General features: G+C 38.1%; 1 protein-coding gene across 1 annotated transcript; it reads left to right on the forward strand.

Annotated features, from left to right (window-relative positions):
• Window positions 1-5,693: 5,693 nt before the first annotated feature.
• LOC149136587 (uncharacterized) lies at window positions 5,694-19,730 on the forward strand. Its single transcript, XM_089349211.1, has 5 exons — window positions 5,694-6,020; window positions 10,656-10,984; window positions 13,584-13,696; window positions 16,673-18,255; window positions 19,196-19,730. The coding sequence occupies exons 2-5, from the start codon at window positions 10,658-10,660 to the stop codon at window positions 19,384-19,386; spliced, it is 2,214 nt and encodes a 737-aa protein (XP_089205337.1). The 5' UTR covers window positions 5,694-6,020; window positions 10,656-10,657; the 3' UTR covers window positions 19,387-19,730.
• The last annotated feature ends 52,359 nt before the right edge of the window (window positions 19,731-72,089 follow it).

Below are 72,089 nucleotides of genomic sequence, written 5' to 3' on the forward strand. Positions count from 1 at the left end.
ATGATGAGGAATAACACGAATACTATATTTATCAGTAATAGAGTAAAATAATTGTAAATTTCTTTTCTTAGAACATATATTAAAATACCAGTAATAGAAGATATGAAAACTTTCTGACCTTTACCATAAAAAACTGACTCAGAGATCAGTCTTGCGAAAATATGTTGAAAACAACTTCTTGCTAAGAACTGAGATATTTCTTGTGTGAATTCTCTCTTTCCCTCTCTCTCTTTCTCATTCTTTCTCTCTCCCTTTCTCCCTACACACACACACCTACACAAATATATATGAATATGTATGCATTCATAGAAATACATATAGCCATACATATAACGTATACATATACACACGTGTATATGTGTGTATGTCTATATGCATAGATAGTTAGACAAATAGATAAATGTATACAAATGTGCACACAAAAACACACACATATTTATATATGTATATATATATATGTCTGTCTGTCTGTCTGTCTGTATATATATATATATATATATATATATATATATATATATATATATATATATATATATAAAGTGAAAGGGATAGAGTAGACTTGCCGTGAAGAATAGAATATCCAACGTTTCGGATTCATTCCTTTGTCAGGGGGTGTAGATAAAAAGACAAGTTGAAGAAAGACAGAGTTTTACTCCCTCTCAGCTTGAAAATCTGGTTGCAACTGATAATGGATGCAGAATAATACGAGCTGCTAACGTGAAACAGAAGTTATAGGAGAGGGCGTGCAGAAAGGATGAGGAAAATAGTGATAGAGACAGTAAAGGTAAGGAAATACGAGAATGTTGCAGAGAGAGGGTGGAAAGAGGATTATGAAGGTAATAAAAAAAAGAATTAAGAGGAGGTGAAAGGATGAACGGAAAATATAAGACGTTGCTCCTTCCGTTTCCTACAGAAAAGGGGTCGGTGGTACAAGGCCATAGCACACACTGATAAAACTGCAATAGAATGATTCACAGTGTTGAAGTGGGTAGCAACAGATTGGCCTGACATACGTAGCATTATGTTCCTGATGTGCTCGCGAAAGCGATCCCGAAGGCGTCGCCCTGTTTCTCCAATGTAAAGAGCACCGCAGAGTTTGCATATGAGATTCGCCGAAGTGCAACAGAAGTGGTGTGTTATGTGATATTGCTTCTTGGGCCCCGTGATGGTGGTAATGTTGTTGATGTAGGGGCATGTGTTATTTCGTCGGTGAGAACATTTAAAGGTTCCTGGTTCTGTGGAGCTGGGAGCTGTGAAGCTTCTAACAAGGAGATTTTTAAGACTACTATCTTTTTTAAAAGACAGGAGAGGCGGTGTGGGAAAGATATGGGCGGTTGTTGGGTCAGAAAGAAGAATACGAAAGTTGCGGGTGTGTTTGTATTTTAGAGGGAGGATGGACGGGTGGTAAGTGAGAGAGTGGAATACAGTTGGCGGAAGTGCGTGAAGGTGGTAGGAGAACTGAGGTAAGGTTGATGGCTCGGGATCGGTGGAGTGCCGGGTCGACAAATGATGGAAGATACCCTCGATTCAGAAAAAGAAGCTGTCGCATCGTTTTGCAATGGGATTCGAAATCCGAATCGATGCTGCAAAGTCGTCGAAGGCGATGAAATTGAGACGAAGGTATGGTAGATTTAATGTGTTTGGGGTGAGAGAAAGAGCAGTGGACGTAGGAGTGGGAGTCAGTAGATTTATCGCGGACAGAGGCGGAGAGGTGGGTATTGTGTATTGTGACGGAGATGTCCAGAAAGCAAACAGAAGTATCAGATATTGTGTGGGTGAATTCCATGGCTAGGTGAAAGGTGCTAACGAAAGAAATAAAATCGTTGAGCTGTTGTCTGTTAAGGCTTGTGACGCCAATACAGTCATCGATGTAGTAAACATACAGCTCTGGAATGGGTCCAGAGAAGTGAGCAAAGATTTACTCCGCTACATAACCTGCAAAGAGTTTGGCATAATCGAGGTTTATCCTGGTGCCCATAGCAACACCGCTAAATTGCTTATAGAATTCACCAGAGAAGGGAAAACAATTGAGTGTTAAGACGGAGGAGTGTAGTAGTGCTGGGTTCAGGTACAGAACGACAGTCTAAGAACCTGTTTCAGTGCAAGTAGACCGTCGTTGTAAAGGATGACTGTGTACAAAGATTTAATGTCCATGGTGAAAAGGAGTTTGGATTCACCAGATGGAAAAGAGAATGCATTGAAGAGTTGTAGTGCATAGTTAGTGTCTTTGAGATGCGAAGGTAGGGCAGCGATGAGAAGGGATAAAAGTTTGTTGAGATAGGAAGATAAAAATGTTGTGAAGCAAGTGAAAGCAGAGACAATAGAGCGGCCTATCTTTGATTTATGTTTGTAGTACTATGGGCTTCAGTAAATATTCTCTGGGGAACAGTGAACCGTGTTCTTTGAGACCAATGCCAAGTATGTGTGTGTGTGTGTGTGTGAGAGAGAGAGAGAGAGTGTGTGCGCGCGCATGTGTCTGGGTGTTTTGCGTTCTTGTCCGATTTTGTATTTTTTTATATATACATACATATATACATATACTGTGATTACTTTGGGTACCACTGACCAGCTATGCCTACCCTGTTCTTTGATACCAAAGCCAAGTATCTGTGTGTGTGTGTGTGTGTGTGTGTGTGTGTGTATGTGCGTGTCTTTAATCGCTATTGGTCAAGCCAAGGTCAAGCTCAGTCATGCGTTGAAAGAAAGAATTTTGACTAGAGACAATAACATTTTTCTATCAATCTCTATGTTTATATACATTCATACGTTTACGCACACACAAACACACATACATTTACAGATACATGCATACATATATACAGACAGACAGACAGACAGACAGACATGATGACAGTAACATCGCTCATCAAAACAGTTGATCATGGACGAATAGCCGGATTATTACCTTCTACTTTGAAAGATATGCGTTTGCAATCCAGGAACAGTTCAAGTACCTGATGCACAGAAGGGATAGAGATGCGGGAAAAGCCGTAAAACGTGACAACCGATGCAGTCTTTGTGGATTTAACACTGAAAATATCTCCCACATCATAAGCAGTTCTATGAAAATGTCATCACGGTATTATCTACGATGAGACATGACGTTGTTGTTAGGACACTCTATAACAAAATCCGTTGGAAAGATAATCCCGAGGACAAAGAAATAAAAACACACAATATGGTAGAAGCCATAGCCACTCATAATGAAAAGGAATACTGGTGGAATGTACCAATAAAGGCATCAATAAAATGTAAGTACAAAAGATCTGATATAATGATTTGGGATAGAGAAAAGTAACTTTGCACAGTTGTAGAAATTAGCTGCCCAGTAGATGTTAACATAAAGGTGCTCCCAGGAAAAAAGAGAACACCTACGCTGAACTATTGAAAAATCTACAGTTACTCTATCCAGATTACAAGTTCAGGTTTATACCTGTAACTATTGGGGCCCTGGGATATGTAACACATTGCCTAAATACCAATCTTGAGAAATTAGGCTTCTCAGAACCAGAAAGGAGAAAGTTAGTTCGAAGGCGAAACGTCCAATCCATCACTGGAGCAGTAAAATCTTTTGCCAGTTCTCGAGTTGTTTTACGTGGATCTTTCTCAATGACGGTCTTCAATTGACCATCATCGATGACAGATAGGCGTCCACATCGCTCACGATCTTCAAGGCTCAGGTCTCCTATGTGAAATCCTTCAAACCATTTTTGAGCTGACCATTCACTGGTCATTTCCTCATCAAACGTTTCGTTGATATTGCGATCAGTTCCAGCTGTTTACGTCCTTTTTTGAAGTTGAATAGCAAAATTACTCGAATATCGCGCTTTGATTGTTCCGTTTCAGATGATTGTAACAACGGCGAAACAAATTTTAATGTTAATTTATTAATGCATCTGATTAATATCTATTTCCAGACAATTGCCAAAAAAAAAAAAAGTTTAAAAAAAATTCAAAACTATGCAAAAATCCGGTACAAATTTTTCATGGTTCAACACGTTGCTTACATTTTACTCAATCTGATATTTTGTGATTGATTTTATAGAAAACACTCTATATAGTCTAAACAACTGTGAACAAAAAGTTGGTGTTATGCAATCACTTTAACCTGGTTATGTAGTCACTTTTCCAAAGCTACAAACACGAAATGTACTGATCGACATATGCAAGAAGACAAAAGAGCGATATTTGTCCGTTCGATTCATGTCTAGAACTTTCAATAAAAGAACAAAGGCATTTCATGATTTTATAGTTAAAATAAACCCTCACTGAAGTAATAGCTTTATACAGAAATGTCAATCCTAGAGAAAGTAATTTTAGTGTTACCACATGATATACCTGGTTCATTAAAAAGAACTGTGTAGAATAAATGGGATGTGCTTCTGATTGTTTAAATGTGTATTTGAAAAACTTGATGGATAATCTTTCCTGTCTACCAAATTCTGATATTCTTAACTTTTTCTCTAATACACTGCCACTAATTTCAAGTCCTCCTAAATTTTCCAATTTTTTCTTTTCTTTTCGTTTTTTTTTTTCTAGCTTAGAAGGGCCTCAGACAAAAACAAAATCCTAGAAAGCCCCAAAATAACTTTTTGAAAAGTAACTTCACATTTCTAAGAGAAATTGACATCTGAGTTAGTTTTACGGAAAATTTCGGTTTCAAATTTTGACACAAGGCCAGCATGTTCGGGAGGAGAGATTAAGTCGATTACATCGACCCCAGTACTCAACCGATACTTATTTTATCGATTCCTTAAGGATGAGAGGCAAAGTTTACCTGGGTGGAATTTGAACTCAGATCGTAAGAACAGACGGAATGCCGTTAAGCATTTTACCCGGCGCGGTAACGACTCTGCCAGCTCGCCGCCTTAGTTTTACGGACAATACTGATTTTACTGCTAAGTCAATGGAATTCATGATATTTATTGATTTAGTATTTTAGCCTGAAATTAGAAACTGTGTATTTGTTTATTACTTTATGAAGATGCTTGCTGATGAATTTTATTGTGATAATTTCATTTTTATTAATAGTTATCGCCAAGCCAACATGGCAGTCCAAAAAATAGGATGAATGCTACTGTTGATTAGTGTGTGTGTGTGTGTGTGTGTGTGTGTGTGTGTGTGTGTGTGTGTGTGTGTGTGTGTGTGTGTTTGCTTGTATATACATATATGTTGACAGATGGATGAATCGATCGAGCGAACCACCGATCAATTGAGCTATGTATGAGTGAAAGTTTGTGCGTGCTTGTGTATGTATGTGTACGTGTATGTGTGTGTGTGTGTCTGTCTGTATGTATGTATGTATGTATGCACGCACTTTGATATGTATATATATATGTGTGTGTGTATATGTATAATATGTATTATTACTAGGTTGAGAAGCACACACGGTCACTTATGCACACAAACATAAACACACACACAAGCACACGTACGATCATATGTGATTAGTATGTATTTAGCTGCTAGATTCTACTGAGTTCCCTCAAATGAAACTCCTCTTCCCTTAATAGAAAATAAAGGATACATTGACCAATGTAACCCTAATGTATGCAAATATGTATGCCTCACCATGGCTAGACACCTTTCATCGTAGGTATACACAATCTGGGGTGTGTAAAACAGAAACCTGTCCAACATGTTGCAACAGATATTACAATGCATTTCCTAGTGTTAAACTGAGAGTTCCGGAATTGGCAGTATCGTAAAATTACAGCACGTGTTATGTCGAGTGATGCCAACTATTGTAGAAATGAAATTTCAAAACTATTGTCAAACATAGAAGTAAAATGTGAATTGTAGGATGGGCAATGTGTGTGGGAGAGAAGAAATAATATGGAATTAGGAAGACACCTTCAATGTGCTACAATTTGTATTGTATGAACCAAATTAGACTTGCAGTATACGCCCCACCTATCATTTCAAAATTTTCCTATATATATATAAATACTTCAGCCAACAGAATTACATACGACTTTAGTCAAACCAAATCTTCTGGAAGCGTACAGAAACAAGCTAAGGTAAGTGCCTTACTGTATTATGACATTTCAGTACAGTACTAATACTGGAGATCTGATTTATCAACTATTTCCCAGTCTCATATAACAAAAAGAACTTTTGCCACGTTTGCAATGACGCTAGTGACTTGAATAGAGAGTTTACACTAAATTCCTCCATTTTTTTTATATATGTATATTTTAGTAATTTTTGGTTTTCTTTACTCTAGGATCGATTAAATTGACACCCCAAATATTCTGCCATCGATTCAAACTTTGAAACTAATGCTGTTTATTCTTCTGAAGAGCGCTAGTTTAGAAAATAAACTCAGAGAAATGACTTAATTCTCAAGAGCAAAGCCTTCGTAAATGGCTGTACAGCAGAGAAAACCTGAGAAAACCTGCTTGATAACTTTTGAACATTGTTGAAACGGTATTATCATTTGATAATGCCTATACTGCCAATAAATGCATGAAGGTTACACAATTTTATCTCCATTCTCCCGCGCCGAAAGTCTCCGGAAAAATTCAAATGAGTTTGACAAGCAAAAATATGATAGTCATACTGAAACACCGTTGAAGTCTGGCAGTACGACCGAAAAGCATTTCTTCATAATTAATGTCTAAGCAGAATATTTTGAAACAATGTTTGCTAGGTTAGTCCAATCTTTCACAAGGTAGAATACATATATACGCTATTTTCACAATAGATATACGAAATGCAAATACGTAATATAAACATACGTCTCCTGAAAAGCTACGTTATATTCGTTTCGCTGAATATAGGGTGAAACATTTACGATTAAACTTAGTCATAAGCTTGAGGACATATGAAAAGCATTCATGGCAGAACAGACATACGTATACCCCTTCTTTCAAATCAATATTTTTATTCTTAAATTCTTTTATTCATTTGTTCCTACATTTGAATTCTTTCGTTGTGTTTATGTGGTAACTATCAAGTTGATTTGGCCAGAAAAGTAAATAAATTGAATAAATATATATTTACAATATATAAAGTAAAATATACAGAGGTGTGTGTGTATGTGTGTGTGTGTGTGTGTGTGTGTGTGTGTGTGTGTGTGTGTGTGTGTGTGAAAATAGATAGATACATAGAGAGACACACAGACTGACTGACAAACAGATAGATAGATAGATAGATAGATAGATAGATAGATAGATAGATAGATAGATACATGAATATTTTTCTCAAAATGACCACCAAAATTGCCAATACATTTCTGCTGCCTTGCATTACCACAGAATTAAAAAATGGACTTTTCGAAGAAATCTCAACCACAGTTGCTAGAAAATTACTCTATTAATTGCTTAAGACCATTTTGATTTTTAAAAATATGTCTTCATTAATATTTCGTAATATATAGAGAAATATACTAAGTTCGCTCAGAGTGAAATAGGGGCTCTAGGGTAAACGTCAGAATGTAGTGAAACCAAGAAGCTTAAGTTGCGGAAAAACTGACAGCAGTAGTGTGTATTGTCTTGAAGATGCGAGAGTGGAATGTTATTTTTCTTCCTGATACTGCCTACCTTATGACTTTATAATCTGATAGATTTGTTAGCAAAATCCCATGAGATTGGGCCAAAGTGCTCTCCAAAATAAAACTCAGAAAATTCTATTGATCTTTAGTGAATGGTTATATTTTTGATCGTCATCGATGGCTTTTGTTCGAGGATGATATCTTAGTTTCTGGGAAGCAAAATGAGACTGGTGCTTTGTCTTGTATTTTAACATGTGATATCTTGTACTTTTTACTTGTTTCAGTCATTAGAAAGCGGTCATGCTGGGGCACTGCTTAATAATATTTTCTTTTTTGCTAAGCCTGGTGCTTATTCGACCGGCTTAGTTTGCCGAACCGCTAAGTTAGGAGGATGTAAATACAGCATCACCGATTGTCACTGGTGGTAGAGGACAAACACAGACGCAAAGACAAACACATACACACACACATATATACATATACATACATATATATATATATATATATATATATATATATAATGATATATATATATATATATATATATATATATATATATATATATATATTACACATATATACGTCATATACGCCTTCTTCCAGGTTTCTTCTACCAAATCGTTTCACAAGGCTTTGGTCAGCCCGAGGCTGTAGAAGACACTTGCTAAGGTGTCATGTAGTGGGGCTGAACCTGGAACCATGTGGTTCGGAAACAAACGTCTTCTTGTATAACCTCGGGACGATCAAGGCCTTGTAAGCGGATTTGATAGACGGAAACTGAAAGAAGCCTATACATAAATACATGTATATATATGTATGTATATATGTATGTATGTATGAATGTGTGCGTGTGTGTGTGTGCGTGCATGCGTTTGTTTTTGTGTCTGTCTTTGTCCCCACCACCGCTTGACAACCGGCGTTGGTGTGTTTACGTCCCCGTAACCTAGTGGTTCGGCAAAAGATCGTTGGACTAAGTGATAGGCTTCAAAAAATAAGTACTGGGTCGATGTCGATTCGTTCGACTAAAACTCTTCAAAACGGTGCCCAGTACGGCAGTAGTCTAATGGCTGAGACTATTGAAAGATAAAAGATGAAAGATACATACATACATACATACATACATGCATACATACATACATACATGCATACATACATACATACATACATACATACATACATACATGCATACATACATACATGCATACATACATACATGTCTATGACACTGAAACCTATTATAAAGTTCATTTATTCCATATTTTATACTGATTCAATTTATTATATTCAAGGTTACTCTATATTATTTATCAAGAAGACAGTTTTGTTTCAAAATATCGCAGATTTTATGTCTAACTCTCTTTTCGCTTATATACATGTTTATGCATCTGATTTATGTGAAAAGACATAAATATTCGTCCATAGATAAATCTATCTTACAAGATGAACGTAAAACTGAACTCTTGCAAAATTCCGTATCATTTAAAATAAAATGCTACACTTCACAGTAATAAAAAACAAAATTTCTTGTAATTTAGATACTAAGTAATGAAGATGGTAATGTAATATACTTTGTACTTTGAAAGATTACACTCAACATTGAAACTGCCTCTTGAATTCACTTACAAGGCACACGTATAAAGTCCCATCACACAAGGTGCAAGTTTTTACGTGCCTTAAACTGAGAACACGTGATTATCTTTACACACGTATACACGCACATTTATATAAACACATTCACACGCAGCATACACACACAAGCACACATCATGGTAATAGACATAATCTCTTCTTCGGTTAACACAAGCACCACTGATGTCTTTAGTTGAATAATAGTTGTAAGTAAAGTGTTTCTACGCGTTCGATTTTCTCCCCTAACATTCTCTAACATCTCACTTGATAATCTGAAGATTTGTTGGTAAATTCCCACAAGATTAAGCCAGAATGATTCCCAGAAGCAAAATCTGGAAACTCTATTGATCTACAGTGAATGGTTACGTTTCTGAGCTTCATCGATGGTTTTTCTTCGCTGGATGATCTCAGAATGATTGGGGTCATATTTCCCTTCTGAACATAAATTCTCACAATTCTACCTAACAAAAATCATATGTGCTGCTCTTCATTGATTAAACCATAAAAAAACTGGTAGATCTGTGATTTCTGTCGCTTTGTAGATTTTACAAAGGTATACCTTTAATTACTGTGCGTGTGTGTGTGTGTGTGTGTGTGTGTGTGTGTGTGTGTGTGTGTGTGTGTGTGTGTGTGTGTGTGTGTGTGTGTGTGTGTGTGCGTGCGTGCGTGCGTGCGGATGTGTGTTACCTATATTTCTGAATGTGTGATTGTGAACCTTTTTTATATACATATAAACATTTTGATGCTCGACATCATTTCATCATTTCTTCTTTACAATTCTTTTACTCGGCAGCGAATCACAACACACCGCAAAAAAAAAAAAAAGAAAACGCAAAATTGCCCAGTTCGCATCACCGAACGAAATCCCATTCACAAACCAATCCTCGTAATGAAACAAAAGTACTCACAATGAAAAGATCCCTTCTCCCCCACCTTACATGATAGAAATATATACTGTTGTTCATAAGACCTCCATAAAACGTATGAAGTATAATTTTCAGCTAAGTGGAATCACGATATATCTGGAACAATTTTCGAATAGTATCACTAACTATTCATGTGTCACAGGTTTCATCGGTCTTCCACATAACTGTTGCAGCTATTTTCATAACGAATCCTTGTCTACAGAGTTCTGTTATTTATTCTCTTCTCCATAATTGTGAGAATTGTAAAGCTAATATTTAACATTTCACTTGCAATGTTTTTATTTTCATTGTCTTTGGTGCACGTCATTGAAGCGATTGAGAAAAAAGATTGTCGAAAATCGATAGTTATTATCACCGACAGTGTCGTGTGTCGGTGGCCCAACCATTCTAAGTACATCAACCCCGTACACCCTGACATAATCAGGTAGAGTGGGTATATAATTCACAATGCATTCATGTCGTTAATGATTGTTCGGCTGCTAGTGCCAAATCTACCATTGGATAATTGATTATGTTTTACAATTTCTTTAATCCTGATATATTTTTCGTAAATTGTCAACACATGATTATTTCTTTTTTCTTTTTTTTTTTTTTTCAATTTCCAGAAATGAATCGTCTCTACTTTGCTTTCATCATATTGCTGAGTTTTGTTTATGTGAGTTCAAATATTGAAGGATACATTGAAGGATGCTATCGTAAACTGCACTTCAATGAAAACGATGCTGTCACCCAGTTGCAGTTCTGTGTACAGCAGTTACAAATGAACGGCTCATCCTTTAAGTGGAAACCAAAGAATATTGTTTATAGATCCCCGAAGAAATCTCAAGGAGCAAATAATTTGATTGTACCACGAACGAGGAAGGAATATAGGTTGCTCAGTGAAAAAGAAAGATACGATTTCCTTCGTAGCATCTATCTTTTAAAGCGAGATACGGTAAGAATGATTTATTATTTCTATATAAACAGATGCGGAGAGCTGGCTGAATCGTTAGCATGCCAGGCAAAATGCTTAGCGGTATTTCGTCCGCCATTATGTTCTGAGTTCAAATTCCACCGAGATCGACTTTGCCTTTCATCCTTTCGGGGATGATGAAATAAGTACCAGTTACGCAATGGGGTCGATGTAATCGACTAGCTCCATCCCCAAAAATTTCAGGCCTTATGTCTATAGGAGAACGAATTATTTCTATACAAACAACTATCAAGGAGACACGTGTTAATATTATTTCAGATAAACTTATATTCTTATGCAATACTATTGGTTACATTGTTTACAACAAGGGTCAGGAAATTCTTTTTATGATAGCCCACTTTTGAGTTTTCTCCACATTTTCACATAGCACCGCATGTATATGACATTTCATACATAAAGATATGCTCATGGCATGGCGGGATCCATTCCTGTAGAGATTGGTGTCAAGCAGAATGACATCTCTTTTCTATTTACTTTGCTGTTGCTTTTACTCATGGCTTTTCTAAGGTTAGCGCTCTGGGAATATATGCCAGATATCGATCTTCTGGCCGCCTCTTTGATCTGCGCCGATTTGCTGCCAATTCAAAAGTTTTCCAGTCTCTTATTCGTGACCCTCTTTATGCAGATGACTGTGACTTAGTTGAATTACTGGAAAACACAACCGTTGCAATAATAACACTGTACTTCCATGGGCCCACAGATATGACATCAATATCAACACTAGCTTGTTAAAGATCATCTATATTATGACATCTAATCATATTTAGTGCTAATCTCTGATTATTTTGTCGATATAATCTATATTGAGCAGCATCTCAAGTTAGAATATACAGACACTGCTCCTCAGACAGTTGTGCTCTTTTAATTCGTTTTGAAGAGCAGCTCTTGCTAACGTTTCTACATTATGTTCTTCTAAAAGACTGAAGAAACTCAAAGAATCTGCTTGCCATAGATACTGTATCTGTCATTGATGTTGTCTTGATATCCGCAAACAATGCCGCTGCATCGCTGCTTGTCATTGTGAAATTACACGTTCTGAATAAATGACAAAAGGTGCATAAAATGAATTTTAAAATACCTGTAGGAAAATAATCATTGAATCATGTCTCCGCTTTTTCAATCAAGTATTTCACTGAAATATTGAATGGAGGAACATGATGTGAACAGTACCTGTGAAGTTTTCAGGTTACATGTGTATTAGGTGAGAGATTGAGGTAAAAACAGTGAAAGATATCTAGCTAGCTGGTAGATAGATAGATAGAGATAGAGAGAGAGAGAGAGAGAGACAGAGAGAGACAGAGACAGAGAGAGAGAGACAGAGAGAGAGAGAAAGAGTGAGAGAGAGAGATAGAGTGAGAGAGAGAGAAAGAGTGAGAGAGATCGAAAGAGTGAGAGAAAGAGAGAGAGAGAGAGAGAGAGAGAGAGAGAGAGAGATGGCGTTTCTCATTGCAAAGAAACGTATCAAATTTTAACTGAGAAAAATGAACATTTATAATAAACTTCTTTTAAAAGAAGGAATTTTCTTCGTGGCAAAAAGTGGTAGCTTAATAAGTTACTTGAATATTTTTAACGATCGTGCTAACAAATGTATATGCAGACACATACACGCATACACAAATAGGCTAGATTCTTATCTTTCCAGCCTGAAGAAGGAGGCTTGATTTTCCCAGTGTTTGTTTGTTTGTTTCCATTACTGGTTGCAGATTTTTGGGCAACTACATCTGCCAACATTATCAAGTAATTCCGAGCCCCCAGAAATAGATGTTGGACTTGTAACATCATACCATTTCCCCTCTAATTCTCTGAGTCTATGCTATCTAAACAAGTTTGTTCTATTAGTATATAAATATACGAGGGCGGCGAGCTGGCAGAACTGTTAGCACGCCGGGAAAAATGTATAACATCATTTCGTCTGTCTATATGTTCTGAGTTCAAATTCCACCGAGGTCGACTTTGCCCATCATCCTTTCTGGGTCGATAAAATAAATACCAGCTAAACACCGGGGTTGATGTAATCGACTACACCCCACCCCCGAAATTGCTGGCTTTGTGACAAATTTTGAAACCAATTCATAAATATACATATATTTGTATTTGAACGTTAATCATCAGAAAATTTTAATTCTTTGCTTTTTATTTATTTTACATGTGTATATATTCAGTATATCAAACCCAAGGAGTTTTATCTCTTTGTTTGCATCATTGTCTACATACACCGATATATCCATCCATCCATCCATACATACATACATAGATACATGCATACATACATACATATACGCATTCATAAATACATTTACACTAATAAGGAGAGTAAAAGTATGAGTAACACTGACATATAAAAATGGAAATTAATATTTTAAAAGACAACTTTCACAGAAGAAGGAAAAAAATATATTTGATATGAAAACAAATCTCCTGTTCTTTCCTGAATATTAGAAATCTTTCATCGAAAACAGAAATCAAAATTAATGCAACGCAAAAGGCATAACTTCAAATAAAACATAAACGTTTGCTGTATCCCAATCATTATGATTTTTTCTTATTGTTTCACTTACAGAGAATGTCACCAAATATATTCGATGCTATCGCCTTCTTGCACACTGGTGAAACTGCAAGAAACGCCCATGCTGGACCTACATTTCTTCTCTGGCACAGAATCTATTTGAAAATGTAAGCCATGCAATCAAATATTATTCTTCCAGTTTCCTTCTTCTCTTTTCCTGTTTCTTCATCTCTTTCTTCATTGTTTAATTTTACTTTTGCCTCTTTCTCTTCGCATTTTTCAGTTATCTTTTTGTGTTCTTAACTTCCTTCTCCTCCACCTCCTCATCCTCCTCCTCATCATCATCATCATCATATTATTATTATTATTATTATTATTATTATTATTATTATTATTATTATTATTAGCATCTTTCGATTCTGTTTCCATTTCTTGCCGAGTGTCTTTCTGACATCAAGAGCAGGGAAACGTACTGTATACATTGGTAGGCCATTGAAACAAACACATCAAGCTGTTCATTTACAGAATCATGTGTTAGAGAAAAGGGGGAAGACAGAGAGAAAGAGGATAAAATAAGAAATAGAAAAGTAAACAAATAAAATAAAGGGGGCAAAAGGAAAGAAAATTTACAGCGACAATGCTCTTCTCAATACGTGTGACGTACCGGTTAAGACAATTTTTTGCACTTCTTGTATGGATGGTAAGCCAAGGATCATTCTTAGATAATCTTCAGTTCCGTTTTTTGAACATTTCAAGGGCTCTTACAATCACTGGTATTGTAACCGTCTTGGGATGCCACGTCTTTTCGATTTCAATGAGCAAATCTTTATATTATCTGAGCTTATCAAATTCTTTTGCCGAGATATTATGGTCACAGGATATGCTCATGTCAATCATTAAACAGACTTTATTGCTTTCACAGTAATATCTGGTTTATTTGCTTTGATGGTCCAGTCTGTACATACTGGAAATTCCCAAAGAAAAGTTACATTTCCTCCCTCAGTTACAGCCTCTGGATGGTGCTTGTACCATTTGTCAGCAGTTTTGATTTTATAATCCTGACACATCATCCAGTATAGATATTGGCCAACTCTGTCATGTCTTGATTTGTACTCTACATGTGCTAAAACCTTACATCCAGAGATTACATGGTCGACTGTTTCTATCCGATCGTTGCAGTATTGGCACTTTGGGCCTACACCATTTTTCATCACATTGGCTTGATAGTTCCAGGTGAATAAGCTCTGATCTTGGGCAACCAAGATAAATCCTGCACTCTCTGCCTTTAGCCATGAGCTCCATAGCCACTGATGGGTGTGCTCCTGATCTGCATCAGCTTGTTTGCTATGGGCCACATATTTGCCATGCTGAAGTTTTTGTTCTTACCTATCAGCCAATTGTTCAAACGCATTTTGCTTTGCTATTGAGTTCACCTTCTTTGCAACTACAGTGACTACACTTTCCTCATGCTGTTCAACCTGATATTATGTATAAACTCACTTGAAAATTTTTTGCTCTCCTTCATAACGGACTCAATCTTCTTATGTCTTTCATGGTTTTTAATTAGATTTAGCATCAAGTCGTTAGATGTTTCACGATATTTTGTCTCTTCAGTTGTAGTGGTTATCATCATCATCATCATCATCATCATCATTATTATTATTATTATTATTATTATTATTATTATTATTATTATTATTATTATTATTATCATTATTAAGACGGTGTGCTGGCAAAGCCGTTAGCACACCGAGAAAAATGTTTAGCATCATTTCGTCCGTCTTTACGTTCTGAGTTCAAATTCCACCGAGGTCGACTTTGACTTTCATCCTTTTGAGACCGATAAATTAAGTAGCAGTAAAACACTGACCGAAAGAACTGCATGTGGTAAAGCTAACCACTAGCCGTTTGGTTCGCTGAGCACATTATTCAGTGTACATAATTTACACTTTAAAGTAAATCTTTTATTTATTTCACTCATTAGACTGCGGTCATTCACATAGATTTGGTTAGCCCAGGACTATAGTAAACGTCACTTGCCCAAGGTAACACACAGTGGGATAGAATCCCGAACCGTATGGCTAGGAAGCAAGTTTTTTACCACGCCCGCGCTTACGAAGATGCCCATCTTGACTCAGTTTTCCCACTATTGTTGTTTCTTACAGGAATGAAATATATCACCTGGTTGTATCCATTTAATTTGAGTAAATACGACAGCAGAGACTTAGAACTTTTCACGAAAAGCAGAAACAATTGCATGTAGTAAAACTAACCACTGACTCTTCTCTCAAAATCACAAAATTTAAGGCCAGCACCTGAAAACATTCAAAGACTATACAGGGAGAAATGTAGTGGGAAAATAGAAGAAATGTTATATTGACAATTGCAATATTATTAAAAGATACATATTAACAGCTGTAATATTAGAAAATTACCATTTTTAAATCTCACAACGAGAGATATTCAGCAACAGTACTTTGGGGCTAAATTACAGCAACATTCGTCCTAAACAAGGACGGGCATATTATGTTGGAAAACAATCTTTACTCCAACCGTAATATTGTTTTAACGCCGATGTTATTTTATCTCTGATAGCATGAATATATCATCAACTATGATATTAAATTAACACCTATGCTTTAAATATATTAGTATATATAATATGAAATAAACTACAAGATATTTATAAATTTCCATTTCAGATGCAATTTTTTACATTAAGAATAGTGTCAAATCCATTTAGACTTCTTAATTTGTTAACATAAATCGGACGCAATAATAGACACCCCATATATTTCATTATTTATAGAAATCGTGAGCCATGTTTCTCCATCAATTTGTTTTTCAAAGTAAATTATATCTACAGTCGCTGTTCACACACTTATTCTGCGATCATTGGGGCGTACACTCCCATCCGTTCTTAAAACTCTAAGATTAGTTTATGAATATTATACACTAATTTTGCTGGCGAAATCCTGAGATATGTCACTATACAAAAGATTAAAGCGTCTCTTGTACCGAAACAATTTGGGCATAATATAATTTTCACTTGATAAATGAAATTAATTAATCGATAAAAGTAAATATGTATTGAAATATGTATTCTACGTATTAAATAGGGTTTACATTTTTTTTCATTTTAGCATGGAAGATGCACTTCGTGAAAAAGTGCCAGGTGTAACAATTCCATTTTGGGATCCAACTCTTGACAGTTCTCTTTCTAATCCTCGAGATTCCACTATGTGGTCAGATGAGTTAATGGGAACTATCAATGGTTTCGTCACTAGAGGGCCGTTTGCTAACTGGAAAACACCAGCTGGTATTCTGATAAGGGACGGAGGTTTCAGTGGAAGGTTACCGACACGTAGTAACATTGAAGACGTTCTCACTCGAACGAAACTCGAAGAGATCTCGGCACCAAATGCAGAAGATCGATATAACCTTGAATCCATGCATAATTCTATGCATGTTGCTATTGGAGGTCACATGAGTATGATACCATCATCACCCATGGACCCAATGTTCTGGCTACTTCACAGTTACGTAGAACTTGTTTACACGCGTTTCAATGAAAACCAAAGGAAACACAACGTTAATCCCGCAACAGATTATCCTTCGGATTATGGTTTAAATGTTTATGCCCCTAATCAAAGTATTGGTCTTATGAATTTAACCGTTGCAGAAGCATTAAAAAATACTAGTTCTTACCCTTTATTCTACAAATATGACTATACTTACCTAGGAAACTGTACTCTCAATCCAAATTTATGTAATTCTCCATATTTAACCTGCAATAATGGTAGATGCGAGTCAAAATCTAGAAAATCAACTCGTTGCAGTACTTTAATTCCCTATCAGAATATGTTTTGTATCAACCGTAAATGCGATGTAGATGAATGGGCATTTATTCCGGTAGAAATTATTTACGAACGACCTTTCGACACGATGAAATTTGGAAATTTTCCTATCAAAAATGGCGTGCCGAATTTGCTGAATGATTTGTATGATAATAATCAACCTCAAAATTCCTCTGATTCGGACGATAACTCTAACAGAAATAATTGTCAAATAAACAAGTGTTGTGGTCCTGCAGGAAGACTCAATATTCGGGCTATTGGTATAAATTATTTTGGAACCTATGAAGAGATGGCGGTGCTTGATCGCAGATTAGCTGTATCATCGGACATAGCTTACTTGGGGATCAGAGACCCGCAGAAAAATCACAGTCTAGTATTTTTGTCAGCGTCAGAACAATGTGGAAGAATATGTCGTCCTTCGTGTTTAGTGCCGGGTTCAAATCCACCGAGATACACACCATGTATAGGACTGTTGAACATAACACATTACAACGCTACTTTGTACGGTAAAACACTCGCAGACGCTTACATGAAAGTGTGGGATTATAAAAACCAGATACGACCGAAAGTGAGACAGGAAAATATTCCGATAGTGTTCCATTGTGATGACAGCCGATGGCCATTTAACAACAACACCAATACAACAACAACAACCACGACTACAACATCGACGACGACGACAACAACAACCACCACACCAGTGCCGACAACAACACCAACAACAACCACCACACCAGTGCCGACAACACCAACAACAACAACATCAACGACGACAACCACAACAACACTACCAACAACAACAACCACAACACCAACTCCAACGACTACAACGTCGACAACAACAGCGAGAATTACAACGTACCCTCAAAGTAAGTTATAGTGGACCTTTTTATCATATTATATGTTCATATTAAACTGTTGAGGGTCAATGAGTGGGGATCGTATTACACTGTGTTTGTGTAAGAGAAGGCCTAGTATGTCTGGTGATCGTAATAGTTTAATGGAGGCGGTGGTAGTCCCAGTTGATTTAACTAACTGGAGTGATGATGAGGATAGCTTTCTTAGGATTAAAGTAATCGAAATGTGAGACAGTGCAGGGCAACGTAATCTAGGGTAGTAAAGAGTGTTACTGCAGGTGATGTTGAATCTTCTATGCAGTAGATTGTCTAAATTGATAGACTCTGATTGTATGGATTATGACTTCATATTTCGTCACGATTTGCAATACGTCCTTCCACGAGGAACAATTATATCTATCATAGTTACATTGGAACCAAATGTTCTTTTACAGATTTTATTGTTCAGTTGTAATTTCTAAGTCTTGTGATGTTAAGCTGATTAAAATATATCAATAAAGGTATTTTTTAAATAACGGTGATTTGAATTCAGTTAGGCATGTTATTAACATATCGGACAATTCTACATTGCCGCGGCGTAGCAATAAGTTAACTTTATTATATGCACTACTTACTCATCTATATATATGGTGCGTGTGTGTGTGTGTGTGTGTGTGTGTGTGTGTGTGTGTGTGTGTGTGTGTGTGTGTACAGATGAAGTATCTTACTTGTCTACATATTAATTATTGAGAGTGACAATGGACACAAAGCCTCCCTTAATATTATTCAAAGTGAAGGCGGCGAGCAAGCAGAACCGTTACCGTGCCGGGTGAAATGTGTAGTGGCATTTCGTCTGTCTTTACGTTCTGAGATTGTCTTTACCTTTCATCGATAAAATACGTACCAGTTAAACTCTGGGGTAGATATTACTGAAATTGTATTCTTTCTAATGTTTCTCGTTTCTCTTTTACAGCCTGCAAACTTTCCGGAGACTGTACCATTAAGACAGGATGTGAATGTAAAGATGGAGATAAGCAAGCTTGCCAAAAGAGTTGCTCCCATTTTGCTATTTGTTACTTTGGTCGTTACTATGTGCTTTCTTGTGGCTACGGTCGAAGGTTCGAAAAGTCAATTGGAAAGTGTATTCATGGATACTGTCACTAATACTAAGCAATTGAAATGTTTCTCAACAACAGACCTTTGCATAGAAATTTGAAGAGGACATAACCATCTAACACCCACCGCTGGATTGATTGACAGATGAATGGATGGATGATGAGTGGAATTGAAGAATGTGCTGACAAAGGATAAATGAATGAATGAATGAATGAATGAATGAATGAAATGAGAAAATGAATAGTGATATGAAAATCTATATAGAATCCGGTACTAACTTTCAACAAAAATGGTGGATATTTGATTTGGTTAATATTTTTCATTTAATTATTTATTCATACAAATTCTTATCTAATCTCACTAAAAAGTTCAATAAATATATAATTACTTTATATGTTCTGTTGGTTTTTATTTTTTTACACGGAGGTCCCTTGCGAAAATGGTAAACTATTTGGAATTAAATGAAGGTAGGAAATGTTTTACCGAATTTGACGTCTATTTTCCCTATAGTGTACACCACCCGTTTCGAAAATGATGGAAACTAGTTGATCAGAATCAAAGCGACCATATATTTACTTGTTATAAACATTTGATCGACGTATTAGTTTCTGTCCACCTCGTTCATAGAGATCAATATTTGTATGGTATGATGGCGATGACCTAAGAAAATTGCATAACATCGCATTAAATCCATTGAAGTATTTACTTATGTCCGTCAATTATCAAAGTTCCATTCCTGCCAAAATCCATTAAAATTTTTTTTTTATTATTTCCTATTTTTGTTGTTAATAAAGTATGAATCAATATTATTTGAGGATCGACAGTGCAACCTGCCTTATGATTAGCGAGAACTTTTCGACATCGTAAAGCAGTATCAATACGAAGAGGAGGAGGGGGATGGAGGAAGATGAAGGAAAGGATGGGAAGGAGGAAGTGGTGGGGTGAAAGAAAAACGGAGGAGGAGGGGATGTTCAAGAAGGAGGAAGAGGCAGAGAAGAAGAAGAAGAAGAAGAAGAAGAAGAAGAAGAAGACAGACAGACAGACAGACAGACGGACAGACAGACAGACACACACAAACACACACACACACACACACACACACACACACACACACGTATGTAGACGGAAATTTTTTATTTTGTTTCGTTAGGGAAAGGCCACAAATTTTGGAGACAGTCTATTAAGTCACCGCCAACTTCCCACAGGTACAGTCTATCTGACTCGATCCAGTCAAGATATGAACTGAAGGCACAAAAGACCATAATTTATGATAAAAGATCATTTACTGCAGTTTTCTGCCATTCTTTTTCTTTCAGGTCTGAGCTTAAATTCGCCCAAGCCAGTATAGAAGATACTTGCGTTAGACTGTGCCCCTTTGAAACACTGTATGTCAATGTTGAAGATTTCAAACCCCTACTTCTAACTGTTCATATTCTAGCATATGACAACGGAAAGAAGCCTTTGTTAATAATGTAGGGGTTGTAGTAAGAATAGAGAAGGTGTCAGTAAGAATAGTAGGAATAGAGAAGTATTAACAAGCCTCTCTTCCCCGTATTCCTCAGCCTATAGGACCAGCAGATGTTCAACATAACTTTGCATCGCATGCAATGCTCGAGTACTATACGAACGCGTGTAGGATGGTTTCATCGGTCCGCACGCATCTTCAGTATGCACTGCTAACAGCACTACCATGTCTGTAGCGTTTATCCCGAACCAGCAATGTCCTTCCTCCAACCATGTAACACTGCCGGGCCGAGGAATTTTGAAAATTATCCATGCGCCCTGGCCTGAAAGTCCTTTGGAAGAGACCAGTTGATCCTAATCGATGGCCAAAGTTTCTCCAAGTAACGTCGTCGCACTTGCCGACCACCAACGTATAGAATGCCATAGTGGAACAAGCACCGACCGGCAGAGCGCCTGACGGCACTCATGGTATCAGGTACCTTACGTTAGTTGGGCTACGCTTGATCTAGGACTACAGCTCGGTCAAATAATAATAATAATAATAATAATAATATTAATAATAATAATAATAATAATAATAATAATAATAATAATAATAATAATAATAAAAAGCATAAAAAGCATAAAAAGCTGGCAGAAAACTTTAACAACATAATAGCAGATCCAGAAACAATGCCTGAATGGCTCACAAAAGGGAAAACCATCTTAATCCCCAAATCCACGGAAACGGAGAAACCACAAAACTATAGACCTATAACCTGTCTCCCTACGATCTACAAAGCCTTTACTGCAATAATATCGCAGAGAGTGAGTAAACACCTGGAAAATAACAACCTGTTTCCAGAAGAGCAGAAGGGATGCTGCAAGGGCTCATACGGCTGTAAAGATCAATTATTGATCAATAAAGCCATAACTGAAGACAGCCGCAGAAAGAAGAAAGGCCTCAGTATGGCCTGGGTGGACTACCAAAAGGCTTTCGACAGTGTTCCCCACACGTGGATTCTGGAAACACTAGCCATAAACAAGGTGGCACCAATTATCATAAAATACATAGAGCACTCAATGAACAAATGGCAGACAGTGCTACAGCTCCAAACAAAAGAGGGACTTGTGAAAACGAAAGCCATCCCCATTAGAAGAGGAATATTCCAGGGAGACACGCTCTCTCCACTCCTGTTCTGCCTGGCACTCACACCTTTAACAGAATTGCTAAATAGAACTGGATGCGGTTACAAATGCTATGGAAAAACAGTCAGCCACCTTCTATATATGGATGACCTAAAATTATATGCAAAAAACGACAAAGAGCTAGAAACACTACTACAGACAGTACACGGCTTTACCAAGGAAATAGAAATGAAATTCGGATTAGAAAAATGTGCCAAAGCAACCCTGAAAAGAGGAAAATTAGTTAAAAGTAGCAATATAACACTAGATAAAGCCAATGAAATAAGAGAACTAGACGAAAGCCAACCATATAAGTATTTAGGAGTCAATGAACTAGATAGGATACAACATACACAAATGAAAGAAAAAATAAAGAAAGAGTACTATAGACGAGTTAGATCACTACTAAAAACAGAGCTCAATGCTAAAAACAAGATAATGGGTATCAACACTTTAGCTGTCCTAGTTATAAGCTACAGCTACAACATCCTTAACTGGACACTAAACGAACTATGTAAAATAGACAGGAAAACAAGAAAAATAATGACGGGATATAGGATGCACCACCCAAAATCTGACATAGAAAGGCTATATATACAACGCACAGAAGGTGGCAGGGGTCTTATACAGCTAGAAAACTATTATAAAATAACCACCATAGGACTGCAAAAATACCTACTCCAGAAGCAAGGGAAACTAATACAAATAGCCACAAAACACGAGCAAAACAAAAAACTGTTTTCAGTATTTAAGGAAGCTGACAAATACAAACAAGAAATCAATCTACCTAACAAATACGAAGAAGAAGAAGAAGAAACAACAAAAGCTATAAAACAAATGAAATCCAAACTAAAACTAGAACAGCAACGGACCATGATAAAACGATGGCAAGAAAAGCCCCTACATGGTAAATACTGGGCTAAACTAAATGCGAAAGAAATAGACAGAGAAAAATCCCAGCAATGGCTGAGAAGCTCAGGACTCAAAGCAGAGACTGAAGGATTTTTAATTGCTGCACAAAACCAAAGCCTCCCCACCAGAAATTACCAAAAACACATAATGAAAAGAAATATAACAAGTAACTGTAGAATATGTGGAGATCGACAAGAAACAATAAATCATATTATCTCTGGCTGCCCAGTCCTGGCTAAGAAGGAATATATTCACAGACACGACAGAGCTGGGACCTATATACACTGGAAGCTATGCCAACATTATGGAATAGCAACAGAAAAAAGATGGTATAAACACACGCCAGAAAAGGTCACAGAAAACGAGAAAGCAACCATATTCTGGGATATGCCAATACACACAGATAGAGAAATTAAGGCAAATAGACCAGATATAGTTGTCAAAGATCATGAAGGAAAAAAATGCCTTCTAATTGATGTTTCAATACCAGCAGATGACAACGTTTCTCTAAAAGAAATGGAAAAACTTTCAAAATACAAAGACCTGGAAATAGAGATAACTCGAATGTGGAATCTAAAAACAGAAACAATTCCTATCATAGTAGGTGCCTTAGGTATAATAAAAAAATATTCAGACAAATACATAACAAAAACACCAGGACTTACAAATATATATAACATACAGAAAATTGCACTACTGGGTACTGCACACATTCTACGCAAAACACTTTCAATACAGTAAACATAAGAGCACCACAGCAAACCACAGCACATACCCAAGGCGCACAGAGCTGCGCTCGGTAGTGAAGTGAAAGCACGTTATAAAAATAAAACTACTGAATAATAATAATAATAATAATAATAATAATAATAATAATAATAATAATAATAATAATAATAATGATGATGATGATGATGATGATGATGATGATGATGATGATGATAGGAGGAACAGGACTGATAAGTGTAGAAGAATGCGTGCGTATCGAACTCGTGAGTTTAATGAGATACCTCGCCTACAGTAAGGAACGAGGGAGTATTGAGAGCAGAGAAAAAGGGGGAAAACAAAGGAAGTACAAAAATGACACGAAGAAGAATTATGCAGGAAGGGACTACACAATCAATTTCTTGTAACCACAACAGAAGTTGCTAGAAGAAATAGGAGAGATTGGCTGATGAAAGGAACCCTAAAAGGAGAGACCGAGAGCCCTAAACTGGCAGCGCAGGACCAAGCTCTGGCCACGAACTAGAGGGTCAACCTAAGGAATGAGAATGCCACTGCATCTGCAATAGAGTGGATGAAACCATTGCCTATATCACGAACGCATGCCCTAGACTTACCCAAAACCACTACAAGTTGTGGCGACACGACCACGTAGTGAAAGTGCTACATTGGAAAGTGTGCGAAAAGTGGGGGACAGAGAGAGGCAAGGCATGGTATAAGAACAAGCCGCAGATAGTGCCAGAGTCGGAGACTAGCAAAATCCTCTGGGATTTCCCAATCCAAACAGATCAGGTGCTAGAGCATAACAGACAAGACATAGTGGTGATGGTCAAGGTGCATTACATATGCTATATAGTTGACGTTGCATGCCCCTTGACCCACGAATAATCAAGAAGGAATGCGAAAAGATAGATACAGCCCTCTTAAGTACGAACTAGCCAGCTTATGGAAAACGAAGAAGGTGAAGATAGAACCAATTATCATTGGGTCCTTAGGAACAGTATCAGAATACATCAAGAGGAATATAAAGGAAATTGGAGTAGATTGCCCAGTAGAACTGTTACAAAAGGTTTGCCTCCTTAGCACAGCCAGAATAATCAGAAACGTATTAGATAGCTGAAACGAACGAATAGCATGGTGCCCTAGGCTGCAGGTAGTAAGCCCGCTACGCATGCAACACTCCAGGAGCTCCAAAAAGCCTGTGATAATAATAATAATAATAATAATAATAATAATAATAATAATAATAATAATAATAATAATAATAATAATAATAATAGGGAAGTTTAAGGACACCGAGGAAGTTTAACGGACACCGGGGAAGTTTAACGGACACCGGGGAAGTTTAACATGTGAGTACGATAAATCACTGCTCTGAAACTTATCCAAAAACATCGGAAATAAAGACATCGCTTGGAGCCAAAAAAATAGCTGACAAAGGGTTGGACTATACCCGAGTAAGTAATACTCATTGAAATTTATTTCTATTTTTCCAAATATAATGATGTATTTTAACTTGATACCTCCACTACCCGCACAGCGATCGTAAACACACGTGTTACATCAAAATCAGACCATCTTCGAACCCCAAAATACCATGTACAAAAAAATTACAAACAGATTAAATAACACCGGTACTATTCCACCCAAGAATAACAACCGAGAAGTACGTACTCTAAGCTTGTTACGAAAAAAGTACGAAGATATGAACGTGCAAAACAATCTGACAACAGAAATAAACGAACCGGTACCCTACGAAAACGATGACGGTCAAAATAAAGGGCTTGACGTTGTTCCTCATGTCCCGCAAACAAAACCAAAACGGCATAAATGGACACGTGAGGAACACATTTCGATCCTACACGCCTATTTCACAGCAGTGCTCTACCCAAAAAACGAAAACGCAACAACACATACATATAAAATATGGAAGAAAAATAATGTATATATAGACCTCGATAAAACAATGAACCCTAACAAACTAGCTAACATAAGAAGATATATTCTAAAAGCAAAAAAAATATCAGAAATAGAAATAGAACAATTGAAAGAAAAAATACATCAGGAAAATCTAGATAGTAGTCACACAGCAATGCCAAATAAGAATATAAACACTGAGATAGCAAAACACGAGGACAAACGTAACATTTCCGGCAAAAACGAAGTAAACAAAAAAACAACAAACCCAGACCGTAGAGATGTATAATAGTGTACAAAAAGCACCAATCCAGAACACCACAGACAAACATATGAATGAAAAGGAAGGCAAAACAAATATAAAGCCTGGAAATAACGAAGGGAAAGCTAATAATTACGATACTATGAAAATGAAAATAACCGAAGAACTGAAAAACACAGATCTTAGAATGGACCACAGATTATATCTCCCAAAAATCAAAATAGACAATAAAACAACATCAATAATAAATAGCATAAACCTGGCCGTCACGGAACTAACAACCACAGAAACAACAGGCAATATCACTGAGCTAAATGACATAATATATGCGGCAGCCACTGCAGGCACAAAAGAAGCAGGATACTCACTCAAACCCATCCGAAGAGGAGTTCTACCACCCAAACAGACCTTGTGGATAAATAACACCCAGAACAAAATTAAAAAAAAGAGAAAAGATTTATCGATTCTCAACGAAATTAGTAAACAATCAACACTACTAAGTAACAAGAAGAAAACAAAAATACTGTACAAATACAGCATTACAGAAAAAGACTTACCTGAGGCAAAAGAAAAACTAAAGCAAGACATCCTTGCCAAAGCACAAAGGATCCGCCGGTATGAGAAACGCCAACGTTTCTTTGAACAAAACAAACAGTTCAAATCCAACCCCAAAAAACTCTACCAAGAACTGGGTAAAAATAAAATAGACATTACTTCAGCACCAACAGCAGAAGAACTAGAGAAATTCTGGAAACAAATATGGTCGGTGAAGCAATAACCCCAGAAAAGGACCATTAAAACAACGAACTTAGCACCTGAGCAACTCTGGGCCCCTATAACAACTGAAGAGGTCACCCAGACACTGCAAAGACTAAGCAACTGGAAGGCACCTGGACACGACAAGATCCCCAATTTCTGGTTAAAACACCTGCCAGGAATGCATAAAAAGCTGGCAGAAAACTTTAACAACATACTAGCAGATCCAGAGACAATGCCTGAATGGCTCACAAAAGGGAAAACCATCTTAATCCCCAAATCCACGGAAACGGAGAAACCACAAAACTATAGACCTATAACCTGTCTCCCTACGATCTACAAAGCCTTTACTGCAATAATATCGCAGAGATTGAGTAAACACCTGGAAAATAACAACCTGTTTCCAGAAGAGCAGAAGGTATGCTGCAAGGGCTCATACGGCTGTAAAGATCAATTATTGATCAATAAAGCCATAACTGAAGACAGCCGCAGAAAGAAGAAAGGCCTCAGTATGGCCTGGGTGGACTACCAAAAGGCTTTCGACAGTGTTCCCCACACGTGGATTCTGGAAACACTAGCCATAAACAAGGTGGCACCAATTATCATAAAATACATAGAGCACTCAATGAACAAATGGCAGACAGTGCTACAGCTCCAAACAAAAGAGGGACTTGTGAAAACGAAAGCCATCCCCATTATAAGAGGAATATTCCAGGGAGACACGCTCTCTCCACTCCTGTTCTGCCTGGCACTCACACCTTTAACAGAATTGCTAAATAGAACTGGATCCGGTTACAAATGCTACGGAAAAACAGTCAGCCACCTTCTATATATGGATGACCTAAAATTATATGCAAAAAACGACAAAGAGCTAGAAACACTACTACAGACAGTACACGGCTTTACCAAGGAAATAGATATGAAATTCGGATTAGAAAAATGTGCCAAAGCAACCATGAAAAGAGGAAAATTAGTTAAAAGTAGCAATATAACACTAGATAAAGCCAATGAAATAAGAGAACTAGACGAAAGCCAACCATATAAGTATTTAGGAGTCAATGAACTAGATAGGATACAACATACACAAATGAAAGAAAAAATAAAGAAAGAGTACTATAGACGAGTTAGATCAATATTAAAAACAGAGCTCAATGCTAAAAACAAGAAAATGGGTATCAACATTTTAGCTGTCCCAGTTATAAGCTACAGCTACAACATCCTTAACTGGACACTAAACGAACTATGTAAAATAGACAGGAAAACAAGAAAAATAATGACAGGATATAGGATGCTCCACCCAAAATCTGACATAGAAAGGCTATATATACAACGCACAGAAGGTGGCAGGGGTCTTATACAGCTAGAAAACTATTATAAAATAACCACCATAGGACTGCAAAAATACCTACTCCAGAAGCAAGGGAAACTAATACAAATAGCCACAAGACACGAGCAAAACAAAAAACTGTTTTCAGTATTTAAGGAAGCTGACAAATACAAACAAGAAATCAATCTACCTAACATATACGAAGAAGAAGAAGAAGAAGAAGAAGAAGAAGAAGAAGAAGAAGAAGAAGAAGAAGAAGAAGAAGAAGAAGAAGAAGAAGAAGAAGAAGAAGAAGAAGAAGAAGAAGAAGAAGAAGAAGAAGAAGAAGAAGAAGAAGAAGAAGAAGAAACAACAAAAGCTATAAAACAAATGAAATCCAAACTAAAACTAGAACAGCAGCGGACTATGATAAAACGATGGCAAGAAAAGCCCCTACATGGTAAATACTGGGCTAAACTAAATGCGAAAGAAATAGACAGAGAAAAATCCCAGCAATGGCTGAGAACCTCAGGATTCAAAGCAGAGACTGAAGGATTTTTAATTGCTGCACAAGACCAGAGCCTCCCCACCAGAAATTACCAAAAACACATAATGAAAAGAAATATAACAAGTAACTGTAGAATATGTGGAGATGGACAAGAAACAATACATCATATTATCTCTGGCTGCCCAGTCCTGGCTAAGAAGGAATATATTCACAGACACGACAGAGCTGGGACCTATATACACTGGAAGCTATGCCAACACTATGGAATAACAACAGAAAAAAGATGGTATAAACACACGCCAGAAAAGGTCACAGAAAACGAGAAAGCAACCATACTCTGGGATATGCCAATACACACAGATAGAGAAATTAAGGAAAATAGACCAGATATAGTTGTCAAAGATCATGAAGAAAAAAAAATGCTTTCTAATTGATGTATCAATACCAGCAGACGACAACGTTTCTCTAAAAGAAATGGAAAAACTTTCAAAATACAAAGACCTGGAAATAGAGATAACTCGAATGTGGAATCTAAAGACAGAAACAATTCCTATCATAGTAGGTGCCTTAGGTATAATAAAAAAAATATTCAGACAAATACATAACAAAAACACCAGGACTTACAAATATATATAACATACAGAAAATTGCACTACTGGGTACTGCACACATTCTACGCAAAACACTTTCAATACAGTAAACATAAGAGCACCACAGCAAACCACAGCACATACCCAAGGTGCACAGAGCTGCGCTCAGTAGTGAAGTGAAAGCACGTTATAAAAATAAAACTACTGAACAATAATAATAATTATAATAATAATAATAATGATAATGGTAAAAGTGTTATCATGTACATGCTTTGTCTTGATATAAAAGATAGGCTATAGTAAATATCCTGCTCAATACCACAGATTTGCTTGTCAGTTGTTTGACTTTAATCATTTCAGAGTCCTCTTTGGTGGATGACATTATGTGCATCTCTGACCATGAGAAGGAGTAGTGGTTGGGGGCATCATAACTGTTGAGAGGAATTCACCCCTGGAAACATGAGTGTTTCGTTCATCATCCTTAAACAAACCTTATTCAGGACCTTTTGAGCTACTCGACTTAAAGAAAATTCTAACTGGGCTCCATCTGCCAGGTCATGCGCTGTTTATCTTGATATGAGATCACCATGTCACGCACATATGACTGTGGTGCATATGTCCGGTGTATCCTTATCCGACGGGTGGTCATGATGGGTATATATTGTTTAGTATATTTCACCCCAGTGTCACTTTGAAGGCATGCGCTGTTATCGCACTCAATAATAATAATGATGATTTCTATATGAACCGCGTAGGGATTGCATGAAGAAAGACATTAAGAGTGGTACAAAATCACAAGACGATACAGTGTGGGTTTTAGCATGTAAAAAGTCATATGACGAAATATGAAAACAAATTCAAAGCAAATTCCTCAATAGGGGAAATTTCCGACAGTCACACATAGAGAATTCAACAAACGTATGAATTTCAGTGCATAGAACACAAATTCGCAAAAACTTTCTGAAAATTTCAAAATATAAAAGCCGTAACCACCTGCTACCTTCATTTCTACTCTTTGTTGTATTTTTTTTTAAATCGGAATTTAAAATATGGACAGTCGGAATTTTTAGCTCAGATCCTACCCTTGAGTACATCATCATTCCACTAAATGTATTTATGGAGAGAAAAATATTGAAAAATATTAACACATGTCAATGACAAAGACACGAAAAAGGTTTCAGGTGGTCGTGAGATGAACTAAAGTGACAGCTAAATCGCCCAAAACATAAAAAAAGTTATAAGCAAACTGATTTAAATGATGAGGAATAACACGAATACTATATTTATAAGTAATAGAGTAAAATAATTGTAAATTTTTTTTCTTAGAACATATATTAAAATACCAGTAATAGAAGATATGAAAACTTTCTGACCTTTACCATAAAAAACTAACTCAGAGATCAGTCTTGCGAAAATATGTTGAAATCAACTTCTTGCTAAGAACTGAGATATTTCTTGTGTGAATTCTCTCTTTCCCTCTCTCTCTTTCTCATTCTTTCTCTCTCCCTTTCTCCCTACACACACACACCTACGCATATATATGAATATGTATGCATTCATAGAAATACATATAGCCATACATATAACGTATACATATACACACGTGTATATGTGTGTATGTCTATGTGCATAGATAGTTAGACAAATAGATAAATGTATACAAACGTGCACACAAAAACACACACATATTTATATATGTATATATATATATGTCTGACTGTCTGTTATGTGATATTGCTTCTTGGGCCCCGTGATGGTGGTAATGTTGTTGATGTAGGGGCATGTGTTAATTCCTCGGTGAGAACATTTAAAGGTTCCTGGTTCTGTGGAGCTAGGAGCTGTGGAGCTAGGAGCTGTGAAGCTTCTAACAAGGAGATTTTTAAGGCTCCTATCTTTTTCAAAAGACAGGAGAGGCGGTGTGGGAAAGATAGTGGTGGTTGTTGGGCCAGAAAGAAGAATACGAAAGTTGCGGGTGTGTTTGTATTTTAGAGGGAGGATGGACGGGTGGTAAGTGAGAGAGTGGAATACAGTTGGCGGAAGTGCGTGAAGGTGGTAGGAGAACTGAGGTAAGGTTGATGGCTCGGGATCGGTGGAGTGCCGGGTCGATAAATGATGGAAGATACCCTCGATTCAGAAAAAGAAGCTGTCGCATCGTTTTGCAATGGGATTCGAAATCCGAATCGATGCTGCAAAGTCGTCGAAAGCGAAGAAATTGAGACGAAGGTATGGTAGATTTAATGTGTTTGGGGTGAGAGGAAGAGCAGTGGACGTAGGAGTGGGAGTCAGTAGATTCATCGCAGACAGAGGCGGAGAGGTGGGTATTGTGTACTGTGACGGAGATGTCCAGAAAGCAAACAGAAGTATCAGATATTGTGTGGGTGAATTCCATGGCTAGGTGAAAGGTGCTAACGAAAGAAATAAAATCGTTGAGCTGTTGTCTGTTAAGGCTTGTGATGCCAATACAGTCATCGATGTAGTAAACATACAGCTTTGGGATGGGTCCAGAGAAGTGAGCAAAGATTTGCTCCTCTACATAACCTGCAAAGAGTTTGGCATAATCGGGGCTTATCCTGGTGCCCATAGCAACACCGGTAAAATGCTTATAGAATTCACCAGAGAAGGGAAAACAATTGAGTGTTAAGACGGAGGAGTGTAGTAGTGCTGGGTTCAGGTACAGAACGACAGTCTAAGAACCTGTTTCAGTGCAAGTAGACCGTCGTTGTAAAGGATGACTGTGTACAAAGATTTAATGTCCATGGTGAAAAGGAGTTTGGATTCACCAGGTGGGAAAGAGAATGCATTGAAGAGTTGTAGTGCATAGTTAGTGTCTTTGAGATGCGAAGGTAGGGCAGAGATGAGAAGGGATAAAAGTTTGTTGAGATAGGAAGATAAAAATGTTGTGAAGCAAGTGAAAGCAGAGACAATAGAGCGGCCTATCTTTGATTTATGTTTGTAGTACTATGGGCTTCAGTAAATATTCTCTGGGGAACAGTGAACCGTGTTCTTTGAGACCAATGCCAAGTATGTGTGTGTGTGTGTGAGAGAGAGTGCGTGCGCGCGCGTGTGTCTGGGTGTTTTGCGTTCTTGTCCCATTTTGTATTTTTTTTATATATACATACATATATACATATACTGTGATTACTTTGGGTACCACTGACCAGCTATGCCTACCCTGTTCTTCGAGACCAAAGCCAAGTGTGTGTGTGTGTGTGTGTGTGTACATTTTCTTATAATTTTATTGCTGCTATTGTTGTTGACGTTACTTCTTCTCAGGATTATTTCTTTCATCTTTCTAGGGAATCACCAAGGGAATTTTAGGACCAGCTTCACATATATATGTTTTGTTTTTTTATATATTTTTTCTTTAGTATTGTTTTGAAAAGTAAAGTAGTATTCTTAGTCTCATTGCACCATTGTACAGGGTCCGCATTGCAAACTACTGGTCTAAAGCACAATTTTTCATGGCCCCTAAAAAATTATCGTGGGCTCCAATTTTCTGCATTTTATCTGTGGACCTTCAGAAATTTTGTATGGACCCCTGTTTGGAATCCCTGATGTAAACTATACTGACCAATTTTTATTCCCAACTACGTAACCTATACTGACCAAATTTTATTCCTAAAGATGATGAAATGGTACAAAATGAGAGAAAATAACAATTAATCAGAAATTATTCATTTTTCTGATTGGTAACACAGTTACTAATTTTGCCCCACTTCCATATAGTAATTCCAAGTGTTTGACAGAATGACGAAAAATATAAGAAAAAATAAGAAAGAGAAAGTTTTGTTTAATGAAACATTTGAATATATTATGCAATAATTCGAAAGCTGGAAAACAAAGCTTTCAGCTGTTGAGAGATGTAATTTTATAATTAAAACTAAATTCAAATGTTTTCTTTACTTACCTGCTTCATAAAATAAGACCAGTTTTCAAAGCCTCATTGAAATAAACTAAGAAGTAGAAGTGTGTGTGTGCGTGTGTGTGTGTGTGTGTGTGTGTGTGTGTGTGTGTGTGTGTGTGTGTGTGTGTGTGTGTGTGTGCCTGTAATCGATATTGGTCATGCCAAGGTCAAGCTCAGTCATGCGTTGAAAGAAAGAATTTTGCCTGGAGAAAATAACATTTTTCTATCAATCTCTTTATCTTTATATACATTCATACGTTTACGCACACACAAACACACATACATTTACAGATACATGCATACAGATAGTCAGACAGACAGACAGACAGACATGATGACAGTAACATCGCTCATCAAAGCAGTTGATCATGGACGAATAGCCGGATTATTACTTTCACTTTGAAGGGTATGCGTTTGCAATCCAGGAACAGTTCAAGTACCTGATGCACAAAAGGGATAGAGATGCGGGAAAAGCCGTAAAACGTGACAACCGATGCAGTCTTTGTGGATTTAACACTGAAAATATCACCCACATCATAAGCAGTTGTCTGAAAATGTCATCATGGTATTATCTACCGATGAGACATGACGTTGTTGCTAGGACACTCTATAACAAAATCCGTTGGAAAGATGATCTCGAGGACAAAGAAATATAAACCCACAATATGGTAGAAGCCATAGCCACTCATAATGAAAAGGGATACTGGTGGAATGTACCAGTAAAGGCCTCAATAAAATGTAAGCACAACAGATCTGATATAATGATTTGGGATAGAGAAGAGAAACTGTGCACAGTTGTAGAAATTAGTTGCCCAGCGGATGTTAACATAAAGTGAAAAAGAGAACACCTACGCTGAACTATTAAAAAAATCTACAGTTACTCTATCCAGATTACAAGTTCAGGTTTATACCTGTAATTATTGGGGCCCTGGGATATGTAACACATTGCTTAAATACCAGTCTTGAGAAATTAGGCTTCTCAGCACCAAAAAGGAGAAAGCTAATTCGAAAGCTACAAGTCCAATCCATCACTGGAACTATAAAAATCTGTAAAACTTTCCAGAAGTTTATCATTTAAATATATATGAGCATGTCTAAATATGTAACTCGATGCATGAGAATGCATGCATAGATCATACAAATCTGCACCGGAAGTGCCGCAGTGGACATGCGGCATTCAGTGAAGCACGCGGGTCAGTCGGCGGCGAACAGCACATCAGAGCGGACGTGTGAGACGGTAGAGCAACTTTATGCTTTGGGAGAACCGAATTGAAACATGTCTCATAGCCGGTCGCCAACACTTTTTTCTGCAAAACAGGGGTAACTTATCCTGTTCAGGCTATATTATTAGCATTAACCTGCGTTTGAGAATTTAAAATCACTTCTTTAACTTTCTAAGACATCTCAACGCTTCTAAAACTTCGTTTGTTTGTTTATGTTCATCGTAATTTGAATTTATACATACATACTTACATACATACAAACATACATACATACATGCGTACATACATACATACATACATACATACATACCATACATACAAAAATACCCTATTGTTGATGTTGAAATTCCAATGTAGGAACCTTGGATCTTGGTTAGAACCGGTTCTTTATTGGCAAGAACTCTTGAAATAAGCTGAATAATGACATACATACATTTTCAGTGGTGTTCTGTTGTTTCTTTTTTGCTGTCCGTTGGTAATTGTATTATTTCTTTACTACCCACAAGGGGTTATACACAGAGGGGACAAACAAAGACAGACAAACGGATTAAGTCGATTATATCGACCCCAGTGCGTGACTGGTACTTATTTAATCGACCCCGAAAGGATGAAAGGCAAAGTCGACCTCGGCGGAATTTGAACTCAGAACGTCACAGCAGACGAAATACCTATTTCGTTATTGCCCACAAGGGACTACACGGCAGACGAAATACCGCTAAGCCTTTCGCCCGACGTGCTACGATTCTGCCAGCTCGCCGCCCTATCCGTTGGGAATTGTATAAAGTGCTTTTTAACTGAATTATTTGGCGTCGCTAACGTGGCAAAATCTATTTCTATTTATCATAAAGGAGAATCCATTACATTTTTTAAGAAGTCAAGATACCTTTGCATACCTGATTGCTGGGAGGTGGGGAGGGCTTTCTTGTATTGAAAGCTACATACCCTACGTACAAGGGTTCTCCAATAAATAGATGCCCGGGGCAAACGCTCCCTCTATCCCCTATAAATCTGGCCATGTATATATATATATATATATATATATATATATACACCCACCCACACACACATATATATGTATATATAGTTATATGTTTGTTTGTATGCGTGCATGTGTGCGTGTGTATAATACATCAATAACAGGCTTCTTTCAGTTCCAGTCAAACAAGTCTACTCACAAGGCTTTGGGAAAACCGAATTGAAACATGAATGTTGAGGCCAATTAGTGTAGAGAAAATCGGAATCAATGTACAGAGACTTTGAAGACACAAAAAAAAGGAACGAACACATTATTGCCTCATCAGGGACGAATGAGTAAGATGACTGGAGTTAGCCGTGATGTAAATATTGACCGAAATATAAAATATTACAAGGTCTTTTGCTAAATATGGTGTGGTGTTATGAGCCAGGCTGTGTTGTAGGGAAGGATAGGACGTGAAGGAGTAGGCATGTCCTGTCGGAAGTGGGGCCTGTGGATCCCACCGGAAGTGCCGCAGTGGACATGTGGCATTCAGTGAAGCACGAGGGTCAATCGGCGGCGAACAGCACATCAGAGCGGACATGTGAGACGGTAGAGCAACGGATAGCGGACGTGGAGTGAACCTTGGAGATCGTGAGAGCACGTGTATGTTGAAAGTGACCCTTTCTCCGGACCGACAGGTAAGACTACCGTAATTCTCTCCTCGCTTCTGTCTTTCTAAAGAATTTTCGTAGTCTACATGGGAGGCTGAGGGAACCACTTCAGGAGTGCCTTAATGAAGGAATAATACCAGATTGGATGACTAGAGGGAGAAAACAGTACATTTTATGAAAGACAAAAGCAACAGTAATACATTAAAGACCGATCACTTTCTTACTATTAGTGTGGAAACTGTTAACAGGAATGCTTTCAGAAAGCATTTACGAGCTCTTTGACAGCCAGTATTCACTGCCAGAAGAACAGAAAGGTTGCAGAAAAAAGGCTAGAGAAACTCATGATACATAGACAAAGCAGTTCTAAATGAAATGAAAGCTAGACGGAAAATCTAACAATAGCATGGATAGATTATAAGGAAGCCTATGACATGATACCACGCTCATGGATAAGTGAATGTTTGAGTGTATTTAGTATAGTAGACAACATAAGAGAATAAATTAGCTTTAGCCTGAAGAAATGGAAAGTAGATGTCTACTCAGGTGGCACAATGTTAGGGAAAGTTAATATTAAAAGAGGAATTTACCAAGGGTCTCGTTGTCCCCTTTAATATTTGTCTTGTATCTGATCCACCTCAGTTTAGTTTTAATGATCTGAAGCTTTTAAGGTGGAGTACTTGCGCAGACTTAGGCTGATCCTTAAGTCGAAATTAAACGGACGGAATAAGATTGAAGCGATGAACACCTGGAAGGTTTCACTCCTTAGATATGGAGCGGGGGTAATCACATGGACAGTAGACGAACTAAACAGCTTAGACAGAAAGACAAGGAAGTTGCTGACTAGATATGAGATACTCCACCTAAAAAGTGACAAAGACAGATTATGTGCCAAGAAAAAGAGGGGAACAGGACAACATAGCATGGTATGTAAAAACTGCCACAGCCGCTATTACTGGAAGTAAGAAGGTCAGTCTTGTGTAGGATGGAAGATTGCAAAGATAAAGCCCTGTACAAGCACTTGAGAATGAATGAAACTGAAAATAAGTGTATAAAGAAAAGAATACATGAACAATTTCATCGGGACGTTGAAGATAAGGCAGACAGAGAAAAATTGGTTCGACCACAAACCCGAAGGCATCAACGAAAATGATAATGCAAATATCCTGTGGGATTTTATGATTCAGTGCGACCATGAGATAGTGAATAGGAAACCAGACATAGTCTTAATTGAGAAAGAAAGCAAATTATACTGGATCATAGATATAGTATGCCCAGCTGACAACAATGTATGCGATAAGTAAGTTGATAGATATGACAGGTTAGCTTGGGAGGTTAAGCAGTTGTGATCGCTGAAAAGGTGGTAGTAGTACCAATAATTGTTGGAACCCTGGGAACAGTGAGCAAAAATCTTGAGAAGTACATGGAACAAATAGGAGCTGCAATAAGAGTGGAGCACTTGCAGAAAACGGCACTGCTTGGAACCGCTCGAATGCCCTGGATGGTGCGCGAGAAATAAGGGGTGTTACCTTAGTTCACTGGTACTGAACAGCTGATACTATAATACATCTCCAACATTAGAAGCTGTGCAAAGACGATAAAATAATAATAATAATAATAATAATAATAATAATAATAATAATAATAATAATAATAATAATAATAATAATAATAATAATAATAATAATAAAAAGAAACATAACAAGTAACTGTAGAATATGTGGAGATGGACAAGAAACAATAAATCATATTATCTCTGGCTGCCCAGTCCTGGCTAAGAAGGAATATATTCACAGACACGACAGAGCTGGGACCTATATACACTGGAAGTTATGCCAACACTATGGAATAACAACAGAAAAAAGATGGTATAAACACACGCCAGAAAAGGTCACAGAAAACGAGAAAGCAACCATACTCTGGGATATGCCAATACACACAGATAGAGAAATTAAGGAAAATAGACCAGATATAGTGCTCAAAGATTATGAAGAAAAAAAATGCTTTCTAATTGATGTATCAATACCAGCAGATGACAACGTTTCCCTAAAAGAAATGGAAAAACTTTCAAAATACAAAGACCTGGAAATAGAGGTAACTCGAATGTGGAATCTAAAAACAGAAACAATTCCTATCATAGTAGGTGCCTTAGGTATACTAAAAAAAATATTCAGACAAATACATAACAAAAACACCAGGACTTACAAATATATATAACATACAGAAAATTGCACTACTGGGCACTGCACACATCCTACGCAAAACACTTTCAATACAGTAACCATAAGAGCATCACAGCAAACCACAGCACATACCCAAGGCGCACAGAGCTGCGCTCGGTAGTGAAATGAAAGCACGTTATAAAAATAAAAGTACTGAACAATAATAATAATAATAACAACCCTTTCTGTTATAGACACAAGCCTTGAAATTTATGAGATAGATGCTTGCCAATTTCCCCGATCCTAGGGTGTAACTGATGCTTATTTCATCTATCCCAGAAGAATGGCATTGTCGATTTTAGGGGAATTTGAACTCTGAACGTAAAGATTCTAAGCATTTTGTCGGACATGCTAACGATTTTGCCAGTTTGCTTAATTGCACACACACATACGCATGCGCGTACACACACACACACGCACACACACACACATACACACACACACACATACGCATGCGCGTACACACACACACGCACACACACACACACACACACACACACATACACACAACTACATGTAGTGTAATATAATACATATATAATACATGAATAATATTACAATATATTATAATATATATATAATATAAAAATAATATTAGTGTATAACACATGATATACAAATGCACGAGTGCGATATTTTTCAGAGGTAAAACTATTGGAAATTTAGACGAAAGATACCGAATAGTCCCGTGCTGAATGCATCCATTCAAATCTTCTTTCTAGACTATATTTTGAAATATTATAAAACAATTTGCGCACCCCACCCCACCCCAACACCCCGAAAATAAGCGGTTCCATTTCAGTTAAGGAGCATAAATTGTAATATGTTCGAGATGTAGGTATGCGTGTTTTTTGCCGTTCTATGTTGTTGATTTCTCTTTTCTTTTATTTATTTATTTATTTTTGTGAGATTTGTCTTGTGGTTAAATTGAATTACTTCCCATTGAACACGTTCAAGGGGAGATAATACATTTTCACTAACAGCACAATGTATCTACAATGAAAAGTATATTTTCTATATAAAAAAAAAAAAAAGAAAACGCTCTAAATATTTCAAAGTATAGTTGGGAATCAAGATTCGAAGCGTATTCGGTATCAACCTATTAGTAACCTCCTGTATGAATTGCATCTTATTTTACACCTTTCTGTCTGTCTCTGTCTATGTCTCTCTGTCTCTCTGTCTCTTCCCCCCCTCTCTCTCTCTCTCTCTCTCTCTCTCTCTCTCTATATATATATATATATATATATATATATATCAAAATAAGCAAGAAGTATATCCAAAGTTAATGCAGTACGATCGTTTCATGCGACTCCATTTATTTAAGCAATGTGAACATTACATCAGATGTAAAATGCAGAGCAATCCTCAGCTACACAAAGATATAGAAATTTACTGAAATTTCATTTCAACAGAAGGACATATTTTTATAACTACATTTAAACTCTCTAAGTTTTGTAATTACAAAAATATGTCCTTCTGTTGAAATGAAATTTCAGTAAATTTCTATATCTTTGTGCATTTTACATTTGGTGTAATGTTCACATTGCTTAAATAAATGGAGTCGCATGAAACGATCGTACTGCCTTAACTTTGGATATCCTTCTTGCTTATTTTGATTTTAATCACCTTATTTTGGAATTGTATGGATAATGCCATACTTAATTCTGGTGCTTAAACTTAAGTACCATATTCACCTTGAATCAAAATTTTATATATATATATATATATATATATATATATATATATATATATATATATATATATATATATACATACATATATATACACACACACATATATATATATATATATATATATATATATATATATATATATATATGTATATATGTATATATATATATATATATATATATATATATATATATATATATATATATTATATATATATATATATATATATATATATATATATATATATATATATATATATATATATATATATATATATATATATGCATGTATGAATATATATATATATATATATGTATATATATATATATATATATATATATATATATATATATGTATATATATATATATATATATATATATATATATATATATATATATATATATATATATATATATATATATATATATATATATATATATATATATGGCAAATAAGCAATAAGGATGTCTAGGTAGTGCATTACGGCCGTTTCAGGCGGCTCCATTTAATCGATCAATGCAAGCATTACATCAATTTGAAATGCACCGACTTCCTCGATTGCATAAGACCATATAGGCTTTCAATATACAGGCTACTCCATTATAATTTTTTAGCAAATTTTTCATCAGAATTAAAGAATAAAAGAATTACATTCTTATTGCTATTATTGTAGCAGAATGAACTTAGGGATAAAATATCCCAAGCCTACTATAATCTAGAGTGGCAGAATAGAATAACAATGAGGGTCAAGAAATGGTAATATAGCTAGATTCATCTTTCTCCTTGTCAAAATCAAACGACAATGCTGCTAGTATTCTACATACACTTAGAATTAACACCACTGGGAATTGACAGTTAAGCTCTTGCTGCTGGTGATAAATTAATTAATGTCAGATACTCTTTCCCTAGCCTTATTTTACTGTTACTATAAATTCGCCGTGGTTATATAAAGGAGCATGCCTCAGAAGATGCCAGCAAGATAATGGTATATAACCAGAAAGAGGAATGGTAGGGGTGACTTAAACTATTTTATTATTATTAGTTAAAAGGGGCCTAAACTAGATAACAATGGAGGGCACAATGAGATCTAAGTGGGCATTAAGGGTTCAGGGAAAAAATAATATATCCAAATTTAGCAAAATTTATGTTATAATAAAATTTAAATAATTAAATTTAGAAAGGGATTTAAGGACAAAGTAAGAGAAGAAGGATAGATAAACCAATCTAAGCCCTAAAAAGTGGAGTACTTTATATAACGTAGAAACCCCATAATGCTTCATCCTAGCAAATTGTTAAGGTGGTCATGATAAAACTATTCAACAATGAACCCATAATTAAATTCAGATTTTATCTGAGAAGGGGTACCCATTTTCTATTGACTGAAAACCAAACATTAGTAGGAAAAGAAATAAGATAATCAATTCTATAACTGATAAACTTATTCAAAAAACCTTGGGAAAATATAATTATATAAAAAACAAAAAAAGGAAGGTGGTGTATTTCAAATTGATGTAATGCCTGCATAGATCGATTAAATGGAGTCGCCTGAAACGGCCGTATTGAACGAATACCTTGACATCCTTGTTACTTACTTGCCTTTTATTCACCTAACTTCGAGCTGTGTGGACAATACCGGACTGATTTTGTGCCTCAACTTAAGTGCCTATTTCAAATGAATTTCAATTATTTCTTAGCGTGAAATTACCATAATAGTTTTGACTTTAAGAGTCCCTCCTAGTGTGAGGCATTTATGTATAGTAATAATTAATAAATTTTTCCCTTATGAAGTTTTTCACGCTAACTACTTGATAAATTCTTATAAAGATTTTATCATATTTTTAAAGAAAAAAAAGCAAGGATAGAGATAATAAAGGAAAGTGTACCAGTTAGTGGTCAGTCCAGATAACTTGAAAGTAGGAATGGGGAGATAAGGGTGATAGAGAGATAAAAGTATTAGTGTGTAAAAAGATAGAAGGAATGGGGGGGGGGGGTGATAGAGAAAGAGGTATAAAAAGTAAAGGAGTGTCAATTGTGTAGTGATAGAGTCTGAGTGAAGGGGCAGAGAGAGGGGTAGTAGTAGTATGTAATGAAGAATTTAAGAATTTAGGTGGTTGGACAGGTCAGTGCTTAGTAGTAGAAGAGTATATATATGTGAAGATGTATACATATGTATATATTAGACATGTATATATATTTTTATACAGGTGTTTATATATATATCAATATCTACATATACAACTCGTACTCGTATGCATATGCATACATACGTACTTATATATACGTTTATCTGCATGTATTATCGCCCCTGTACATGCAGGTATATATATCTTGCATACATACATATATACATTTACACATAAACACATACATACGTACATACATACACGCATACACACACATACATATACACGCATATATGCATGGATGCACATACACACGAATATAATTAGATGGTTGTGATATTCGAATATGAGTGAGGAATTAGATAGGGATTAGGAGTTAAAATGTACATTTATAAGGTTATTGGGATTACCTAAGGGGTATTGCGGAAATGTACTGAATGGTCGTTTAGGCCTTTGGATTTGTGGTAGAATTTGAATGTGTGAAAAAAGCAGTGGTTGCATGTGCTTAGTGCCTCATTATGTTTATTTAGTAGTGCTGGAGAATTGTGCTTTAATATGTGAAGTGCCTCCTTCAGGCAAAATTTGCAGGTTGAGCGTTGACCTCAGCAGGGAAGCCCTGAGTCCAGTATGGGCCAATATAGATTATAGGGTATATTTGTATTTTTGAGATGGCGAGTGTTGTAGATTTACTGTATTTATCGTATCTAAAAGATTGGAGGTGAGCGGCATATCGTTGCTTTTTGGTTGATCCTATGTATATGGCTGCAGAGTTGTGTAATAGATTAAGGACAGTGCGTTTGTAAATTACATTGTATCTTCTGCAATGGGTTTGTAACGGGTAGATGGTTCCAGGACGGCAATTACAATTAGGTGAATTTTGGGGACTGTGTTCAGTAATAGAGGAGATAATATCGTCAGAGGAGAGGTTATAGAAGGGGTAGAAAATTCTATATTATTAGTATCATTAATGTTATCATTACTATTATTGCTATTATTACTATTGTTGTTATTAATTGTACTAATTGTAAAGGTGGTAGAGGTTGTGGTGGTGTTCCAGGCAGTGTCAGTAGGATGGGTTGGGTTGTGGTTGCGGTCTAATGTAAAAGTATCTGTGCTGGAGCTGTGTGTGTGTTGAGTGTTCGTATTACTAGAGCTGTAGTTATGTGAGTTTTTATAGTAAAGAGAGAGCTTTTGTTTATTAGAGGCAGCTACAATAGATTCGAAGTTGGGTGAGGTAGAAGAAGATAGTTTCAGGGTAGATCGGTTAAAGATAGAATGATATTTATGTTGCCGAGGGAAGTTTGAGTCTAGTATCTTAAAGAAGGATTTAGCTAAGTTCTTAACGTTAAGTGAGAATGGGGGTGTGTACCACAGAATAGAGTGTCCGCCACTTTTTTAGGGGGTCTGGGAGTAGTGCTATCTAATATTTTAGATAAAGGAGTGCTGTCTATATATTTGGGGAAGGTATGTGGGCGGTGAGGCCTGTTGTTACCTGTTTTAGTTGTTTTCGTTTTTTACCTAGTGTTAAATGAATGTGTGTGGGAGTCTAGGTTGCCAAGGTTTAAGACCTTCCAGGGTTCCATCGACGAGTGTGTGTGTGGTAGGTTGCAATTGTGATGGTTGGTGCGTGTTTGAGATGTGATTTTAGATATGCATTGTTTGAGCCTGGTGTTATGGATGTATTCTATTTGTTTGGGAAAAGCCGCTAGCGGCGAGTGCTTGATTATAATATGGTGTGTGATTATTGAAAATTTCTTCAGTGGAAGAGAGGTCGGATATGCAGGTCGAGATGCCCTTGATTATGTTATCGAAAGTGGATTTGTAGTGATTGGAGTGGATGTTAAGGTATTTAAGGTATTGGTTAGGTTTGTGGTAATGAGAGTATTGGTAGGTTGATAAGTTTAAATATGCCTCAAGAAAGTTAGCAGTTTTGTGAGCGTTCTCGAATGTGATAGATACGTTTAGTGGTCATCTCTCTTATATGTATGTAATATAATTTTTCTGAATCTTCAAGTTTTTCAATATGCTAGGCCACTAGTTTTAAATTGATATTAATCAAATTAATATTCAATTTTTCACCCTTATTATTTAAATTTATATATATATATATATACCTTATGGATTAGAAAAAGAAGATATATGTGCGCATATGTATGCATGCATATATATCTGCGTGTGTGTGTATGTGTGTTTCCCTGTATGTGTGTTTCCCTGTATGTGTGTACGTGTATGTATGTATGTATGTATGTATGTATGTATGCATGCGTATATGGAATAAGCTCCGAGTAGGTCTGTAGAAGCAATAGTTCAAATAAGGACTTAATACATAATTTTGCTGAGTGTATATTTTCTATTTAGAAAGATGGCCTATTGAGAGAGAGTTCATGCGTTTTACAAGCATATCATAGACACAGCCAATAAAGGCCCGACATCCTCGAAGATGGCCGATCTCATACCATGCTCAGTTATTCTTGTTCCATTCGTCTCTCCTCCTCTAATCACTCTTGTTGTGTCTTCCCCTACCCAGACCCACACTGATCAATACGCTCAACGCTTCCAGGAAAGTAATCATTCTTGAATTTCTTTTTGAATTTCTTACCCATAGCTTCAAGAAGAACATTTATGGCATCAATCTCACTAGTCTAGGAGACCCTTTTGATCCTTAATCCAGACCCAGCAATTACAAAAAGAACTGCACATAGGACTGATTTCTTTATTAGGCATAAAGCCCTAAACATAGATGGGGACACCACAAGGACAGACAAGACCACAGTGGGGACAAAAAACATAAAACGAATGTAAATGAAATGATAGTTATATAAAAATGAAAAAAATTAAAATGGACGCATGGGCCCCACTTCCATTCAGTACCATTTGAACCGTTATATGTACTATTTACAATTGTTCTTTTTTTTCTTAATTTCATACATTTTACTTGTCTTTAGTAAAACTTCATTAGTGGTTCGATTTCTCTTAACTCCACCACTGGTGGCAACTCTTTAAATTCCACCTCCACTCCTGGCGGGTCAACGTTATCTCCATACATCTCTTTCAATTTTCTATAGTTTTCCTCCTCGATTACTTTTGCCTTTATATCCTCCGCGTAGACGTATGGAGGCACCTTTACTTTTACAATTGAATGTAACTTGATCATTTTTTTCTCCGTTTCAACATTTTTGGGGTACATTACATAATACCATACTCCTTTTCCTCCTTGTATCTTCTTTCCTTTCTCTTGGACTTTTAGTTCTCTCTTTTTTTCCTCCATAAATAGTCTCTCCATCTTACCTTCATACAGTTGGGTTTCCGACACTTTCTCCACTGGTAACTCCACTTTCTTTTTACTTTCTTTTTCCTTCTTTCTGCCCTCCTTCACAGTTCCCTTTCTCACCTCGTCTCTCTTCTTCTTCTGCTTGTCTGGCGGAGAACTCATTCCTCCGCTCCTCCCACTTTTCCTTTTAACCATGATGAATCCCTTCTCCGCTTCCTTCTCTGTTTCTTCTTCTGTTTCTTTTTCTGTTGCCTTGTCCTGTCCTACCTGGTCCACACTCTCCTGTCTCTCCTCCTGTTCTGTTTGTGGCTTTCTTTGAGTGCACCATGCCTTCATGTGGCCCCTTTCTCCGCATGTGAAACACACTGACGGCCTTCCTCCACAGTAACTCTCAGTCTCACATCTTCTGGGAGCACAATCTCCTCCACCACGCTGTTCGAATCCTCTGTTGTTGCCTGAATTGTTAATTCGATCCCATATCCCCAGTAATCTACCTTCCGGGTCCTTGTAGCCTTCAGCATCTTCCCGTCTTTCATGTTGTACGTTATGGCTGTCATCAGCCATTCTTATTTCAGTTCGGGTGGCACCTTACCCTCTCGCACCTTGGCCACACGTTTGCCACAGTACGAAGGCAAGAGCACCCATTCGTCTGTCCTTATTGCCTCTGTGGAATGCTTTATTGCTTGCTCCTCCGTTGTGAAGCGCACCTCCACAGTGGCGTATCTTCTCCCTCTCGTAATATAGGTAGTAAATCTTTTTATATTATTCACACATTCTTCTATGGCCTCTATTGGTGCTATTTCTATCTTTCTCGCGGCTGCTTTCATAGTTTTGAAAATAACTGTTCTTTTTGTCACGTTGGCCGATAGTTCTTCCGGCGGTGTCAGCTTCAAAATGTTTCCTTCCTTCGGGATTAGTTTCTCGCTCTCCTTCATTTTTCTAGGCTCCACTTTTATCTCGCGGACCTCCAACTCACACGCGACAACTCCACATCAGACTGTTGGTGATTTTTTTCTTTCTGAAGCTGCTGGCAGCAAAGCTATCGCTATAATAAAGAGAACTTCTTTACCAAATGGTGGGCTTATACGAATCTGCTCTTACGATCAACGTGACATCCAGAGGCATATGGACAATATGTTTTCTTGGCCTATCTAAAGTATGCCTATTTCTGTTTCAAGACAGCTAACACGTCGATTCTTCTCAGGTCAAAGCTATTATTAGATATCTTTCTAAGATGTCTAATATACAATATTCTACAAAATTAAAGGGATGCACGCTATTAAATAATTCCATGCTCACATGACTGAATCTGCTCTCCTAATCCATGCTGCCATTAATCAAAGGGGAAATTCTTTCCAGGAAATTACTTCTTAGTTACTATCGCTTATCGAATTATATAATCAAGCAAAATCTAACAGCTTATTTAGTAGCTATTTAGCTATCGATAGATAAATATTCATGTTATCGAATCGAGTGAACCTTACTTTATGATTTCTTACCCTCTTTTAGAGATGATTTCGGATGTGTTACCTCAACTCGGCAAGATTAGTTGTTAACTCTTATTTTTAATTATGCATGAATGAAAACTCGTGATTATACAGTCGCATAATATAATTAAAGGCAGCAAACGGCACAATCATTAGCACACTGGACAAAGTGCTTAGCAGCATTTCTGCCGGCTTTACGTTCTGAGTTCAATCTCCGCGTCTCTGTGTGTGTATGCGTGTATACGTCTGCAGCTTCGGATGGTTTTAAATTCAAGGGAAATCACCCACCCTGTGAATTCATAGAGTGACGTCCCTTGCACCATGTAAATTACTCATTAATTGACATGTTTGTAATTGCTTAGATTCGAAGTTTGTGATCTGACAAGGGCCATGAAAATGGCTCCACACTCTCAAGAGAAAATAGTTTATGAATAATCAATATGGGAATATGAATGTATTTAACTTTTTTATATTGTATAATTAGTTCTCTCTTTATTGACTTTTAACTTGCTTCATTACTACTTACCATTTGTTATTTATAATACATCCTGTTGAGGCTGAGAAATTTTCATAAAACAAAAATTTATATTCTATGATAGTTGATATACTTGTATTTGTATATAACAGGTGCTTTGCAGTATCTGTTCCCGTCTATGTATTCTGACAACAACACATATATTGATATTGGTGCCGAGATATATTGGCTCAAGCCAGCAGCTCTTCTTTTCTTCTTTCTTAGATATATATCGATGAATCACACCCAACGGATTATATTACACAATTATCACGAAGGCGCGTGAAATAGTGGTTACGGTATTCGGCTCACGACCTTCAGGTCGTGAGTTCGATTCTCGGCGCCGAGTGTGACCTTTAACAAAGCACTTTATTTCATGCTGCTCCCATTCACTCAGCTGGCAAAACTGAGTTGTACCTGTATTTCAAATAGGTCAACCTTGTCGCATTTTGTGTCACTCGAAATCTCCCTGAGGACTACGTTAGGAGTACACGTGTCCTTAGAGTGCTCAGCCGCCCGGGCGTTAATTTCTCGAACAGGCTGTTCCGTTGATCAGATCAACCGGAACACTAGTTTTGTAACCGACGTAATCAATAAATCATCATCATCATCATCATCATCATCATCATCATCATTTTCATCATCAATATAAATAAGTACCCGTTACGCTCAGTATAGATAATTCTACCACATTCTTAAAGTTTCATTAACATCAAATATTACATCCAAACTTATTTCTTTCATGAAAAGTAATTTCCATGATTATCTCAGTTTGAGCGGAGATGTAAATGAGTTTTAGTAATTAGGGATATATTAAAATCCACGAGGTTAGAGGTTGGGAAGGACGTGGAGATTAGAAGATATAAGCTACCTCTTCGTACTGACAAGTAAGTGAAAGTTGTCCCTCTGAGTACACGTCCATTTGGATCAGTTTTGTTTCTTGCCAAACCACTAAGCTACAGTGACATAAACAAGTCAAAACCGGTTGTCAAGCAGTGGTGGGGGACAAACACAAACACAACCACCCCCATATATATATATATATATATATATATATATATATATATATATATATATATATATATATATATATATATATATATATATATATATATAAATATATATATATATAAAGAAGTTTGAAAACGCCAATATATAAAAAATGAATTTTAATTTAAAATTATGTCAGAGATATTTTTAACATGTTTCGGTTCTTGTAAAAACGAACCTTATCAAAAATACATATTTAAAAAAATGAAATTAAATGAAGAGTTCATAATTGTTCCTTACTGGTGTCAATAGTCCACGTGGGGGCATTTTTTGTTGGTTGTAGTAGTAGTAGTTGGTTGTAGTAGACCGTTGCCATTTACCATTACCAACACGGTCACTACTACTACTACAACCAACAAAAAATGCCCCCACGTGGACTATTGACACCAGTTAGGAACAACTATGAACTCCTCATTTAATTTCATTTTTTTAAATATGTATTTTTGATAAGGTTCGTTTTTACAAGAACCGAAACATGTTAAAAATATCTCTGACAAAATTTTTAATTAAAATTCATTTTTTATATATTGGTGTTTTCAAACTTCTTTTTTATAAATATATACCCAGTCGTATGCCACCTACACATTTTTATCAATATATATATATATATATATATTCTTTTACCTCTTTCAGTCATTTGACTGCGGCCAAATTCTTGAGCAAAGCACTTCATTTCACGTTGCTCTGCGATCATTTCGTCGGAGGGAGTGAGCTTATGTGTACACAAACAATTGATCACTATAAACAAAGCATTCGTCTGGTTGTTCGGCAAGAAATTATCGAACCTTAAAACGTCGTCTACCGACGGGAGAATCCTTTAAATATGTATATATATATATATATATATATATATATATATATATATATATATATATACATATATACGACAGGTTACTTTCAGTTTCTGTCTACCAATTCCACTCACAACGTTTTGGTCGGCTCGAGGCTATATTAGAAGACACTTGCCCAAGGTGCCACGCAGTGGGACTTAACCAAGGACTATGTGGTTGAAAAGTATGCTTATTAACACACACACACACACACACACACACACACACACACACACACAAACATACGCACGCGCACACAGTGTGCAATGGGTAAACTGTCGCCATCTTATATTTCAATTTCCCGCATGTGCATTGTTTGTTTTTGATTTTGTTGATTACACACTATAGTAGGGTCAGTTGTGCATTAGACATCTTTTTAAGATGTCTAATATACAATATCCTACAAGATTAAAGGTATGCACGCTATTAAATAATCCCATGCTTACATTAAAACAACTGACTGAATCTGATCTCCTAATCCATGCTACCCTCTAATCAAAGAGGTAATTCTTTCCAGGAAATTACTTCTAAGTTACTATCGCTTATCGAGTTATATACTCAAGCAAAATCTAACAGCTTATTTAGCAGTTATTTAGCTAGCGATAGGTAAATATTCACGTTATCGAATCGAGTGAACCTTACTTTATTATTTCTTACCTTCTTTTAGAGATGATTTCAGATGTGTTACCTCAACTCGGCGCAAGATTAGTTAACTCTTATTTTTAATTATGCATGAATGAAGACTCGTGATTATACAGTCGTATAATATAATTAAAGGCAGCAAGCGGCACAATCATTAGCACACTGGACAAAGTGCTTAGCAGCATTTCTGCCGGCTTTACGTTCTGAGTTCAATTTCCGCCGAGTTCGATTTTGCCTTTCATCCTTTCAGAGTTTGTCCTCCGACATTTCACGCATTGTTCCAATAGTAGAATACATTGTTAAGAATGCTGATCTCAGATTTAGCAGGGCTCTTAAGCTTACATTTTCGGTTGAAATGAATTTATTTTCGTCGTTTTAGAGCACCATGATCACATTACGCAAATATCTAAATTTATTACTGTTCATTTTGTAACTGTGTTTCTGTTAATATGAGCCCTTGTATGATTTTGAATAATGCTGTTGTTTGGGATATGATTATACAATCTGTCATTTAACTTGCAGATGTTCCTAGTTTTAACTAGAACTAACAGGGCTGTTTTATAATGTCTGATTTAAGCTTAACTTGGAAAGGTTTAGAAAAATTATTGAACTTGGGACTCAATATCAGATCAGAAAAGTCATAATCTAAGTTTCTAGATCCTTGACAATTAGTGGACATCTTCACAATTTAATATCGAAGAGATTCGCAATCGCAAGTTGTTAACCGTCTACCATCTCAAACACATATCAAGGCACACTATTTTCCCCAGAAGTTTTGTAATTTTCAGCATCCTCGACGAAGCAAAGATTTATAATAATCATAATTTATATTACCCACGAAGAACATCCCAAAGCTTCAAATGAGCAATTCATCTAAAAATTCATTGAGAAAATAATGAAACTCGTTAGACGTATGATAGCTCTCTCCACATACGCACACGCACGCACGCACGCACGCACACACGCACACACACACACACACACACACACACACACACACACACACACACACACACACTCGCACGCTACACACGCACGAGTGCATGCTGCTCCAGTCCACTCAGCTGGCAAAAGTGAGTTGTCCTGTAATTCAAAAGGGCCAACCTTGTCACATTCTGTGTCACTCGGAATCTCCCTGAGGGCTATGTTAAGGGTACATGTGTCTGTGGAGTGCTCAGCGACCTGCACGTTCATTTCACGAGCAGGTTGTTCCTCTCTCTCTCTCTCTCTCTCTCTCTATCTATCTATCTCTCCAACACATCCCGCTCTGCCTCCCTTTCTCCTCTGACTTTCTCTTTTTCCCCCCTTTCTCTCTCTTTCATGCTTTCTGTTTCCTTTGTACATACATACATATATGTACACGTGCTTGTGTACACGTGTTGTACGAAGGTGGTGTGTGAGCTGCGTGTGTGTGTGTATGTGTGTGCGCGTGTGTGTATACGTGTGTAGCTTTGGATAGTTTTAAATTCAAGGGAAATCACCTACCTTTTGAGTTCATAGTGACATCCCTTGCACAATGTAAATTATGCTTATTAATGGACGTTTGTAATTGCTTAAATTCAAAGTTTGTAACGTGTTAATCTGACAAGGGCCATAAAAACGGCCCAACACTGCCAGGAGAAAATAATTTATGAATAATTAATATGGGAATACAAATGTATTTAACATTTTGTATTGTATAATTAGTTATCTCTTTATTGACTTTTAACTTGCTTCATTTGTTATTTATAATGCAACCTGTTGAAGCGGAGAAATTTTAATAAATCAAGAATTTATATTGTATGATATTTAATATTCCTGTATTTGTATATAATAGGTGCTTTGCAGTATCTGTTCCCGTCTATATATACTGACATCAAGGAATTTATTGATATTGGTGCCGAGCTGTATTGGCTCAAGCTAGCGGCCCTTCTTTTCTTCTTTCTTGGATAAATATCGATGAATCACACCCGACGAATTATATTACCCAATTATCACGAAGGCGCGCGAAATAGTGGTTAAGGTCGTGAATTTGATTGTCGGCACCGAGTTGCGTCTGCAGCAGTGAATTTTGAAAGTTTCAAGGGAAGGAAGTTGATTGTTGAAAATGTGATCAGAGTTCTAAAGAGAGGAACTGTAAAAGAGAATAAAATTGTGGATAAAATTTTGTCCATAAGGAATGCATAATGTCAGGAAATGAAAAGCCATATCCCTCAAGTTATACTGGGAGAATTGCCTCAGAAGATCAAGGGCCATTCAAATAACAGGACAGCATAACAGTGAAGCAAGGGAAGGTTTGCTTCCAGATCATGAGAATTGATTTTCTCTATCTGTATTGTGTAAAAAGTAAACGTCTTTTTTTTATTATCTTGCACTGCAGCCATGCTGGAGCACCGCCTTGAGGAAAGTTTTGACGATTGAATCGACCCACGCATTTACTCTTTTGCTAAACCTGGTACTTATTCAATCGGTTTCTTTTGCCGAACCGTTAAGTTACGAGGACGTAAACACACCAAACACCGATTGTCAAACTGTGGTGCAGGACAAAACGCGCGCACACGCGCGCGCACACACACAAACAAACACACACACACACACACACGCACGCACACACACACACACACGCACGCACGCACACATACATGTGTGTGTGTGTGTGTGTGTGTATCTATGTATGTATGTAAGTATATATATATATATATATATATATATATATATATAAGCTTCTTAACATACTAAGAGAAAAAAATCTCTATAATACAGCTCATGTTACATCGAGTATGTTATATTGAGTATGTATGGTTACTGAAAGGGATCATTGAAAATTACAACTATAACCTCAATAACAAAGGGCAATCTATGAGTGGGAAGTGATCATGTTGGGAGGAAATAGCCCTGTTTTCCTTTCTAAAATGAGTAACTGTTTTGTGGGGTCTTTTACCGATAACACAGAAGTCGGCGAGCTAGCGGAATCGTTAGCACGTCGATTAAAATGCTTACCGCCATTTTGTCCGTCTTTATGTTTTGAGTTCAAATTCCGCTGAGGATCCTTTCGAGATCGAAAAAATAAGTACCAGTTAGGTAGTGGGATCTATGTAATTGACTTTTCCCTCACACCAAAATTTTAGGCGTTGTACCTTATAGTAGAAAGGATTAATGATAACGCAGCTATATTGTTACTGTTGCATTAGAACTAACAATATGGTAGTAGTTGTAAATCATTTTAATATATTATTTAATTGCTCACTTTATAAATGAGATTTTAATAACATAAGTGAAAGGCATTATTATGGTTTATATAGTGTTTGAATTTTAGTATAGTATTGTGTTATCTAGAGCAGCTAGTTGCCTTTCTTCTACAATATTCCTGGATGGTAGATTTAATTTATCATGCTGTTTAACACAATCACCTGTTGCTTGTATATCTGTAATAAAAGGGGTGGGGATCTACTCTGTTACAAAATTTTGGACCGGTGGCAATTTTGTGGCTACCTTCCGCTCTCTCTCTCTCTCTCTCTCTCTCTCTCTCTCTCTCTCTCTCTCTCTCTCTCTCTCTCTCTCTCTCTCTCTCTCTCTCTCTCTCTCTCTCTCACCCAGTCTTATGATAATTTCATTTTTTTTTTTTATTTCATAAATAAACATGTCAGGTACGTATGCATAAAACACGTTTCGCAACCAGTGAACAAAAGAAATTAAAACAGGTATAAGAAATCAATGTGCACACAAATATAGTTAGTTAGCAAAAATAATGAAGTAATTAGTACTTATTAAATATTCAGTGCACATACAATTTTCTCATAAGAAACATATTCCTTTATAAGTCTTCAGCACGCGTTCGTTGGTAGTGTGTTTCATTGTTTAAAGAAGCCTGTAGTCTTAGCTTTAAGGTCATATAACTTGTCAAATGACTTTAACATAAAAATCTCAAATTGTTCCCAGCTAGTTTAATAAGCTAATGCATGGACCATGTTATAGAAAAGATTAAGAAGGGACTCCCATTGTAGGGCTGGAAGAAAGGGGTGCACATATATGGCTGGCCTAGAGCACTGAATACTCTTGCGGTGATCCTGCATCCCATTCAAAACTATATCAGTGAGGAGAGTTTAACTATCATCTCTTCCCCAATATGAAAAAAACACTTGGCTGGGAACCAGTGTCGCAGTGATGATGACGTTATATCTGCTATGGATGATTTTCGACCAACAGGATGAAAACTTTTTCACTAATAGGATCCAAGCACTGCATCACTAATGGAAGAAGTGTGTGGACTGCAAAGGGAACCAGGTTGAAAAATATACCTCATTTGGTCACATTTCATGCCTACGAACTTTCCAGCCGAGCCTCGTATATTACTGCTGCAGCTTACATAAGAGTTCAGTGTTTTTGCCAAGGAGTTGGCGCAGCATGGGTTATAATACTGAACCAAGTTCTTTATCGATTGGAAGTCTGATACCTAATTAATCTAGCTAATATCTTACTAACTTGGCTTTGCTGTTCTACAGTCGGCTCCGTCTATTTGAGATAAGCTCTACAAGTACGGAAATGCTGTCAGACGGGCCTGTCCCAGGCGCGTTCAGAGCAATGAAACCGTTCTGCATGCATCTAGCCAGCGTCCAGACATTGCTGACTTGTGGGGCTTTGTCGAACAACTGTTGTTGCGTGTAGGGGAGATCTGGCTACTAGCCAAGACAATCATGAAGATAGCTCTTCCACCTTCTTTTAGCCGGATATGACAGGCAGTTTTACCCTGTCTGGTGGCTATGGCGAAAGAGGTAGTCTGACAGGGGAAGTTGAAGGGACTGATGGCGGATTCTTTCCTCTGCAACCAAGCCTTCATCGACTTTTCAAGTCCCAAGTGACAAAGAAAGTGAAGGTTGAGAGGGAAGTGCTGCCTTACTGTATTTTTGTTGAGAGGTGGAGTAATGTGGCGAGGATGACCTGTGTGAATGGGTCTACACTGAGTAGGATCCTGTAGGCTGGAGGAAAAGGAGAGGGATGCCTGCTGAAGTGTCCTTAGCGATTACGGTGTCCAGGATTTGTAGAGTTACTTGGTTGTGCCTAGGTTGTGCTCCTCACTCTGAGGTAAATTTTTATGGTTTAATATGTTTTTATTGCTAATTATTTTTATTTTATTGTTGACACGTGCTATATGCACACGCGCAATGTCTTACGTTTTATGTCGTCTCTTTTGTGTGTGACCCTCGTAGCCAATAAGGAATTATCATTATTATTGTTGTTGTTGTTTTATCGCTGCTATTGTTATTGCTGTAGTGATTATTATTATTATTATTATTATTATTATTATTATTATTATTATTATTATTATTATTATTATTATTATTATTATTATTATTGTTTTACTTCTCAGAACGTTCGGTTTTGTTTGTTCTGGTAGATTCTGTTAGAGCGGACAGAAGCTTGCTGTCAGATTGCACTCTGGACGAAATGTTTGGTGACATTTCGCCCGTCGCTACGTTCTGAGTTCATATTCCACCGAAGTCGACTTTGCCTTTCATCCTTTTGGGGTCAATAAAATAAGTACTAGTTGAAACACTAGGGTCTATGTAATCGACTAGTACCCTCCCCTCAAATTTCAGGCCTTGTGCCTTTAGTAAAGGGGATTATTATTTTTATTTTCATACACACTCAACAAATTAGACTGTTGGAAAAGAAAAAAATCCTAACATCAGGCTACAACAAGTAACTTTAGATGCCAAGAACCCTCCTATGAGGCTACAAGTAACCTTAGATGTCTAGAAACCTCCTATCGGGCTACAACAAATAACCTTAGACCTCAGAACCTCCTAAGTGCCCTAGCTATTCCTAATAACACTGTTTTCTGGAGCTGTACTAAACTGGGTTTTATGCCTATTTCCTCTATCCATCTGTTCAGATCTTTAGGGATAGTTCCCAATGCACCTATAACTACTGGGATACATTTTACCCACATTTCCCATAGTCTCTGTAATTCAATAGCTAGGTCCTGGTACTTTGCTATTTTTCGATACTTCTCAAATTGATGTTTTTATCATTTGGGGTTATAAAGTCAATTATCTGGCACTTTCTATTCTCTTTATCTACTACTACTTAATCAGGCCTTCTATTACTCTGTCAGTATGAATGTTGAAGTTCCACAACATCTTATATTTCTTACTTTCTAGTACTTTACTAGGTTCATGTTCATACCATTTATCAGTATGTTCAAATCCTAGCTTTCTACATAGCTCCTAGTAGATTGCTCTCCCTAAATTGTTATGCTTTTACTTGTATTCTTTCTGTGCCAGCATGCTACATTTACTTACTATGTGAGTAACGCTGTCCTCTTTTGATTTTCATTATCTACATTGGGAATCTACTTGGTTTTTGTCTATCTTGGCTTTTATCCAATCAGTCCTTAATGCTTGATCTTGTGCAGCTACTAACAAACTTTCTGTCTCCCTCTTCAGCTTTCTGCAACCATAACCATATCTCACTACTACTATTTGCTGCAACTATGGGAATCTACCATACAACGCCTTCTCCTGCCAGTCAGATCATTTCTGTTCTTTTTTCTAGTTTTTAACTTCGTTTTGGTTTCCCTGTCTCGTTGTGACTCTAGCAGCTTTTAATAAACTTTCTTCACTATCACCTACATAGGAGTCTATATCTACTCTAACTAACTCCACGTAGTCTTCTACTGATATTAATCCTCTTCCGCCTTATTTTCTAGGTAGGTATAATAATAATAATAATAATAATAATAATAATAATAATAATAATAATAATAATAATTATTATTATTATTATTATTATTATTATTATTATTATTATTATTATTATTATTATTATTATTATTATTATTATTATCATCATCATTATTATTTGTACGGTCGACCTAAATAGACTTAAAAGGCAGGGACCCGATTCCTGGAAGCTTAACGCGTCACTTCTGGCGAGCCAAACTTACAGAGACCGGATTAGAGAATTAGTTAAACAACAAATGGGGGCATTCCTTAAAAAGGGCAATTAGAGTAGAATCAGTTAAGTTTAGTAAGATATTAGTAACAGAAAGAAATAAAATAGAAGGGAACTTAGAAACTCAGAAGAGACACTTAGGAATGACATTCCAACCGACGTGCTGGCGGCGAGATTGGCCCTGGACCAATTCTTCAAAGCTAAACATGAAGGTTGCATTGTCAGAGCTAAGGTGCGTGCACTAAGACAAGAAGGAAACAAAGTCGTTCGATGGGCCCGAGTGACAGAGGCGCAAATCTAAAATTCGGTGTTTGGTCGGCCAAACTGGTCGCACAGTAGTCTAACCCGAGCAGATGTGTGCAGCATTTCAGCGGCACTACGCCCAATGTTTTGGGACGAATGGCAGTTCGGAATGCAGGATGGATTTCAGCGCCTACCTCGACAGCATGCCACGGCTCTCGGAGGGGGTGGGGCGGAGTGTTGCGAAATATCGATAGCAGCCACAGAAATACGGGATGTAACGATAGGTTGCAAGACAGGCAAATCGCCTGGTTTGGATGGGTTGCCCTACGAGTTTTGCTATTATATGCCAGACTTCTTTGGCGGCCTCTTAGCAGATAATTAATGCAACTGACAGCAGAACGAAATAATTCCTAATTCCGTGAACCGAGAAGCGGTAGCACTGCTGAGATAGGACCCAAACAAAAGGAACGAAACAGAATATTTTGGGCCCATAACGCTGCTGAATGCAAATATCAAAATGTTGGCCAAGGTATTAGCAACGAGGTTGGATCCGTCCACGACAATCTCCACCTCATGCGATATATAATTGACAGGGTGGGTAAGGAAGCTCGCATGGGTGGGGCTCTGATCAATTTGAATCAATCTAAAACCTTCGATAGGGTCGACCACCAATACTTGGCAGCCGTCCTCACGGTGGGCGGTTTCGGTCCCGTTTTCCGTGGCTAGATAGCTGCTATATACAGGGACATTTGTTCGGTAGTTCGGTTGAATGGTTACCTATCAGAAGCATTCAACATCATGTGTTCGGTCGGTCACGGATGCTCACTCTCGTCTCTTCTGTATGTACTGGCTTTAGAACCACTACTGCGGAAATGAAAGGCGTTGAGAGGCATCCTGCGCGAACTAGGACATGGGTGAACTGTGTCGGCATACTCAGACGACATCACCGTCATAGTGCCGAGCAACAAGTACATAGACCTGGTCGGCTCTGCTCTAAAGGAATTTGAGGCGGTGACAGGAGCAAAAATTAATCAGGAAAAGTCAGTGGGCCAGTAGCTCGACACCTGAAGAGGCAAATCCATGCCGTCCAATAACGTCGTGGGACGCTGAACGGAAGGACCGGTTAAATTGCTCGGGTTCAGGTTCGGTCCAGATCTCCATCTGGAGAAGAACTGGGACGTGGCGACGAGCAGGGTGGCCAATCTCACTCAGTAATGGGCCGAGAGAAAGCTATCCTTGAAAGGCCGGGCAGAGTTGGCGAACGCATACATCGCTTCTGTCATATATTATGACTGGTCAGGCACTCTATTTGCTGTCAACACCCGCTGAACGGAGGGCTGGGCATGCCGTGACTGTTGATGCGCAGATATGCGCTGAGGCTGCGACATCTCCAGCGCTTCCTAAATGGTCAGCAGGTGTGATCACCTTTTGTCAGGCACAAACTCCCACAGCTCGTCTCTTTGTGGGAGCTGCAGTCACGGATCAAGCGTAGACCAATGCAGGGCACCTGATACCTAGAATGTCGTCAGGTGCTCACTGTCCTCTGTCTGTCGGACAATGCGGTCGATGGAAGTTCCACTTAGGCTTTCTGTAGAGGATTAGTGGTGGACAAGTGCGACAACGTTTTCGGGGAAACTCTGGACGTCGACAAGAATGAGCTGGCTAGTCTGTTCCGGAGGAGTCTCAAACCGGGTAGAAAACACACTAAATAAAAGATAAATAAAAAGTGACGCCTGCCAAATCAGAAAGATCCCTAATGACTATTTTCCGACAGCTTTACATTTTCTGTTGTTCTTGTCTGACAAGGCTTGTTCATGACATTTAATGGCCACTTGCGTTTGTGAGCACGTTGCATATTTTGACCAGTAAAAGGACTACGACTGGGTGGAGTTTGGTCTTCCACTCCATTGATCTTTGAGGGGTTCCAGCCGGGCGCGGGAGATCTGGTGTTTTAGGCATCCAGGGGAGTCTTCCCGCTCATGCCGTTATTTGGGTTGGAATTTTTTGTCATCATTGAAAAGAATGAGAATGATTTTTACAGGGTTTGCTTCCCGGTTGTGTTTATTTGCAATTTTCATGTAAATGGTTATCCCAAATACAATACCAGCTGTAACTTGGTAGCCGGTCAAGGCTTTGGGATACCAAGTTCGCTCTGTGTAACTTTCCTCAGGCTTCCCACTAACGCAATGGTGACACAGGCCTATGCAGGGTAGGGGTGGCACCAATTCCCTGCGCTGTTCACATGGACAGCCGCATACAGAATTACACTATCCGATGTGTCCGTCCTCTGAGATGTTAGGTCCGATTTGAAAGAAATGTAACTACTCTTCCTAGCATGCCAAATGACTTCTCAAAGAGTCCATGGTTCACTTGTAATCTTCTTTGGTGGACAGGCTCAGCGTATGAAAACGAAGATTGTTCCTTTTGTCCTTACTTCTGTAGCCATGATGTTTCTGTCGTTGTTGTTTTTCTCACTAGCTAGCTATGTTCTCTAGCAACAGGATTCGAGTAGGATGGATGGGTTGGCAGGCTGTAGTTGTTTCCTTCATTGATGTTGATGTTGTAGTTGTTGTTTTTGTCTTTGCCTGGGCAGCCTTCTATCGTCGTTCTCAATTGCAACTTTTATTGTTGAATCTATGTATAGTAGTAGCATTAGCAGCAGCAGCAACAGTAGTAGTAGTAGTAGTAGTAGTAGTAGTAGTAGTAGTAGTAGTAGTAGTAGTAGTAGTTGCAGCAGCAGCAGCAGCAGCAGCAGCAGCAGCAGTAGTAGTAATAGTAGTAGTAGTAGAATGACTGGTTGGCTGACTGAATCGGCTTTTTGAAGTTCGAGGGTAGCAAAAGAAGATAATTTTTGTGGGGAGGGGAACATATGTGACCTGTACAGCGTTGGCTTCGTCACTTACGGGACCTAATTATTATTACCACTATCACTATCATCCTCATCATTATCGCCCATCATCATTGTCACCGCCAATATTACTTTAAATGAATTTGCACCCCACCATGATTGGCTGTAGACAGCAGGAAGAAGAAGAAGAAGAAGAAGAAGAAGAAGAAGAAGAAGAAGAAGAAGAAGAAGAAGAAGAAGAAGGAGGAGGAGGAGGAGGAGGAGGAGGAGGAGGAGGAGGAGGAGGAGGAGGAGATGAAGAAGAAGAAGAAGAAGAAGAAGAAGAAGAAGAAGAAGAAGAAGAAGAAGAAGAAGAGTCAAGAAAACAAGAAAAAAGGTGAGGTGAAGGAAGGAGTAAAGTCTTCCTAACTACATGGAAATTGTAGTAGCACAAAGAACAACATTGAAAGCAACTGCTGCTGCGAAAGTCTAACAAAAATAGAGTAAGGAGCGGGAAAGAGACTTTTGCAAATATCACGGCACTTAAGTAATTGGTTAACATCTCACTAGAGAACAAAACAGAAAAATTAAACAAGGTAGCAAAATATACGAGAATAAATGGAAGGAGGGCAGAATTGACGCCTCCAAGCGACGTGCTTGAAGCAATAGCCAAACGAACAGTTGACTACAGGTGCGTGATCACAAGGAAACTCGAAAATGCTAAACGCGACCAGGTGGAAAAAGCCTTGAAAGACATATGGCAGTATATCCACCATATTGCGAGAGCGAGGCAGTACGGCAGAGTAAAGGTCCTTTTTAAGACCGAGGGACAGATGATACAGAGCTCAGTGACCACGCGTCGCACCGAGGAAATCGGCCTCTTTCCAACGCACATGGGAAGAAGGGCGGTACGAATTACGGTACCTGGTATCCCACCAGGCTTGGATTTATGTTGGATTCTCACCTGTATTTGTACGGACAGGGGAGAAAATTTCCTGGATTTTAAAAGATCGAGCGGGGAGAATTGGGTTGGGACTACCTTGAAGGTTCTTCTCCACGTGAAGCCAGCGCAGTTAGAGAAAGTGCCAGACCTCATTTCCCTCTCGAATGGAAAACTAAGGGTGAACGTGGAGGGCTGAAAGCCGAGGTTCCACGATTGTAGTTCAACGGCTACTTAGGGTTTTCTGCCCACAGAACCAGAACAGAAGGGCAGCAAGAAATGTCCAAACGAAAGTATTACAACCCATGAGTCGACAAAAACAACAAGAACAACAGCAACAGAAAGGCAGGGGAATAGAAATAGAAATTGGACCCAAGGAGACAAAACAGGCAGGTGTTTCAGTAATGGTAACAGTGGGAGTAGCACCAGTAGCAGTGGCAGAAGCTACAATAGCAGGAGCAACAACAACAACTACTACCACTACTATTACTACAAGAGAACCAGAACAAACAACACCAAAAGAAAACATACAAGACGGACTCCTCCACGCATTCAGGTGATGATGAAGGGGGAGCCTAAAAGGCAAAAGAGCCACGAAAGAGACACAGAAAAAAGAGAGAAATACAAGAAACGGCAAATACAGACACACTGATGACAACACCAACACTACAAGCACCACAATCAGCAACACCATCACAAACACCCGCAACAGAATCAAATACACAACAAACTTTGCGGAATATCGTGCTTGTGAGGAGGGCCAATGTAAAGTTGATGGCTCTCATAGCACAAAGCGAGAACATTGAAACAGAGAGGTGATCTGCAGTCCCAATACTTCAAGAGTACCGCAGAGCCTAATGATGGTGCAAAAGACATTAGAGACTTATACGAGCATTAAGCGGAGCTACCCGTATGACATTGGATCTCCCAGAGTAACGGCCAGCAGAGGAACCCAACAAAACAGGCAGGGTGGGAGAACCACTCGACGACAAACAGCACCAAGAGGGTAAGTGACACTCCCTTTTTCCAGCATGGCGGTTCTTAAATTAGGTTGTATAAATGTGCGTGGCCTGGGGTAGTCGTGGAAGAAAGGACACTTGTGCAACGACCTCAGGTGGCTAAGTCTAGATGTAATAGCCGTCAGTGAGACCAGGATGGCGGATACATAGGCCTTGGCTCCCGTTTTCGATGACTTTGAAATGTTCGCATCTCTTAATCGACTGGAAATGACAGGTGGAGTGGCAGTGTTGTTCAGAAAAGGCCTAGATCTCGAGATACGGTCGGTCTTCCTGGACCCGGAAGGTAATTCGGTGGTCCTGGACGTGAACGATAACGAAAGCAGTGTACGCACCGATTGGAGCGGATCAGCCGTTCTTCAGATGCCTGGAGGCCTTTCTAGGGACGTCTCGCTCTTTAGTGTTAGTGGGCGATTGGAACGCCATTTTAGATGCACGTGTGGATTGAGTGGGACTAGCGGATAGGAAAGGGAAGTGCGCAAGCCTCACAAATTTGCTCAGTCGTTTCCAGCTGGCGGACAGGTTCAGACTGGATTTCCCGAACACTCCAGTGTCGGGTCCTCCAGATGTTATCTAGATAGGATATTTTATAGGCCAGCAGATAGGAATAGCATAAGGTGTCCACAATTTGAATTCGTCAGCTACACAGACCACAAATTTGTGATGTGTACGGTTAACGTAGATAGGCGCCATAGGCAGGGACCCGGATACTAGAAACTGTACGCATCCTTCCCGGCACGTCAAGCTTTCAGAGATCGGCTTCGCAAGTTAGTCCATCGAAAGTTGACGGGTACAACTGTCAACAACCGATGATGTGGCGGGGACGGTTAAAACGGACGATTAGAATAGAAGCTGTAGAATTTAGCAGAGAACTAGCGATAGAGAAGACTAGAGTAGAGGGAGTCCTAGTTAAGAAATTAGAAGAGGTACTCAATAGAGGCATAGCGACCGATGTGCTGGCAGCGAGATTGGTTCTGAACCAATTCTTCAACACTAAGCATGAAGGTTGCATTGTCATAGCTAGGTTGGGTGCTCTAAACCTGGAGGGAACGAAAGCCGTTCGATGGGCCCGGGTGAGCAAGGCGCAACGTAGTAATAGAACTATAATTCTGTCTCGAGGGGTCGCAACGGGCGCGTGCTACACGAGTCGAAGCAGATTTGTGCGGAATTTCAGCGGCACTTTGCTGAACTGTACGGGGCGCGCGGTGACGCAGAGACGGAGGTGAACTTCATTTCCTACCTTGATGTATGTCGCGGCTTTCGACCAGGGAAGTGGAGTTCTGCAAAATGCCGATAACAGCGGAAGATATTAGTGACGCGTTGGCTAGTCGCACGTGGGAGAGGTCTCCGGTATTGGATGGTCTACCCTTCGAGCTTTAAATACATATGCAAAACTTGTTTGGTGAGCTTTTGGGAGACGTCTACCGCAACTGGCTGCACAATGGGAGAATACTTGGATCTATGAGCCGTTGTGTGGTGACGCTACTGAGAAAAGATCCGAACAAGGGGGACATTGTTGATAATTTTAGGCCGGTAACTCTGCTAAATACAAATTACAAAATTTTGGCCAAGGTGTTAGCAAAGAGGCTGGCGCTTATCGTTGAAAGACTGGTGAATGATGCGCAAACTTGCGCTATCCCCAACAAAACTATACGCAACATCCACCTCACACGATAGAGAGGGTTGGTAAAGAACCTGACATGGGTGGGGCCTTGATCCATTTGGATTAATCGAAAACTGTTGATAGGGTCGACTATCTGTATTTGGAGGCTGTCCTCAAGGCGGCTGGTTTCGGTCCTGTTTTCAGAGGCTAGATCGCTGCAATGTACAGCAACATCTGTTCGGTGGTCAAAGTAAATGGCCACTTCTCGGAATCGTTTAGTATTGCACGTTCAGTCCGTCATGGATACCCACTCTCATCCCTTCTCTACGTACTGACACTCGAACCATTACTGCTGAAGTTGGAGGTTTCGAGGAGTATCCAGCGTAAACTAGGATGCGGAATTTCGTGTCGGTGTATACGGACGACGTCACTGTGATAGTGTTGGACATCTCGGAAATCGAGATGGTCGACATTACCCTAAGGGAATACGAAGCGGTGACAGGAACAATGATCAACCAGGAGAAGTAAGTGCGCCTGCAGCTCAGCACCTGGAGAGGTAGGCGCATGCCAACTGACAACGTTGTGGGACGCTGGACAGAAGGACATGTTAAGTTGCTCGGGGTCTGGTCCGGCCCGGATCTCCAAGGGGTGACAGGCAGGATGGCCAGTCTCAACTAGAAATAAACCGAGAGGAAGCTGTCCCTGAAAGATCGAGTGGAGATGGCAAATGCATACATCGCATCCGTCATATACTACCGCCTAACTGTCGTCCCTTGCCCTGCTTCGTGGATGAACGGGCTGGTGCGTTTGCTCTTCCGCTTCTTGTGGAGAGGACGGGTACCTCTTGTCAGGCGGTCCATTTGCTGTGAGCATCCGTTGGGTGATGGACTGGGCATGCTGTGGCTGAGGATGCGCAGACATGCGGTGAAGCTGCGACATCTCCAGCAATATCTTAACAGTGAGCAAGTGTGATCGCCGTTTGTTGAACGCGCTTTTTCGCAGCTCGTCTCCATGACAGAGCTACAGTCCTGGATCAGACGTAGACCGAGGCAGGGTGCTTGGCACCTAGAGTGTCTCCAACTGCTCACAGCTCTCGGCCAGTCGAACAATGCGGTCGGTGGAAGTTCCACCTTGGAGTACTCTAGGGGATTAGTGGAGGGCAAGAGCTACGACGTACTCCGAGAGGTCCTGGGCGTTGAGGGAGATCAACCGACTGTTCCCTTCCTGTGAACTTTCAGGTTGGGAACTATGGATAACTTCCAGAAATCCCTGGCCTGTCAATGCTATCGGTGGGGGAGTGGACGCTACCGGTTCAAGACAAGCTCTACAGGTACGGGCGTGCAGCCAGTCGGGCTTGTCCGAGATGCACGCAAAGCGATGAAATCATTCTGCATGCTCTCGTACAGTGTCCGCGCATTGCTGACTTGTAGAGCGTGGTCTTCTTTGGCTTCAAGGCAGTCGTAGTGAACAGACGCATGTGGACGCGTGGGTGAGACAGGGCTTTAACAGTAGCTACTAGCAATAGGTGAGACGGACAGGGCACATCTTGGATTTAACACAGCTTGACAGCCGACACAGAGAGGTAGATTTTGTTCTTCACATTACAGTTCCCTCATACTACAATGCATTTTATAGAAAGGATCATTATCATTATTAAGGCAGTGAGCTGGCAGAATCGTTTGCACGCCGGCTTAGCGGTAATTTGTCCGTCCTTAGTTCTGAGTTCAAATTCCGCCGAGGTCGACTTTGCCTTTCATCCTCTTGGGATCGATGAAATAAATACCAGTTACATACTGAAAACGATGTAATCGACTAACCCCTTCCCCGAACTTCGAGGCTTTGTGCCTTTAGTAGAAAGGAGTATTATTAATGCGGCGAGCTGACAGAATCGCTAGCGCGCCGGGCAAAACGCTCTGCGGTATTTTGCCTGTCTTCTCGTTATGAGTTCAAATTCCACCAAGGTCGACTTTATCTTTCAGGGTTGGTAAATTAATCACCAGTGAAACACTGGGACCGATGTAATCGACTAGTCCCCTGTTCCCAAATTTCAGTCCTTGTGCCTTTAGTAGAAAAGATCATTGTTATTTAGGCGGTGAGCTGGAAGAACCGTTTACCCGCCGATGTGTGTAGTTATTTGGACTTATTTAGTTATTCAGTCTGCAGATGTCAAGGATGGTTAGTACGTTCCTTTGTTCGATTTCATTTAAGGCATGCCTATCTTCAATGAATTCTGAAGTAAAGTGGTCAGCCGGTACAGCCACTAGAGCCATAAGCTGATGGTGTTCATTGTCTAAATTGATGAATGGTACAATGAAAAGGTCACCCTAAGAAAGTATCATTTATCAATTCAGACAATGAACCCCAACAGCTTATGGCTGTAGTGGCTGTAGTGGCTGTACCGGCTGACCAGTTTACTTCAGAATTCATTGAAGATAGGCATGCCTTAAATGAAATCGAACAAAACAATGTACTACCCATCCTTGACATCAGCAGACTGAATAACAAAATAAGTCCAACATCACCACACACACACCTCCTTCCCCATATAACTACCATTCCTTCCTCTTTTCCATCACTATTTACTCCGATTACGCTCATTAATGCCCTTTACGTTAACCAGGCAGAAGTAACAATCTTCACTGTGATTCCTCTGTTCTAGCCAGGCATAAGAGGAACTATATGCATGTGCAAGAGAGGAGATTGCGTTGGTTTGGTCATGTCCTTACGAAGGAGATAACAGAAGACTGAGATATGTAGCACATTGCTGTACTCAAGTAGACCTGCCCACCAGAACAGAAGTGAGATACTAAAACCAAGGTGCCATGTAAAAAGCATTGGTGATATATATATATGTATATATATATATATATATATATATATATATATATATATATATATATATATATATATATATATATATATATATACATGTCTCTTAAAGGATAGAGCTCAAAATCAATGCATTGAAGATACTTTATTGCAGCAACAATTATAATAACAGAAACAACCACAATAAGCCAAACCTATGCACATTTCAATAGGGTATCCCGGAAAAATAAACCACATCATAAGATGTCTCGTAAAATATTGTAACAAATTACAACATATTACAAATTTCTGGATACTCCATCTCATCAGGGTCGCATTATTGCCATCACCAATACTATTATTAGCAAAACACACACATCATCCAAGAGGGTGAAAGAATAATCGACGGCACGCAACCTACCATCGTTATTTTCTTACAGAATGTAAACAAACCAGTCAACCGAAATCCAGCGACGTACACCGCCCGGTTTACAGCGTAAAAATCCCTTGCCAAAAATTCATCCCCCATGTACATCAAGATTTCCTATCGGATCTTCCTATAACGATAGTGTATTAATTAATTCATTAATTATACCCGCCCACGCCCACGCACCGCACACCACCACCCACAAGCCCACACCTACACCCACACACACATATACCTATACTTAGATACACACACCAATATATATTTATATGTATTTTTTATGTATAATCATACACACAAACTCATATATACACTCACATATGCATGCATATACATATACACACATACAGATACACATGCACCCACATAAACGCGCACAGATACACACACACATTTACATATATACGCATACATACTCACATACACACATGCGTACATATGTACATACATACATATAGCTATACCTCCATATATACATCGATACATATGCACATACATCGATACATATGTACATACACCACACCAATACCCTCGCATCACACCACTCACACACTACAACTGACCAACTACTTTCTCCCTTTCTCCCTTCCCCCATTTTCACACTACATACGTCAAGATCACCAGCAGTCTACCTCCCACACCCAGCCCCTCGTTCCCGATCACCGTTTGTTATCTCCCCCTTTCTTAGCTCTCCTGAAATAAGAATTTCTAACTTCCGGTCAGTCATTGTTATGATCGGCCATTATTATGATTGACCGTTGACTGAACACTATTCAATTTTTTTTCTCCGTGTTTTTCTCCTTCTCTCCGTATTCTTTCTGTTGAAGAGCGTAGCTCGAAACGTCAAAGACTTTCCGTATTCCCGAGCGTCATACTAATATATACTTTTGTTATTTACACCACCTGTCCTCGTCTGTTGTTATTTTTTGTATATTCTCCCTTATATATGTTTACATGTTTACATGTACACACATACACATACGTCTCCATACACACATATATACATATATACACACATACACTCTCACGTGTCTCCACATGTATACCTACACTCATATACATATACACTCATATATTTGCGCCACAGACCTAATTCCAGTAAGATATATAGAGATGAATATACCTCTTCCTTAATTTCGAACTTGTGCCAATACACATTCCGGTAATTCCTATTTATAAAATGCATACGTATGTCTATACATATGTAGACATCTGTAAGCTTTAAACGTTATCTTATTAACTAGGTGACCCTTGGAAAAAAGTATGGAAAATAATTCCAAGTTACATAACGAACAAGTACTTTTACCCTTGTCGTACGGCATCGATTTGCCTACTAACAACCATTCAAGGGAGTAATCCTTTTTCTCATCTTTCAATTTCCAAACTAAATTACTAAGCGCCGTACTATATTGCTTACTCCTATCCCTAAAGGATGAGTAATGATTAGAAATTCGTTTCGAGACCTCAAGTGACGAAGCCCCGATATAACTCCAAATCTTCTTATCCGTTATAACATTACACCTATAGACAATGTTTTTAGTTTTAGCATTTGCACTAAGGAATCTTATTCTATTAGGGTTATCTTCGGATATTTCTATTAGTTTATTACCAAAGTTAGTGGTATTATCCATATCCTTTTGGTCTTGACTAGCATCTCGACCATTGCCTGTATTATTATTATTATTATTACCCTCTATGTTTATGTCAACAGAAATATGACTAGAGTTTGAGGATAAAAGTTTAAAGTTATGAGCGGCGATAATTTGGGTCAAATTCTTGGTGTTTGAAAATCCGAACCTTACCTTATGATATTGGGAAGGCAACATCTTGACATTGTTCCACTGTGCAGGGTAGCGGTCAGAAATGTCCTTCTGCAATCAAAATCCTGACATGAGTTTTTGAACTTTGGCCTCAGCTCAATGTCTGTTTTTCCTCCACAATTCTTGTGTCCTCATTACTTATATCTAGGAATCACAGGAATTGGTATGTCAATTCGGATTTTCAAACACCAAGAATTTGACCCAAATTATCGCCGCTCATAACTTTAAACTTTTATCCTCAAACTCTAGTCATAGTTCTGTTGACATAAACACAGAGGGTAATAATAATAATAATAATACAGGCAATGGTCGAGATGCTAGTCAAGACCAAAAGGATATGGATAATACCACTAACTTTGGTAATAAACTAATAGAAATATCCGAAGATAACCCTAATAGAATAAGATTCCTTAGTGCAAATGCTAAAACTAAAAACATTGTCTATAGGTGTAATGTTATAACGGATAAGAAGATTTGGAGTTATATCGGGGCTTCGTCACTTGAGGTCTCGAAACGAATTTCTAATCATTACTCATCCTTTAGGGATAGGAGTAAGCAATATAGTACGGCGCTTAGTAATTTAGTTTGGAAATTGAAAGATGAGAAAAAGGATTACTCCCTTGAATGGTTGTTAGTAGGCAAATCGATGCCGTACGACAAGGGTAAAAGTACTTGTTCGTTATGTAACTTGGAATTATTTTCCATACTTTTTTCCAAGGGTCACCTAGTTAATAAGATAACGTTTAAAGCTTACAGATGTCTACATATGTATAGACATACGTATGCATTTTATAAATAGGAATTACCGGAATGTGTATAGGCACAAGTTCGAAATTAAGGAAGAGGTATATTCATCTCTATATATCTTACTGGAATTAGGTCTGTGGCGCAAATATATGAGTGTATATGTATATGAGTGTAGGTATACACGTGGAGACACGTGAGAGTGTATGTGTGTATATATGTATATATGTGTGTATGGAGACGTATGTGTATGTGTGTACATATAAACATGTAAACATATATAAGCTTGTGTGTGTGTATGTGCATATGTATCGATGTATATATGGAGGTATAGCTATATGTATGTATGTACATATGTACGCATGTGTGTATGTGAGTATGTATGCGTATATATGTAAATGTGTGTGTGTATCTGTGCGCGTTTATGTGGGTGCATGTGTATCTGTATGTGTGTATATGTATATGCATGCATATGTGAGTGTATATATGAGTTTGTGTGTATGGTTATACATAAAAAATACATATAAATATATATTGGTGTGTGTATCTAAGTATAGGTATATGTGTGTGTGGGTGTAGGTGTGGGCTTGTGGGTGGTGGTGTGCGGTGCGTGGGCGTGGGCGGGTATAATTAATGAATTAATTAATGCACTATCGTTATAGGAAGATCCGATAGGAAATCTTGATGTACATGGGGGATGAATTTTTGGCAAGGGATTTTTACGCTGTAAACCGGGCGGTGTACGTCGCTGGATTTCGGTTGACTGGTTTGTTTACATTCTGTAAGAAAATAACGATGGTAGGTTGCGTGCCGTCGATTATTCTTTCACCCTCTTGGATGATGTGTGTGTTTTGCTAATAATAGTATTGGTGATGGCAATAATGCGACCCTGATGAGATGGAGTATCCAGAAATTTGTAATATGTTGTAATTTGTTACAATATTTTACGAGACATCTTATGATGTGGTTTATTTTTCCGGGATACCCTATTGAAATGTGCATAGGTTTGGCTTATTGTGGTTGTTTCTGTTATTATAATTGTTGCTGCAATAAAGTATCTTCAATGCATTGATTTTGAGCTCTATCCTTTAAGAGACATGTATACATATATATATACAAAAACTCAACTGTGAGTTTTTGGCTAAGACTGTTAACAGATACTATATATTTTGTAAAATTTGTTTTATAAAAGTATATATTTAATATATATATATATATATATATATATATATATATATATATATATATATATATATATATATATATATATATATATATATATATATATATATATATATATATATATATATATATATATATATATATATATATATATATATATATATATATATATATATATATATGCGGAGAGCTGGCGGAGACGTTAGCATGCCGGGCGAAATGCTTAGAGGTATTTCGTCTGACTTTACATTCTGACTTCAAATTCCTTTAGGGGTCGATAAATTAAGTACCAGTTGCGTTCTGGGGTCGATCTAATCGACTGGCCTCTCCCCCAAAATTTCGGGCTTTGTGTCTAGAGTAGAAAAGACATAATAAGAGTTAAATTTACATGTTTAATACAATACAGCATATATACTGGGATGAGCTACACAGAGACATGTCTGACAGATTTCAGGATATTTAATTTTGATTGACATACCAATTCCTGTGATTCCTAGATATAAGTAATGAGGACACAAGAATAGTGGAGGAAGAACAGACATTGAGCTGAGGCCAAAGTTCAAAAACTCAAGTCAGGATTTTGATTGCAGAAGGACATTTCTGACCGCTACCCTGCACAGTGGAACAATGTCAAGATGTTGCCTTCCCAATATCATATTTTGTAGAGCGGGCCCCAGTGCAGTTGCCTTGATTCTTTCAAAGCAAAGAAACAGACTGAAAATTATTGAACGCGGGAAACTAAGAACTTCTTTGTAGTTTTCAGCCAGTTGTCGAAAAGATGATATCGCTTCACAATGTACAGCCACCGCATTAAAAATATGAAAACAACGTAGTTACAGGCGGGACGTAAATTTAGTCTTTATATTATTAAGACAGCAAAATTTATTTGTGAAATACAGCTGCTTTGAATTTGCACTAAAAAGGGGTTTATGTTTGTGGTGGTGAGTGGCGGGGTAGGGGCTCTAGGAACTTTGCCCAGGTGCCAAGGAAGCGGCAGTTCGAAAAAGTTTGGAAACCCCTTATGTAATCGACTGTCCACCTCACCCGAACTTGCTGGTCTCGCACTAAAATTTGAAACCATTTTCAAAGGCGTGTGACAAAGTGATTAAGATACTGCGCTCACGATCACAAGATCGTGCTTTCCATTCATGGACCTGGACGATGTGTTGTGTTCTTGAGATGAAAAACATCTTGCTTCACAGAGTTCTGCGGTCACTTTGACATTTGACATGTGACACGCCGTACACCTGTACAAGTAACGACGATTTGATAACAAATGTGAGCTAATTGATTAATATAAACAAACCAACTTTCCTGGTTGTTTAGTAAAATCTTGTGAAAACTCATTTGTCGTTTACAAGACAGAGAGAGCGTGGACGAAAAAGAAAGAAAGCTCACCATCGCCACCAAGTCTGCATAAAACGAGAAAGATTACTTCCTACTGAATTCGTTTTTCAAACTTTCATAAGTAATGTTTTGTATATTATGTCGTGTGAACTAATTTGAATAGCAAATTAACACGATTTTCAAATTTTTTCACTGCAAAAAATAAAAATTCTTGAATTGTATTTCAACAAATATCCGACTGTTTTGAAAAGGTCTGTCGTGTTTCCGGATTCCCTTTATTAATTTTTACCTCGTGAAAGGCGACGAGCTGGCAGAAACGTTAGCGCGCGGGGCGAAATGCTTAGCGGTATTTCGTCTGCCGCTACGTTCTGAGTTCAAATTCCGCCGAGGCCGACTTTGCATTTCATCCTTTCGGGGTCGATTAAATAAGTACCAGTTACGCACTGGGGTCGATATAATCGACTTAATCCCTTTGTCTGTCCTTGTTTGTCCCCTCTGTGTTTAGCCCCTTGCTATTCCGGCGCTCGGGCAACGCCAGCGGTGGGGGCTCCACACGGATTTTATATGGTGGGTTGGTAGAGTCTGAATGCTACGATGGCCTGGTTGAGACTCTAGGTTTCGGGTTTATTCAACTAGACAGCCTGTTTCACCGTACATTCGGGTTGAGAACG

The sequence above is a fragment of the Octopus bimaculoides genome, chromosome 3 (assembly GCF_046866305.1).
Source record: "Octopus bimaculoides isolate indiv1 chromosome 3, ASM4686630v1, whole genome shotgun sequence".
In the NCBI taxonomy this organism is placed as follows: Eukaryota; Metazoa; Mollusca; class Cephalopoda; order Octopoda; family Octopodidae; genus Octopus; species Octopus bimaculoides.

What these genes read in the sequence shown, in the direction of transcription:
- LOC149136587 (XM_089349211.1), top strand. Translation starts at nt 10,658, where the DNA reads ATGAATCGTCTCTACTTTGCTTTCATCATATTGCTGAGTTTTGTTTAT. An exon ending in ATCTTTTAAAGCGAGATACG is followed by an intron (nt 10,985 to 13,583) that starts GTAAGAATGATT and finishes TTTCACTTACAG; the next exon opens with AGAATGTCACCAAATATATT. An exon ending in CACAGAATCTATTTGAAAAT is followed by an intron (nt 13,697 to 16,672) that starts GTAAGCCATGCA and finishes TTTTCATTTTAG; the next exon opens with CATGGAAGATGCACTTCGTG.